This window comes from Anopheles bellator, chromosome 2, assembly GCF_943735745.2.
Source record: "Anopheles bellator chromosome 2, idAnoBellAS_SP24_06.2, whole genome shotgun sequence".
NCBI classification, from domain to species: domain Eukaryota; kingdom Metazoa; phylum Arthropoda; class Insecta; order Diptera; family Culicidae; genus Anopheles; species Anopheles bellator.
This window is the reverse complement of record NC_071286.1, coordinates 83,282,812-83,352,996: the sequence shown is the minus strand read 5'-3', so window position 1 is coordinate 83,352,996 and position 70,185 is coordinate 83,282,812. Positions and strand designations below refer to the sequence as shown.

Sequence of the window (70,185 nt, the reverse complement as noted above, 5' to 3'; positions counted from 1 at the left end):
TCCTGCTCGGCCGGTAGTTCCTTCAGCTGGCGCTTCTTCAGCCGCTCGATGTGCTTCTGCTCGCGTATCCGCTGTACGTCCCACTTCTTGCGGCGCCGTTCGTCGATCTCCAGCTTTGTGTGGCGCTTTAGGTACGCTTCGTCGGTGATGTTTTCCCTCGACCGGATCTCCTCGGCGAGCGGCACATCGTCCGAGCTCGGACTCCCTGCAACGGACGATTCGCTTTGCTCGATTACACTCCACGACGGTATCTCAAGCTCGGCAGCCCCGTTCGACAGGAGCCGCTCGAGCTCGCTGGCGATCGCATCGTCCTTCCAGTTACAGCTGATATACTGCTTCCGGGTGACCATGTAACCTGCCGCATTCGTACCGATCCCCGATTTTCCACATCGTGATCCCTGCTGCTTCACCAAACTGCCATCTGATGAGTTCCCACCGGAAGAGCCACAGTGCGGGTTGTAGTGAATGCTGTTAGAGTTACTGTGATTACTGTTGTTATTGCTGCTAGTGGCGTTCGGTTCGTTGCTTTCTTCTTTCGGTTGCTCATGGCCCGTCAAACGCTCCGATTCCGTCGTTGTCGTCGTTGGGTTTTGATCCCCTGCCATCATCGTTACCAGGCGTATCGAGTTTTTGTTATCAGCCGGTGGCCCTTCCTCCACTTTGGCCGAACTTTCCACCAGCGGTTCGTCCTGCTCAATGTCGCTGCTATCCCGTGCGTTTCTTTCGACTTCGTGATCGTACCCTCCCAAGAGTTGTGGCTCATCGGTGCACTCCATCTTTATCATCGGAATGAAGACCGATTCGGCCGATTCTTCGCCACCTGGCAAACACACTTCGTTCGACAGATCGTCACTTGTGTACTGCATCGGACTGTCGCCATCGTTCGATGCGTAGCATCCTTGGTCGACCACCGGAACCAGGGCATCCCCTTCGGTCAGTGACTCCGGGTCCTCGTCGTCACGCTCCTCACCGAAACTCGACGGGGGCGAAGCCGATTCATCGTCGTCCGATTTGGAGTAGTTAAGAAAGATTTCTCCATCGACCTCGTTATTTTCGGCCTTAATCTCGACGTCCGCGTAGTATGCGGCCATCGATGGTTCACCGTCAGCCATCGAGGGGGACAATACCTCGACCGGTTCCTCCTTGATAAGCGACACCGTGCTGCTGACCTCCGAGTTGCGGAGCGGCGAAGACGAATGCGCGGGCTGCAGAGCGGTATCCAGCACGGTGGACGAAACGGATGACGAGGAGGGTGGCGACTGGGACGAGCCAGCGGTCGACGAGTTCTTCAGGACTACCGCCTTCAACCGACCGTTCTCCATCTGGCTGCGAATCGTAAGCGGGGATACCGTTCCTTCCGCTTTCGGTGGTTTTGGTGACTTTAGTGGCTGTGCTTGATGTTGTTGCGGTGGCTGATGTTGTTGCTGTTGATGTTGCTGCTGTTGTTGCTGCTGCTGGTGCTGCTGAAGCTGTTGTTGCAGCTCGTGTGGTACCGGTTGCCCCAGTTGCTGCAGCTGCAACAGAGCCATTGTAAGGCGCTTGTTGGCCTGCTCCAGTTGATGGCGCAACAGTTCGTTCTCGTCCTTCAGCTTGATGATCACCTTGTCTTTGGTTAGAATCTGATCGCCCTGTTCCTGGATGAGGTCCAAGTGGAGCAGCAGGATCGACTGCATCTGCTTCACCTCGTTGAGCGCACTCAACGACGCATCGCCCGAAAAGTCGTCCCCATCGGATGGATCCTCCTCCGGATCTTCGTCATCCGGCATGTCGTCGTCATCCTCATCTTCATCCATATCCTGATCTTCTTCGTCTTCTTCCTGCCCCTCGTCGTCGTCGTCATCAATCGGTGGCAGTTCCGGCAGGGCGTCCTCATCGAGCATCAGCGGCGGTGATCCGCCGGTGGTTGTTGACGACGCGCACGACGCCGGCTCGATCACAGTGGCCGTTGGCATCGTAACACCGGACGAAGCGAAGACGGTGGTCGTTGTCGCAGTCATCGGTGATGTCACTGTTACGGCCACGGTGGCGGTGGCGGAACTGCAGTAAACGTGGTTCATACTGTCCATACTGCGTAGCACCCTGCTGTGCCACCACTCTGGTTGCCGCAAACACCCGTCCACCACACGGAAACACATAAACGCTCAGCGCACGCAACAAACACGCCACAAACAATATAAACACAGCGCCGCACACAACATACAGCGGCGTCCACTGCCAAACAACGGGCGCCGTCTGCCGCGAATTCTAACAAACCGCTCGGCCGGACGAAGCAGGAACCGGAAGCGCAATCGACGAACGGATGCTATTGTTTACGCACAACGACACAAAATAATGCCGAACGATGCGACACTCGCGCGCAAGCCGCGCTCAAACAAGCCGAAACCTTTTTCCAGCCAAAAGCCGAAAAACAACGCAGTAAAAATCCGTTGACGTTGCCGAACTGTCAGTGAGTGACAGCGCAGCACGGATCAACTGTGGTACCGGCACACAGGGTGACAATTTTTAAGTGTTTTCTTCGGGCTATTTTGTGCCATGATTTTACGGGCGCTCGCTTAGTTTGATAACGGCAAACCTTTTAGTTTATTCGGATAAAAACCTACATTCGGGCTTTCATAACATTCGCATTTTGCAATGCACGATTTATGGAAGAAATAAGTTTTATGTTCATTCATGCGGTCCACATTTGATTTGTTTTAACATCCCACTTTGCATAGGAAACAAAACTAAAAGCCAGCAGTGGGATGTACGTTACAAATTTACTAATTTATTTTAAAATACCCAACAGATTAGCTAACTAAATCATCACAGCTGTACGAAAATAGGATCCATTGGTTAGTTTGACTATGTGTACTGTTTGTGTGGCTGATATCACGGCAGAACCGGCAGAGGCCGTTTTACAGCATCCATCGGTAAAATCTTTTGCATTTGGTGATTGAGGACAAATTCGACAATTATCACTACCTAACCTAATTAACACGTAATGTGCGTTTCGATTAACGGATGATGTTGAAATCGTTTGTTCACTGCCATTGTGCCCCCAAAGTGTCGCATTTTTTTTGGGAATTTTCGTTTTCGATACAGGACGAACGGAAACTGAGGGCACGGTAACATTTCAAGATAAAATTAAAACAAAATAGATATAAATAAAACGGTATGGATACAGTAGGACGGTGTTATGTACATGGGACTAAAATATCAACATCGTTCCCAACGGCAGGGCACACGGACGAGATAACTTTAAATATCGAGCATATGAAGCCACCGTGCCAGGACCACAGGAAGCAAATATCTGAGGGAAAAATAAGGTAAAAAGTGTTATAAATTTATCAATCATTGCAGGAAACACATTCATTAACTACATACCAAATCACTCCTATCCGTATCGTGTCACCGGCCCCACTTCCAGCCGCACTTCCTTCCTCAATGAAGCTGTTGATTAGTGGCGTGCCACCATCCGCGTTATCCTGTGCCAACAGCGGAATCGGATTCGATAGCTCACTGGTGGCCCACAGGTACAGATCGAGCGTTCGCTCCGTACAGTCGGCGATAAACCTCACAAAAGGCCGAATGTCCCCCTCGTTGGCCAGCTGCAGATAGTCGTAGTACTTGTGCCGATGCTGCTTTTGGATGATCACCGGTGGGTAACCGGCCCGCATGAGCAACGTGTTCATCAGTAGCCGTGACGTCCGGCCGTTTCCATCGCTGAAAGGGTGAATGTGCACCAGTTTGTAGTGTGCCATTGCCGCGTACTTGACCGGATGCATCAGAAAAACCTGCTCCGAGTTGAGCCAGTTCTCGAAGCGGCCCATCAGGATCGCTAAATCGCCCGGTCCGGGTGGGATGTGCCCCCCAACGTAAACCTGCGTGCGCCGGAACTCACCACCTTCGATCGGATCGACGTGCCCGAGCACGCGTCGATGTATTTCGAGAATATCCTTGAGCGTAATGTAATCGTTTTTGTTGACCAACGTTGCGTTGATATATTTGAGGGCCGCATCCAACCCGAGGATTTCATTGTGCTCATCGATGCTCTTGCCATCGACTGCCATGCGCGTTTCGAGGATCGACCGGGTTTGCGCCAAACTCATCGTGTTGCCCTCGATCCCGACCGAGTGGTAGATGTGCTGAATGTACGCTTCCTTTTCCGCCCGCTTCAGAGCCATGTTGGAGGCGTGCACCGCGCTTAGGGCGTCCCGTTTCCGGTCCAACGCTTCGAATCGTTTCGCGTCTATCTGTTCGACAATTTGCGCCGTACGCTGCCGATTTGCAAGCGCATCCGAGTAGTACGGGTTGACGGTGAGGGCTTGTGTGTAGTACTGATCTGCTGACACGACGTCCTGCTGATTGTGCTCCAAAAACTCGCCATATTTAGTCAGGATTTCCGGATGTTTTGGCGAAAGAGCCAGCGCATGTTGAAATAGGCGGAGCGCCTTATCGTCCTTTCCAAGAAGCTTCATTTCAAGGGCCATTTTTAGCGAGCTCAGTGCTTCCGCCTCATTCGTCACACTATCCTGCGTTTCTGCTTGATGTGTTTCCCCGCCCGCTGGCAACTTCCGTGCCGGAAGGTATGGTTCCATGACACGGGATTCATCCGCTAACCGGAGCATCGAACCGTCCGGAAGATGACGTGGGTTCGGTGCGAACAATGCTCGGCCACTGCTCTCCCCTTCCAGCGTGCGTCGCTGAGAGTCAGCACCGGATTGGTGCGGCGAGGGGACAAAGTTCAGCATCGCGAAGGCCAGCAACGAGAAAAGTGCCCCGCTGGCGAACACGGTCAGTATGTGACACTTTGTTTGCCGACCGTACCACTGTTGCTGACGACGACCCGTTGCATCGCTTTCGGACACTTTTCTTCGTCGCGATCTCCCGGAATGATCCGACGAAGTGGAACTTTGTCTTCGCCTACGTTCACCGAGTTTCGCGGAGCCATTGGCGCCATATACGCAGCACATCTCGAGGCGCTTCCTTTCAATGTCGAATGTCATGGCGAAGCACCTGGTGCATGTTACAGTGGCCACACACTCGATTTGCTTAAGACTTTCCCACACTGTGGTTATCGGACGGAACGACGTGGTTATCGGTAGTAAAAGATGGTTCTTTTTTGTTTAAAGTTTCTCGCGCAATTCGCCAGCTGATTAAACGCTCTGCATATTGACGTGGTTGTGTTGTGATCGAAGTGACAGCTGGCCAGTGAAAAGAATGAAATCATCTCTGATGGGAACGCTACAACAGTCGCGTGGATGACGTGACCAATTGTGTTTTCTTTATTTTATTATTTTAGTTCCGAGATTTTACATGATTTCATCTGATATTTATCGCAGGCAATGCATCAAATGGGCCGGCATGTTTTCCTAGCAATGCTCTAAACCGTATAGTTGCCCAAAGGCTTGCACAACTGGCTGATTCTTTGTCTATCTATACTGAAATGAAAGTATTCGCACTCTTCGAAAAAACGACAGAGTTTGATTGAAACAATTTCCTTAACTGGCCCGGGAGATGTTTAGATTTGTTTTCTCGCAATTTGAGTTCGTTCCTCGGTCGTTTGAAACTGCCCACCGCCACCTGTACAGAAAGTTCTCGATCCGGGTTTTCGTTGCAAGTCAAGCCCCTCGCAGCGAACTGTCAGTGGCGTGACAGCAGAACGATCAGCGGGCGGTTGTGGTGGTTAGAAAGGAAAACTCCAACATCGCAGTCGCGCTGCGGGATACAAACACCAGATTCCCGTCGAGACGGAGCTGCGTCGCTGCTGCTCATTGTGTTTCTTTCGTTCCCGACCCAAAATTTCTCATACGCCACACACAACGCTGCGTCAACATCGTCATTTTCCCAGCGGGCCTCGAGCGGCCCGAAACGCACCGAAATTCCCCTGTTTTCGCACTCATCGCAGCGAGTTCTCGCAAGAAGTTCGCTCCAACGTAAGTGGTTCGCCATCAGTGGGGTAACTCTACACAACAGCCAGCCAGTGGTGCTTATCGTGAGTGAGAGTGCGCTTTTCGATTCATCTTACCGTCTTTATATTTGTAACGGCTTTGTTTCGACGACGACCTTTCCCGTGACAGTACAACCGCTTCCGTGTGCCTGCGAAAAGGACATCGAACGGGCGAGCGAGCGAACGAATTCCGTTCGGAGGTTGATTCTTACCATTCTTCACGCTACGCTGCTGCTTTCCTTGCTTTTTGCCAAGCCTGCCCATCGATGCTGCCGTCGACCAGCGAGTTGGCCGCGAGCTATGCCGAGGGCAATCACAGCAACCCGTGACGATCTCGACGGTGGTGTCCCGCGAGAAGAAATGGCCCGACGTGAAGTGCGTGAATCGGTCGCAGGTTTCGCTACTGGCGATTGCTGTTGCCTGAGCAACGACCGCCACTGGTAGTGGGTAGGTTGTGAAGTGTTTGCTGGCCATTCGGTCAACCCGCTGCTCTCGGTTCCGTCACCGCGAGAAGCAACGCGAAAATATAGCCCACCGTTCTAGGCAAATAAGAATTCAATCATAAAGCAACCTTCCGCGCGGGGATGTGAAAACAGTGTTTCTGTACAAAGTGACCGTCAGCGGTGTGCGATTTTTCTGTGAGCAAGGTCTAACCCCCTTTCAGTCCGCCTAGTGCATCCGTCTGCGCCCGTGTTTGTGCGTTTGTGTGTGTCGGCTGTGTATGTTGTGCGTGCGGTCAAGTGTACCAATTTGGTCGGTGCATTTCAGTGCGAGCAACAAGCGGCGGCGCGATTGTGTAATGTAAAATCAAACGCGGTGCCTTGAAGCGCGCGCGCGCGATGTTGTGGCCGAGGTTTGGTGCTCCACGAACCAACGACGACGACGGCGGGTGGATCATCGACACCAATCAGCCAGCATCGTGGGCTCTCTTCGGCTGCAAGTACCCCGTAGCGGCCAGCGAGCGAAGCAATCATCCTTTGCATCGAAGCAAAAAGGTAACCGAAGTCATAGGGATACACAGCAGTAGTTACGGTAGGCCGTGCCTCGGCCTTCGGTCACCGCCTGAAACATCCTTCACTAAGCCGCCCGCCTTGAAAGGGGGCCGAACAACTTAAAAGCGAAAGGTGTTGAGCGTGTAACGGGAGCGCAACGGCAACGAAAGGCTCCTCCGATTGCACAGGGAAACATGAAAATCTCACTCGTCCACCCGACCAGTCGCCTCGCGTGACTGTGGCCCCCTCCGTGTGCGCAAGCGGCTCGTTTTTCGCAAAAACAATTGAGGCATCGTTTTGCACCACCAGTAGCCCCCAGATGGGGTGGATGGCCGCTTGGGAACCGCGGGGTAAGAGTCTCTCGGCGGTCCGACAGTGAAAGCAGGGCTTACTGCGCACGCAACGTGTTTCTTTGGTGAAACTTCTTGAACTTGCTGAACTTTCTTAAGTATGCACTGATGAAACATTCATAAAGTGGTTAAAGAGTGAGATTCTTCCGCCAAGAATCTGTCCACTCGGGGATTCCCTATTTGAGGCAAATCCGGTAAGGATACACAATTTTTCATCGCCTACCGCAGTAGGCTTCCCGCTGAGCACCATTGATTTTCATTCTCGTTTATCAACCGAAGCGGGACTGTGCAGCGTAGTTACCTGTGAGTGATCACACCATCACGCAGCGTGACGCCTGGTGATTTACCTTCTTCCGGCTGCAACGACGACAGGTGGGCGCCGTGCACCGGGAACTGCATTCGCTACAATCACCCGGCCACTGAAGTACCGGGCTTGACCGGTTCGGTCGGAAAAGGATATTAGTTTAAAGCTTCATGATGCACTGGAAATGCACATTTGTTGCCCGTCAAGCAAAGCGCTCCACAAAAACCATCGGATGGGGAAACGTCGAGAAAAAGCGAGAATGGTGTCCAATCCATCGTTCATCCGTAGGGCCTGCAAAATAGCGTTTGTTGAAATTTACGAGAACTCGTGGCAGAAAGAGACAAAAGATATAATGAGAGATAGAGAGAGAAAACCTGCGAGTGTGCGTGCGAGAGAACATCGAACAACGAGAGCAATGAAAATAAACGGATGACGTCTCGGGCAGCGCCGTCGCGAAATGCAACAGACCGACCTCGACAGACACGGCACTGGCCAGAGGCGAGGAGCACTTGTTTACGTAACACAGCGAGTGGTTTTGGGCGGTTTTAGGTGTATTTTTTATGTTGCGGCGGGGAAAATTTGGAAACGGTTTTTGCCTTTCGTTCCCCTTGGAACATTCCGTCACCGGGGAGGCCCCAAAAACTGGACCACTTTGGCTTCAGTGTATGATAGCATGTCGGTCCGATTTCCATCGCGATCGCGAAGCACGTCATGGACCACCGGGGAACCGAACGTAGGACATTCACCGGTCCCGGTTGATGACTGATTTCGATTGTGAGCGCACCGAAAGGAAACCACCAAATTGCTGGTAACCTTTGTTCTCGGATGATCTATTTAAATTTGTCTTCGTTTCGGCCATTCTTTCCAGAGTTTGACGCACAAATTGCTAAAACAATTGTTGAAACGTTCACGCGCTGACATCAATGGAAGGTGGCCAACATTAGACAATACGGAAAGAAATGGAAACCATTTCGAGCGGCACTTTCATCGCAAGGGAGCAGTTCTAAAACATGCGGAACGCAATCCGTTTCCCAAACGCCTAGTGCCGGTTGTCCGCTTCCGTTGCGCTGTCAAAAAGGCCGCGGAGCCACGCACGCAGAGCGGAATCGCATTTAACATCAATCACAACCACGGGCGTTCGCATATTCCTTCGAGTGTGGAGTGGCTTCCCCCTGTTTTTAAAATATTCCATCCATTTTCCCACCGAGCCCGGCTCGATTACGTATAAATAGGAAATTGCATTTTCCGTCGCCACCCGTGAAGGGTGGTTCCCGTGAAATGCCATTCGATTGGATAAGGTTTTTTCGGGAGCACACTGCACTATTTGGGGCTGCTTCGTCGAACCATATTTTCGAGCCGCGGTAGCTTTTGGATTCGTTTGCGTTTGCGTTTATCAACCGCGTCTAGTCATTGACCCGACGTCCCGTCACCATTTTCCTCGACCGAACGCACGGTGCAGGGCGCGGAAAAACCACTTTCTTTCTCGCCCATTCCCCGCCCGATGTTGGTCTGTTGGTCTGCATTCCAAAGTGCATCGTCTGGCTGCAGCGGGACCGGGTGGCTCCGTTACGGTTCTCCCATTCAGGTTTTCTACGGGTTTCCAAACAGCTTCGCTGTACTTTTAACTTCCCCGACGCCCTCCCGACCGTTATCACGATGGTGGACTCTTCACGGCCACGGCAGTCAGCGACGCAACGGCCATCATTTGCCACCCGGTGCGGGATGGTGGCGCTTTGGGACGGCGTGAGAAATCGATCCGTTTCGTCGTAAGGCCGCCTACCGCCCCAGTTGTCGGGCGCAGTTTGTTCACCCGAATGTCTCGTGTTGCCAACCACCACCGGGGACCGGTCGTCGTCGAACACAAGTTCAAATGGAAAATCGGGACGGTGTACAGTGTATTAAGTTGCAGTCAACGTCTTGGTAGCTGCAAATCTGGAGTGTTTCATTAAAACGAAAAAAACGGCAAACAGTTGCTGCTTTCTTCTGTGACGGAATGGCGTGGCTGGGCGAGTGTTCTGGCATTCCTGTGGAACACTTTTCAAATAATGGTGTCTGTTGCCGCGGACGAAACGGAGGGACGATTCGATGAGTTTATCGTCCGTCTTTGGGCGCCGGCTTACGTTTCGAGGCCACCACTTCGCAACCGTCTTCTGTGCTAAGCATGAAAAATGGCATCGAATTACTTGCAATCAACAGGAGACACTCGCTTGCCCCTCGTCGCCGTGGCCGGTTGTTGCAGGTGCACCGAGGACCGGGGACCTCTGCATGTGCGTCTGTCGCCCTTATCGCTTTCTGCTAGGGGTGCTACTGAATGAAACGGTACAACAAGATAGGAAACAGGAGAAGCCACTCTTTCCGTCCAAGTGGAGCAAAATTCCACATGTTAGCATAAAAAAAGCCCCACTCAAGATGCTAGTTCCAGATGGCTTCCAGGGCTTACAGGTTTTGCCTATCCGCTTCTCTCAAGGCTAGTCTTCGGCGGTTGCCGGCTGCCCGTTCTGCCTTACGCTTGTCTCGAAAAGACCGGTTTTGTCGTTTCGGTTGTATTTTCAACGCCAACCGTCGGTCCCGGTACCGCAACCGGCAGAGCCCGGTGGGACACGTCGATTCTCATCGTCCGAAGACCACACGTACCGCGGTGTTCGCGGCAGCATCCCATCCGGTCCCCGGTGATGCAATGCATGGAAACGGCGAAAAGAAGCCGCCCATGCGAAAGAAACCCAAATTTCTGTGTGACACAGTGGCAGATATTGAAGTCTTCTCCCCACTCTGTTTGGTAGAGTGTCCGATTCTGTCGTTCATTTTGCTGTCGTTTCAGGCGGAGTTGATTGCTTTTTTGCAACCGTTTAGCGTCCGGAAAAGTGGGTTCCTCCAACGTTCGGAGAATATTGAATTTGTGTGGCCTCCGAGCGAAGAAAGAAGCGCAACTCTTCTCTGCCTAGGCATGGTTTTCGCACGGAGCAGTACTTGGAAGGTTTTCTCATTAGGAGATGGTATTTTTTTTGTTCGCCTCTGAAGACAATATTCTCCGCGACGGAAGTGTGTCGCGACATGGCCAAATATTGACACGAACTTCGGGGAGTCGCCCTTCCACCGACACCGGGCAGATCTTTCATCTTTGAAACTTTTCCGCGAGTCGATTCGGGGGAAGTACGTTTTCCGGTTGAACCCTTTTATCGGACTCTAAAATTGAATTTTCTTTCGTTCGGACAGTTTCAGCGGGTTTAAAAAGAGGAGCCACTTGAGTGAGCTTTGCGCCCCATCAACGTTTTCTTAACGAACTGCCGAACTTTAAAATGGATGAGGAATGATGCATTTATCAGATTCCAATGGCACATAAAATGGAGTAATCGCGCCCGCTATGTTCGCTAATGATCATCAGCGTGCGTCCGATCGTTATTAGCCGTTACGCATAATGCGACACGGTACACCGGAAGGGTACCGAATATGTCGAAACTCGGCGGGGCGAAAATCGGTTCCGACGCGGTTGTGTGCGCGCGAAGAAAGTGAAACTTAACAAACGCAATACTCAGGCCGAACGAAGAAAACCTTCCCGTGGGGAGGAGAATACGTAAGATTATCTGGGCGCCGACGCCATTCCGGCCCCTTGAGGGGGAGCATAAAGCGTTTTCCAATTTGGCCGCAATTAGCTGCTCTGGATTGTGTCTTTCTTCTGCTTCGGACGCGATGGGAAGTCTGTTTATTTTTTTGTGCCCGCTCACTCGCTCGCTGTGGCATGTAACGTGTCCGTAACTTACCCTTGGTGAGGCCACTTATCTTAGGTGTTTGTTCTCAAAGCTTCCAAAGGCAGGGGCTTCAAGACGGTGCGTGAACGAGATTTTAAGTGTAACGACAGTTTGAAAAGTCCGAAAGCTGCCGTTTTGCAATTTATTTTGCGTCATTCGGCCATTTATTATTTTTTCAAATTAAATTCTATGACAAACGTTGTTCCCTATCCTTTTACTTAGGGGCATTTAGCCGGCGAACCTGAGGCGAACCAGGAGAACGGACGCCATTCTAGTGCTAAGTCGCGAACAACATTGACACAAGTGGCGCAAGCATCCCGCTCTCCTCGTCCTGAAAGCTAATAACCATTACCATACAGTAATGTGTCTCTGTTTTGGCCCCAAAAGTAAATGTCTCATTTGTGGACCATTTTACCGACAGATTCTCCGTTTTTTTTTGCCGTGTTCAGTTACTGCTGCTGCTGGCGGCTGTTTTTCCTCGGCGGTTCATTTCCATTTTTTCGAATCCCCATTAATTGTGACCACTCCCGGGCAGTCTCCCGGAGGCTGCTTATGATGCGCCCGTTAAATGGCTCCATTCGACGATCAGTCGGATCGTCGGATAGTCGGATATCATAAATCGGTCAATAACGGCCGCACGCTGGGCCGCGCAATAGGGCACGCGTTAGAGAGTGAAGTAAAAATCGAAACACCCAGAAAGAAAACCGGTAATTGGCCGATGTTTCGCCTATTGTCCTCCCTTGTTCTTGACCCCATTGTTGGGGCAGTTTTTGGGGACAAGTGTCGCTTCAGCGAATTCGAAGCCCGGACCGAAGAGCCGAAGATACTCTTATTTTTGCCGTTACTGTCCCTAATGGGAGTTTATGCTGATGACTGTTTACGTGGAACACACGTGGTGCCGAAACTTACGAGGGTCCATAAATCCTAGCGCGGCGTCTCGGGAATTGTTGGGAATTTAACGGGGTTTTTATGATGTTACGTCGTATGTTTCTAATTTTATTAACCGGAGCCAATCCGTATCGGAGCGAGTTTCAAATACCGCACGCTTTATTCTACCTATACCAAAATCAACCTGTCCTGTGTGTAACGCCGTGGCCCTCGACGTCGTTATGCTCCTAACGAACGTTACATAAACGGGCCGCGCATTCGAGTTCTCTTCAAAGAGAAGCACTCCAACAACAGCGGCCACAAAATTTGTCTCACTCCGTAATGACGATGTGGCAACAGAATGTCTTTGGTGGATTTTTACTGAATGCTGCCGGATTATGCGGTTCATTGAAGCGCCACCGCCGCCGCCGGTTATGATGGCCGTGGGCCATCGTCGTCCCGCTCCATTACGCCGGCGAGCCGTGCGGCTCCGATGCAGTTTCGGGCGCGCGATTTTGTGCATTAAATTGTGGCTGCCTTCTCGTGGTTTCTGCAAACGGGTCACGGGTTTTGTGTCACGCTTCACGTTAACGCTGTTCATGCGGCCCGGCGCGGCACTTGGCTTGCCGGCTTCGGGGTGCAGATAATTTATTAATGGGTTGTTAAAGTGTTAGTAGAAATAGCCCCCTGCAACGCGGAGAATGCTCAGCATTATGATGATGCTGCTGCTGCTGCTGGTGATGATGATGCAACACAATTGAGCATTTTGAAAGCCCCACGTGAAACGATAACATGTGCTCGAAGGAGTTGTTCCTCTCAAAAGGCCCCATCCAAAGTATGCTGCAATGTTTCCGGGACAGAACGGCAAGCAAAAGCACCCACATTCGGGCACACTTTGCGCATTCACCGGCGACATGTTAAGCTTTTGATGCTGCTGTTAGAGAAGTGCTTTTACTTGCGCCATACTTTGTTATCTACTTCCGTGTGCTTATGAGAGAAGGAAGAGTTTTCCACACGATGAACAGGATTCGGGAAGCGTTGGGCTTCCTTCGGGAGCACAATTTGCACATCATGACGCACGGCGAAAAACATTATGTGCCGAGCGTAAAGGAATTCGCTTTAAAGTTTTACTGAGACCATTGCCGTACCGGTGATTCATCATTCTTATGGTGTTTTAAATATCTTCCGCTCCCCCCATCGAAAGCTCGTTTAGCGTGGAAGTCGGCCCTGCGAGTCCCGCAGGCAAATCGTTAGGCAAACGAAGTTCTCTTCCGTTTATTTTTTAGGATGGTAGAAAAACAACAACGGGCGAACGTGATTCTCACTCTGGCAGATTCTTGATGTTAACCTAACGGAAACCAGCCAAATTGGCATGGAATCCCAGCAGAAACCCACATCGGCCCACAGGTGCAGCAGCATCGCCTGGTTATCGATCTGTAAAGCCCCGATTTCGGATCATCGCCGTGACCTACATAACCCGCTGCCGACGTATCTGTTGTTGTTGTGGTTTGGCCCAACTCTGGCCCATCGTGAAGTTGTGCAGAGGAGGAGAATTTCATTAAAAGCACATTAGATACGAACTCCGGTGGGTCGACCTACCGATGGAACAACGAACGTATTGTAAGGTTAAACTTTCCTCGTGGGACCAGCCCATCTCCAGCCCGCAAGTTCAGGCGCACGTTTCAGGGTCACGCTTCGCCACGGGAGTGCAGAAGTCGGTCAGGTGATAGATCTCGGATTTCGGACCTCGAGGGGGGGCACGGAACGAAAAAGGGAACCCAGTGCGGCCCTAACGATGGCAGCGAGTGTTGTGTTGGGTAAATGTTTACAATTTACTTTAATGCACCTTTTATGATCTGCTGCTGCTCCCCGGCACGGATGATGGTGGTGGGCCGCTTCCTACTCGCGATGGGCGGATCGAGATCGGTGGCCTGGCAACCTACCAGAAGCCGAAAGCTGCTGGGGCTTTGTTTGCTTACCCAGGCGGTGATGAAACAGGCGCGGGAAACTAATTTGTTCGTTGCCCTAGGAGTCGACGGAATTTCCAAATTTACCCATCCCCGGGTTTCCTCCGGGTTTTTGTCGGTTCAAGGTTGTGACGTTGTCTGCCACGGGAGCATTTTCAATACAACTTTTTGGAGCACTTTTACAAATTGTACATTTGAAATATTAACGACTGGTCTTCGGAAGCTACAGCCTATTGTTTTGATTAAAGTAGAGCATCAGAACGGAGAAGTCTGGAAACATTGTCAAATAAGCTTTGAGCAGAAATATCTAATATTTGCTTATTGTATTTATTTGAAATTTCATCTATTTTGGCACGGTGACCGGCATCGGGGCAGTCTACCCCGATTTCCGAGCTGTTTCTGGCCACCCGATTGTAACAGGGTGGCATTAAATAAGTGGTGCGTAGCGCTCGAATTACTACTCCAGGGGACAATGAATTAACCTTGTTGCTTTTATTTCCACAAACCAACTATGGGCGAAACGAAATTGGCTGGGTAAATAATGCAACTATTGTTTTTATATGTGCATTAACAATCCCTTTCTCTCGTCAAACACTTGAACTAACTACAAAAGTTCAACTTGTAGATATACCGAGTCCAGGCGGGTTGCAATGTCGACCGTGAAACGTAGCAACCTTTGCTAACACAATGTTAATGCTCTGGTTGTCGTTGTACCATTATCTGAATTAAGTTCTCGAATATTTCAATCCTGAAAAGACCACTCTCTAGAATGACGTGGGTTAACTGAGAACGGTCCATCGTTACGAAAAAAGGAGCTGTTCGTGGGGCCAGCTCCATGTTGCTAGGGTTGAGGTTGGTAGTTATTAATTTAATTAAAACAGAATCCTTTCTGGTGGCTCTGCCAAACACCTCAACCTGCGTAGGTTTGATGAAGGGCTCTTCGGCAGCGTTACCGTTTTTTATATTTATTTTCTTTTCCAACTATGGCAACTCGGTGGCCGGCAGTCGCCAACTCAAACGCGTGGTAGTTGTGAAATTAATTTCTCCAAGCGGGGCGACGCTCTTCGGTGGCACTCGCTGTGGCCTAGTTTGATGTGGAAAAAATCTCCATATGCTCCGTCTGGAGACCGAGCCCGAGAAAGCTCGGTTCCATCGCTTCCGCCAAACACCACAAAAAGTTGCTGACATTAAAACACTGCCAAGCGACACGGAAGAAGAAGCGGATTATGATGTTCGTGTCCCGAATGACGTTCAAACATGCGAACACCGCCGATAAAGTGCCGGAAAGCTAAAAACGGATTAGAAGCCGCACGTTTTGGTCACCCGGCTGGGTGGGAGACTTTCCGACGCGGGATTTTCCTCTCAAGGCGTTGTCTGGATAGTCGGGAGTCGCCCGACTGCTTCCTTGCGTGGGACACTCTAATCCTTGTCAGGCCCCGACATTGACGTACAGCCGACAGCGCCCACCCGTCGTGGGACGGGCTGTCATGTGGGGGCGCTCCCTGTAACTGATCGGCGGCATGCTAAACACACGCGGGGATCCTAAGGTTGCGTAGGATTTGTTGCATCAAAAAGCGGCTGCCACCGAGTTGGCGGTTCATTCAGATTCAAGGTTGACTTTTGCAGGTCCTAAGCGAGAGAGAGAGAGCGAGTGAGAGGGGTGATGAGTTTCCCGACTCCGAGAAAGTCGACTCTCGTAAGGACCCGACTCCGACTTCTTCTCGCATTTGGACGTTGCATCAAGAGAGTCCTCCATCGAAAGCGTGGAGCCAGAGGGAGCTGGCTGGCGTCTGTCGTGACTGTGTTTGTCTTTTTTTAGTGTCCATTCCCGACAGGAAAGCGTTCGCCACATCGTCCCGGTAGTGCGCATGTGCCGACTCCCCAATTCCGTCCGTCCGCTGGTCGTATGTTTGATTGAGGAAAATATGCGCCACGGTCCACACGGTGGGAAGCAGCGACCCGAGGTAACCCACAGGCACAGGACTTTGTTCATTTTTATGTAACGTCTACACAAACGGGGAACGGTCGTCGGCTCGGCCCATTCAGTCGGTTCGCGATGGGCAGCCACGATGCACGGCGAGGCTGCTGGTTTTTGTCGCCGTCGCCGTCGCCAGGATCTCGGATCTCGGCGGACCCATTCTGGTGAAGACGGTTCTCGCGGTTCGCGGTGGTCGACCGACGAACGTGTGCGCGTGTGTGTGCAACGTGCCTTTCCTGCGTGTCACCTCCTGCCGGTCACAAGAAGTACGTACATTAGCCCTTCGAAGGCGGAAGTTGTTGGCCCTAGGCGCCCCCAGTCGGTCCGGAAACTGATAAGGAAGCGCTGGCCGCGTCGTACCGTGCGCCGCACAGGTTGGTGGTGCTGGTTACGTAAAAGAGCTGCGGAAGGAGTTCTCCTTCGACATGTGGCCGTCGTCGTGGCCATGTTTCCTTATTTTCCTCTGACGTCCGGCACGGGTGTGGTGTGCAAGGTGACGCAGCGTGTGGCCCTTTAGACCAAAAATCGGATTACCTGCTTCGAACGGAAGGCACGATTTTCAAATACATTTTCGCAGCACATCCCCAGACCGGTGGTGGTATCCAGGTCCAGGTGTTTCCGGTGGGCACTCGATGATGCGGAGGTTCACCTTTCGGTATGACGCACGCTTCTGACGATCGTAGCAGTCCGGTTTACCCAAACAGAGAGGGTCGTGGGTTGGAGTTTTAGCGTCACCAGTAGCTAACCCGCTCGGGGCGTTGAGTGGCCACCTGCTTGACGACGGACGCGACTGTTACGGTTCCGTCGCGTACGATGTTGTAAATATCAACTTTGCGCCGGAAAAGGGAAACGAGTTTTCGACACACGGGAGGGACCACATTTCCCGTTAGGACGGGAACTTTTTGACGGGCGAAGGTGTAGTTCTTCGAGCCGAGCTCCTGGCGGCAGGGTGTTAGTTTTGAAGCAAAGGACGATGGCCGTTGGGGTCGATTTGAGGAGGTAAATGTGTTGAGGTTGAGCTTGAAAATAATGTCGACCGAATGCCCAACAACAGTTTCGTTAACTACCGACCTGTGAACACTAGATCGCTGTTGGTGAGGCAGCGGTTCAAAGATGACTAGGATGTTGTATCTTAGGCAACCATCTCCCTTTCAACGACTGCTGGGCTCAAGTTAAATAGGAAGTGTAATTAAGGCTGCCGAACTTTTAGTAAGTTTGCTGGAAAAAAACGTGACCACGATCAGGCCTAATGCCATGTGTTCTAGTCCAACTTTCGCACGTATAACTCCGATTGATCCATCGATGTCCGTGGCCGCATTCGATCGGTGTTTTCACTTGACTAAGGGAAAGCTGGGTGTGGGTTAGATTTAAAAAGGCAAAGTATTCGGCACACCGATTGTCGTCTCATTAGAGACCACCGTATTGGTTCAAATTTAAAGCCCCAAAGAGAGGGCTGCGCGCGCGCGGAAAATAAATTGACCGAGGCCAGACCAATCTTCCCCCGGCCGACCGGGTTAGCATGTTGACCCAGAAAAACATGGCTACCACCACCACAGGCCAATGCTAATCGTTGATCTCCCAGTGGCAACAGCAACGCCACCGTGGTCCGCTATCAGCCCGAAACAATAACTTCATGATACGGAGAGCCTTCTTAATCTTGCTCGCCAGACTGCTGGGGATTTCTCCGCCCGTTCGCAGGTAGGCAAAGTTTTCCGTTAAAGTTGAAGCCGCCTGGCCGCAATTTGCGTGATGGGGCTCCGTGGATCGCCGGCCGACCGTTCTGCGACCGTTCGCTCCACGTACAGCGCACTTTCAACTGCACCGATTTGGCGGTGTGATGTTATTGTTCCACGAGCAACAACACCTTTGCGCGGCTTCGCTAACGGCGTGGCGCGAGAGCCGCCGTACGACGCAGATCGTAACCTAAAGCATATAATCGCCGGGAAAACTCGACCCGATTGTTTGCGTGCCCCAACCCCACCACCCGGTGCCACCCGTCATCCTGATGGCGTTCGATTGTAAATTGATCGCTGTTGCTCGGCCGGCTCGGTTGTTGGCGTTTGATGGAGTTGTCTGTCGGTCGGCTGCCAATCCGCGGTGGTCAGGTCCGCGCGCCAACAGGTGGTTCTCGATGATTAGTAATTATTAAATGAAAACTAGCACAACACCGCAGCTCGGCCACCAACCACCGGTTTCGAGCCTTCGGATGGAGAAAAAAAACACGCCCCCCAAAGAAGGGCCACGGCTGGGCGATCGAGTTTGGGTTCTGTTTCTTCAATCGAATTGGTAATCGGGACCCGTTGTTTGGCTCTAGGAATCGTTACGAAATACGTCGAGTGGAGCATTCGAAAGAAATTAATTTTTGCTGTTACGGTGTTCCGGTTCATCTTCGCTCCCCGGAACCGCCCGCCGTGTGTCTTATCGTTGATCCGATCTCTGAAACGCCGGTTCGAATGGCCATCCATTCGGGCTTCCCCTAATAACGGACTCTGTTTCCATACGGCACCCAGCGGGGTGGCGAGCTAACTGTACCGAGCTGGAATCGAAACATCATGATAAGCACCCAGCGGATGATCACCACCGCACAGCACCGTCGGGAGAAAAACATTCTCTCCGTATCGTTGGCTGCCTTTTTATCGTCCGTTTGGGCCACAGTCTCGTCCGGTAGCCCAAAAACAACCGGAGTGGCGTCGGGCCCGAGTGGGGCTTTCATGCCGCACCGGGAACAACCCTCCAGCGAGATGATGATTGATGAAGCGATAGAGCTGGAATCGGAATTCGAAGTACGTCGTGGTTCGATAGCCAACCGCCGGGCTAGGAAAGAGGGCTTCTGATTTTTTGGCGCTGGACACCACCAGCAAAGCCAAACCAACATCAAGAAGCCAAACAAATCGTGTCACTCGCCGCATAGATCGCACTGACCTTCGGGTCGCCACTTTTGGGGCCTCTTCTGCCGCTTTTATCTCGTTCCACCGCCGGATCCGGCGTAGTCCACGTGACGCGTCTGGTGGACGATTTTCGGGCACTTAATTGCGCGCCACCCGCACTCGCAATCGAAACAGGTTTTTTTCTGTTTGGGCTGATGATTATGTTTACCGTCGGCGTAACCACTGGGGGGCCATACCGTGGTGTGTCGGGAGCAGCGCGAATCTGGAGTTGGGCAAGGAATCGATTCACTGGCGTGTGTACACTCGATTTACGCTTGGGGTTTAAAGAGCTGAGGCGCAATCGCTAGCTTTTTGCGAAATCACCGCACCGAGAAGTGGTCAGTGGGCCAACGGTTGGTAGGCGGGAGCCATTCGTTTGGGTGGTAAATCAATTGGGAAGAACATCAGTTACGACCCGCTTGCCGGCACCAAGTGGCAGACGTTGAGGGCAGCCAGCGGACCGCCATTTCCATATTTGATACCAATTGATCTTCTCACCTTCGGGGGCGCCCGTAATGGGCGGCTGGCTGACTGGCTGCTCCGAGCATCGAAATCGAATGTGAATTTACGACCGACCGAGTGCAGGATGATTTTGCAATTGAAGTTGGCCACCCCGATGTAGGGGACCGGGCAGAGTGCGCCGTCGTAAAGAAATTGGCACATCGGGGGCACACAGCAGAGAAACGATAAAAATGCCACCGCCTGGCGCTCTGGGTGCTGCAATCTGTGGTTGAATGGCGTTAAATCTGATTAGCAAACTATTGATTTTTAGTAGCGTCATCAAAACGAGCATGACGGTGCCGGCGAGGGTCAAATGTGTAATCGAGAAGGGGCTCCCGGCAGTAACCGTTAATAATGCTCTTATTTAAGGACGAAATATTTCTGCGTCGAGCGGCTGCTGATTCTGCCGAGCTCGAAGAATCGATAGAAATATTATTCAGGAACTGATACGAATGACGAATTAGTTGTTTTAAGGCCCAGCACTGTGCGAACTAACCAATCTCGGTGAGCTTCAAGGCAAACGTTGTTGGTAAAATCTGTTCCAAAGTTGGTAATCTTTTGTCTTTGTGGCCTACCTTGAGTGTGATGGCAATGTTCATGGACTAAACCTATGACCTAGAAACGGACAAGAAAACGACAATTCAATTTATTTTATTCGATCCAGTGTTTTATCTATTAATTTAGTCCATTGTATTTTTAATATTGTAGTAGAAGAAACAGTAACAATCTTAGTACCTTACTGAAATAGGATGCAACACAGTTCTTGGTCCATATCAAAATTATATGCTCATACTGATTACCTAGTTGGCAAATCAGTACAAATTTTTCATTCACAGAAAGAGCTAAGAAAAAAAATCGTATAAATTCACCCAATATGATTCTGTCTTGAGTGGTCTTTAGGAAATCTTTGCTTTGACAGGCTACTGAAAAGGGAAGGATCGAGGATCGTAAAAGCACCATCCGAATTCCTTTTTCGGCGGATTACCACCGGCGCCGTAAGTTCTCAATCCTGTCAGCCCAATTTCATAACCCACCAACGCGGTCCCGCTTCCCATTCGATTCGATTTGCACGTGTCGCCGCAAAAGTTGTGCCGCACACGTGCGCTCGTGATTGGGTGTCGTTTCATTGACCGCCAAAAGCTCGTCCTTATCGCCCGCGGTGCCATACGTTTGTACTTACCGCTTACCGGGTACGCTCACGCTAAGTGCTTCAGTTTGGTTCGAGCCGGTTTTGGCCGGGCTCACGAAATTCGGTGCCTCTCCCCATCGTGCCGCCCTCTTCGTGACTCGCTGCGCGATGTGGACGTGACGCCTCGCTTGAACCTCGGTGGTGGCACCGGTACTTTGGAACTCGAACTCTTGCGGAAATACAATTCGTTTTCACACATGTCCGCACGCACGCACGCACGATCGTTCATTAGCGCGTTCAGTGGTTGTTGTTTCGAAATTGTTCTCGCGAGTTCCGCAATTTCAGTTTTTCGAGCTCTCGGGCCCCCAGTGTCGGGATCGAGCACATTTGTTATGTCTCGCTTAGCCGTTGGTTGGGGCACCCAGCCCGCCGAAAGTGGTAACTTGAGTCGATTTTCCACACACGGCGCCACGGCGCGAGTGTGGCAAGCTGAAGCTGAATACCGGGAAATAAACAAGAGCGCAGACAGGCAGGCGGTACGAGGATCGGTGCCGGGGGCGGAAGTAAAAGGGGCACAGCCGGTCATTCGGCACATTTCCACCGAGGAATGCGACCATGGCCGGTCATGTGGTGCTGCTGGTTCGCTGGCACAGGTTGGAAAAATCGATCACCATCCTGGCTCCCGTCCTTGAAGGTTGGTTTCGCCGTTTACGGCTAATGGCGTCTATTGGGTTGCTGGACATGGGTAAATAAACAGTGCGTGAGTGATCTGGAAACTGAATAGTTTTTGTGACGTAGGCAGCTGCCGTACTTCAAGGAAATGCTGTTGTATTCCTTGATGCCGATCCAAGAACCGGAAGATACAACTCAAACCCGTTCAAACCGAATCAAACCAGACTCTTTGGTGAAAGCAATCTAAACGGAGCCATAAAAGTGGTCACCATCCTCAGCTGAGTCGTTGTAACATTTTTCTGCTATCAAAAACTGCACTTAACACAATTGCGAGTTAATCCTAGCTCAAATAAGAACGTTCCCAGGGCCATTCCACGGGAGTAGGACTTCCTTCCTGATGGACTACTTCTGTCCAATCAGGCTGCGATAGCAGCTTCGTTATCGGAGGTGTGTTATCTGCTACTGCCCAACTCTTGCCGGGCGCGTAAATCCGTACTTCACCGCGTTTTGTGGATCACCTGCGCCACCAAACCTGACGCAGCAGCAACAGCCGGTGCAGTACCGATCGCCTTGCACCGAAGGGGGCCCAGTATAGTGACCGATTGTGGCGCACAGATAAAGCTGTCCTACGGTGGAATGTCACGGGCTCTGGGCGGGTCGGGTCGTGTCGTGACGCACGGATGCGCCGAGTGCCAGGCGACCGATAAGACCAACGGTGGACCTCACCCAAGACCGCCAAAGTTGCCCTTCTCGCCTTGAATTGCTATCTTCACGGCGGCCGCTGTCTGTGTGGACGATTGACGCCAAAAACTGATAAAAGCGCGTGCGCGTGTGTTTGTGACCTTATCACGCACGGTTGACGGTGCCCTGAATCTAGGTGTACCAAAAAAGCGAAAAAACTGGATGAGCCCACGGGGACACATTAGTCTAATTATTGCCCCCATATGGTAACGCTTCTCCCATAGGGGACGGTCCCAATTTACGGTGACGGCCATCGTGAGCTTTGCTGTTGTTAATGAGACTAGAACGACGGGGGCTTTACCGGAAGGAAAATCATCCTCTTCGAGTGCGTTCTACGACTATCAACAGAAAAAGACCAATTCAAGACGCATCAAATCCTTACCTGGCGAGCAAACGGTGACCACAGATAGCGCGCTCCTTTGGGATTCCCAGACGTCAGACGTGTAACGGTCACGGAGGTCCGTAGTAATTGTAATGCTTCGGCTTCCCACTGGTGGATTGCGTGTCTGGAGCCGGCTAACCCCCGGGAAGGCTACCCTGGGGCTGAAGTCAAGGTTCAAAACCTCGTAACCTGTGCAACGCTCGTTGGTCAGCACGCACGTCAACAACGTTGCTCCTCAGTGGCCGTGCTGTCGACATGTGGTGTTGGCTGAAATAAATTGATGTATAAACACTCGGTCCCACGTGCGTGTTGCTACTACTGTGGCCATAAAGCGCGGATCATTCGCGAACAGCGTAGCAACGCCTAAACCTTTGTTGTGGCCACAAGGGCCCGGTCAAGAAGCACATTACTCCCGGTTGGCGCATTACTCCCGTTTTATGTTGGCTCCACTGGCGGCGTCTGACGGTCCAGCGCTGACGTAATGTTCGAGGGGTTGGCCTTCATGCGCATCTGCTAACCCGATTTAGCCCTAGTTTCAGAAGTGGAAGCCGCCAACCAACCTGCACACGACGTTCGTCTTATGTCTGCACATTTGTAGCTCCCAAAGTGGTGCTTGCTGATTTGCGTATTGCGGTACCATTTTTTTTTTTCGGGGGTTTGGCGACTCTGCGTGCCTCTCCGAAAGCCGGCTGGCCATGAAAGCTAATCACTTCAGCAGCAACAAGTGCTCAAGGGCCTGAGCCGGTTCCGTTGTCGACGTTTCATGACGGTTGGCGGTGCGGTCTCCGCTGATGATTTATTTCGCTGCGCATGTTACACAACCATGGCAAAGTCGGTTTTCCGGAGTGGCAAATGATTTTGCATCACGCCACAAGCCACAACACAGCAAAGTAGTGCCCCGATTCTCGCCGACACTCGTGTTTTCTTTCTCTTCCAATTGGCACTGTGGCATTCCGCGGATCGGATCACTTTCCCGCTGGTGCCGTTGTTTCGGCCGGTTGGAGCGCTCATCATAATGCTTCTCGTGAATATATTTTTGAGTCATTTTTCAATTTATCGCCATGCCGCGAATGCCGCTGCCGAGAGTCGTGAGCCCTGATGATGGGCGGCCAGCATCGAAACAATTCTCACAGCGCAAGCAGATGTGCTAAATGAGTGCGAAAGATTGGATGTCGGTCGGTTGACGTGGCAGATCGTTTTTTTCCGGAACATTCTGGAAGCTACTGGCTCTTTCTTCGCGTCCGACGATAAGCAGCCATAATGTTTGTATCACACATCTATTTTTACTCTTTAATTAGTGAACAGCTATGTTATTTACAGTGCACCGAGTGAGTTGTTTCAATATGGGTCTGCTATGCCACCTTCGATTGCACTGAAAAAAATCATTTGGTTGCAACAAACACCACCACTCTGATTGGCTCCGTTTGACAGTTCAATGGAGTGTCAATCAGAAGTACATCGCAGAATCCTTCCAATAAAACAGCAAAACGGTCATTTATTAAACCACCCGTTCCATTCGAAACCAAAGGTATTCCTTGAGGTTAAAATATGGTCGGGCGTGAGGAAACCGTTCCCCGACTATTAGTTTATCTAATCACATCGTCTGCAAAATCAGAAGGCAAAGCAAGCATTGCCAAATCCTGCGCGTGAGTCACCTCGCGATATGTTCGCTACCATCGCCACGACAAAGGCGACGTTTCCCGTCAAACAACTGGACCAAAACTGGCGAAGATTTTATCGTATCGGTGGCGTACGTTTCAGGTACGTACGGAGCGCATTTTGCGCTCCCACCAGGCATCGGAATGGCGTGGGTAATTTACGACAGGCCGATAACAACGTTGATAAACACGATGCTAGACGCGCCAATTGTTGAACGGCCGCTGTTAACGATGGCCTCCGATGAATCAGAAGCACTCCGGCTTTCTGTGTGCAATGTTTGTCTATAATCAGCCCCCGGTCGTGTCTGCCATGTTGCGCTAAATATTTATATTGTTTTGCGACACTTTCCATATCCCTATCAACAACATTCTAGTGTCCCGACGACGGATCCCATGTGACCGCGGGCGCCGCTGTTTGTTTGTTTTTCGTTTGTTGCGATTATTGCCGATGCAATCAATTGCTGCATGTTGATAGACGCCCGGTGGTTGATGTACACGGTAGCTGGCTTGTTCGGCTTGCTCGGCGAGAAATGTTTGAAAAACACAAATGTCAATGCACAACAGCAACACGATCGTGGTCGGTGCAATCTACGCCGTTGATGGGTTGCGGAAGCCCGTATGGCAACATCCCTAAACAAACACAGGCGGTATTAGTGCGACCAATTAATCTTTCTTATCATTTTCACCGGGCCGCAGGTATTGGTTACCTTTCGGTAGTGGGGTTTTGCGGATTCCGAGAAAAAAAACGCATGAACCGAAAATGAAGGATGAGCTCGCTGGATTCTTATCGCGAGCCCCTAATCAGTTGGAATAGATTTCCAGGTTCAGGTGGAATTGGCCCTGTGGCCGTGTCCGACCACGACCGCGAAAGAAGTCGGTGTTATCGGAAGCGGAAACCCCGCTTTTTGATGATATTTTTCCCCCCTTTTCGCAAGAATTTTTTGTGGCTCAGTTGGGAAGTACATCCACTACTCGGTTCAGGGTTCAGTTTGGTGCCGTCCGTCAGACAGCGAGGGATTCCGGTACGTAACGGGTTTGCTAACGCTTTCGTCACTTCGCACGATAAGATTGCTGCTCCGATTTGGGGGATTGCATCTGCTTGGTTCCACTTCTGCGTTGCTTAACCGGGTGTGGGTCTAGTTTATCGAACGGAATGGACGGACATAGATAGGCGTATCCACTTTGACCACTCAATTCTAATGGCTCTCTGCGTTCTGTTGTTTTATCATTGCAGGTTTAAGCTTAATCCGATGAGCCGGGTGCTGTGCTGTGAGCTGAGATAGACCCTGTGCCTAACACACGCCGACGGTAGACGACCATCCGAACACGCCAAACCAACAGCCCAGAGTTTAGCCAGCATCATCGAGTGAATATCGGAGTCTGTTTGGTGGATATGATAAGATTCAGTCTGCGCAAGTGAGTGAAACACCGTAGTGGTGGGTCCTAGTGGGAACAAAAAAGTGCCCCAAACCCGGTGAGGTTCCGCGAAATCATCGGCGTGAAGTGATCGGCGTTCTGGTGCTAGATACAGCCTGTCTAAGTGGAATCGTGGTGACGGCTGTGCGGCAGTCTGTTGACCGCGCACCCCCTGGTGAATGACACTGATCGGGCCCGGCGCCCCAGGAATGGCATTTATGATGAAGAAGAAAAAGTACAAGTTCTCGGTGGAGCTCCACCTGGAGGAGCTGGTCGAGGTTCCGTTCCTGAATGCGGTGCTGTTTGCAAAGATTCGCCTGCTGGACGGTGGTTCCTTTCAGGAGCACAGCAGTAGGTAAGTTCTCGAGACACTCAACACACACCCCAAACTATATGGCCTCTACGGTCTCCGTTGGAACATTTTATGTTTCTCAACATACTTAATGTGTTTCCGGCCTCTGTGTCGCAATCAACAAGTCGGAACTTCCGTAAAAATGTAGGTCGCCCAATTCGGCGAACCTTCCGGGGAAGCAACACGACACGGAATCACGACAGGAAAGGTCAATACGAGCTACCCAAATTCGCGTGCCGCCGTTCTGTGGTCGTTATGTAAATGTATTCAAAAATCTGCCTCCACAAAAAAATGTTGTCCAGGGGCTTCCAAGGTTTCGCATTTCTGGTTCCCCCTACATGTCGTGAACCGCGTGTCGAAAGTGTGTCGAAAGCCTACGATTAATTTACACCCTTTTGGTTGACATTGAAGCATGGCTGGGGATTAACAATCAGCACAGTTTTGTGTTAGTTTGTTGTCCTTTTGCCAACCACGCAACAACCCTTTTCATAAATCTTTCCACCATCGGGCACGAAGGAATCATATCAAATCCCTTATGCTCTGCAGATTGCTGACTGCACCAAAAGGTAGCACACATTGTGCTTTACGTGCCAATATTGTGGCATCAATGTTTATGGTCATTCCAAACAACATTGGGGCCCGCCACCCGAACGTTTGATTTTAGCGCCAACATAACACAAGATAGTTACAGTGCCGATATTTGGGACCCTTGGGACGAAACGAGGAGTGTTCCCCTGTGTTCCGAGCCCGAATCCGTGCCAGAAAATTCCCTAAACAAACCGCCAAAGGACAGCACGTTCCACGCGGACGTGGAATATTCGATGCTCTACAACACTTCAAAAGCGACCACCGCACGGTAGTGGTCCTTCGACCGACGACCTTCTCTCTCTTTCACCTTCTACCACGGGCGCCTCCATCCGGTCCCCGAAAGGTCACCACTTGGGACCGGACATGCCCCACTCGGTGGCTCCGCAAGAAAGCTTCGGTTTGGACCGGTTCATCGATCACAGAGTAGCAACGGTTGCGGTTCCTGCTGGGTCGAAGCAATCACGGCGGAACAGCACACGTTCCGTGTTGCACGTCACGACACCACCACAAACCGCAGGCAGACACCGAAAAATGGATTCCAAAAAACAGCGGCGCCCATTACTACTGGACTGCCTGCTGCAACTTGGTCGGGACAACCTTGAAACGGTCAACCTTGCGTCATGTAAAAACTTAAACCCGTTTGTGGACAGTGTCCCGGCGGCTGGTGAGGCTTTACTACTACTTTCCAACACGTGACCACCACCAGAGTCTGACGTGCGTGTTTCTCAGTATTGGTTACGGTACCATTTGCCAATATCTGTTTTTTTTTGGGCACTGTTGGAGTTTCATACCAACAAAACAAGAAGCAGCATCATCACGTCGTTGTTGTGCTCTCGCCCTCTCTCTCTCTTTCACTCGCTGTTGTTTCACTTCACCGATCGGACATTATTGTGGCGATGCCCCATTCTGGTGCGGCTCCTCTAGCGATCAGTTGTAGGAGTTCATCAGACCATAGGGGGCTGATGAAGCTGTACGAACTCTTGGTCCGGAATGTTTAGCAGAAAGTGTGACCTCCTAGAAGTCACGTGACACCGGGCTACTTACTACTACACAGCATAATGGCGGTCATCGACACGTCGTCGTCGACCCTCGTTAGGTGCGGGGTACATTCATCGACATCAACCTCACCCAAAGGTAATTATAGGAACCAGAAAGACCGACCACTGGGCGGTGGCGTGTTGACGCTCAAGCGGATTGCCGGTGATTAGAGCCGTGATCGGTTGGCCAGGACACTGCAGAGCAGCAACAGTCTCCGTGTATGTGTAATCACAGCGTGAACTGGTGGGAGAGGTTGTGTGCGGGTCGCGGACTCTGGAATGACAGCGGCCAAGAAGGCGGCCTTATGGTGCTCGGCACGAGAACTAGCAATTTGGGTCACGTCACAACGGAAGCGAGTGGTTAGCCGCGTGGAAACGTTCCAATGCACGGCGTGGTCCTTGACTGACTCGGTGTTGGGGGTCAGCTCGCGGGGCACTTTTCTTTGTTCGGGTGGTCAAAATTGAGGCCCGTTAGGGTCAGTACTCGTAGTTTTCGTGGAAAAGCCCATAATGGATGGAAGGACTGTCGAATGGATCCAAAACCCGCTTCGAGTGGCCAGAAAGAGCGGGGTGATGTTCGGTTTGGTGAGAAATCATTACACGCCCACCGTTCGCCGCCCCCAATGTTGCGGCCAACACGGAACATGTTATGACAGTAATCGGTAGCGGGCGGCCGACTCTCTATGCTGATTGCAGCTGAATGAAATATTCAAGCCCTGCGATGTGGTGTGGTGTCCAGCGCTCTGAGGGTGTTCTAAGCAGGGCTTTCCTACTTGGTGTCGGCTTCTCTGGTGCGTGATTAAGGCGTTGCGCGATCCGTTCGGAGTGATCGTTAGCGTTGCGTTCGCCTTCGTGCCGTGTATCCTTATAATTACCCCGTGTGTCCCACGTGGAGCGAGCGAAGGGGGAGCGAACGCACGTGTCAATGAACCACGACGTGCCTCGTCGTCCTCCTCCCGGCCGGTCGACCGACCCTCATTTGCATAAATGCATTTCCGACCCGGGGCCGACCGTGGCGTTGTGAATGGCACGATACGTTCCTTTATTTTTATTGCTTTTCAGTGGATTACCCCCGGCGGGGCATATGTGGCCGACGCTCTGAATTAAGCCCCACCGGAAGTTCTATCATCAGACATCGTTTGCCGCACTCCTCCCGAGCCCCGAGAGACCTTCAAATTCGGGCGGCCCCGGAGGAGGAGACGAACCCTTCTCTGGCGGAGGGGCAGTAGAATGGTGGTGATACGCGTGGCGAAGAATTCAGGAATTGTGTCAACGGACGAAAAAGGGAAGAACATATCACATTCTAGGCGGCTGTTTTACTGCTGACCCCCCCCGACGTGGGTTGCATATGGGAACGGACGGTCCCGTCGCCCCATGAATTGACCAAATGACCTACTTTGGGGCGGCGGCGCGTACGGCAGCAGGCGAGCCGGCGAGTTCGTGCGGACGACCGTGACCAAGACGTCGGGATTGAATGAATTCATTTCTCTCTGTGAGCGTCGGATGCTAATGGGAAATTGCAAGTTGCAATTTGGCCAAAGTTTTACTGTAAAGCATTGGAAGACAATACTTCATTAAATACTTTACTGGAACTTTCAACTGGGGTGGCCTGTCCGTAGATCATCCGTCTGCGTAGTTGTGCCCGTCCTAATAGAGAATGGAACAAATAATTGTATATATTGTTTACTTCTATTTATACAAATCAACCAATAGTTCAATGTTTCTTTTTGATTTTCGGGTTAATTTTGGAATCTTTTGCGTTTTTGGCTTGCTTCAGATTTAGTTCTTGGTCCTTGCAGGGAATTTTCTACATCCAAGAACACTAGATCGATACACTGTTCGTAACTTGGCAACCGCAGAGTTACGAACCGTCAGTGCCTTGAAACTAGGATTACGGACGGATCAAATGGCCATTTGTTTGTTGTGTTCGGTCGGCCTCGGCTAATGCGCTCGTTATTTAAAGTCGACAAATGTGATCGATTATTAATTTAATGCTCGTTGAATATTTCATACCTTCGATCGCGCAGTCCTTGAACTATTTTTACCGACGTACGAGTCGGCGGTCCCCACAGCAACAACATGGCCCGCTGTTGTGGGCCGGCGACGATGGAGACCGACAAAACGGATTACAACATTTGCGACATGCTCTCTCTCTCTGTCTCTACGCAAGCTTCCGCCATTCACTACGCGGCTGCGGTCGAAATTCCAAACTGACACGCGCGTGTGTGTCCGTCCTGTTGGCCAAACTATGACGCCTTTTATCCCGAATTGGGGTCCGCGTCTAATGGGTGACCTCATAAAATTGGATTCGAGAATTCGAGCGTAGAGAACGTCGTTAGCACTGGGCCATCGCACATTCGACTTCTGTGCTGATCGGTCGGGGAATGATGGCGTGTTTGACAGTTCCGTGGAAACCTGCCGGGCCCGGGTTGGTTTGAAAACTTGGAGGGCACCGACTTCGAAACACACATGCTTCGCACCGGGGGCGACCCGGTACAGGAAAGACCGAAATCAATCCGCTTGATTTCCGCGGCACGCCACTAATTTGACACTGAAAATTCTGTAGTCTAAAACAACAACAACAACGATGGCGGGTAGCGGCGTGGAAAACACACGTTATTTTCGGGACCCGCCGGAACTCCCGCCGGAGGAAAAGCAGCACCACGACGCCAATGCCTCCCGTCGTCGCCATGGTCTATTTTTAATGACATTCCTATGCGTTCTTCTTTCTGCCGCGGCCAGCCTGACGGTGGCCGAGCACCGACCTGGACGCCGACAAGTGCCAGACTATTCCTGGCCTTCCGTCGTGCGTGCGTGCGCTAGTTCTCTGAGTTCTTCGGAAAGTTGGTCTTGGACTGTTTGGAAAATTTGTTTTGCTCCCCTCCGTCGGCAGGATTCGAGCGAACGAACTCGAGCGGACAAAACATGACCGTTGACAGGGCTGTGACAGGGCGATGGTCGAATAGTTGGGCGCGCTTCGGAAACGTTGTTTCAGGCGTTGTTGGTTCTGGATAGTTCAAACTCCGAACCACACCCGCAAAAGCTGTGACAGGACCGAGTCATCACATTCACGATCGGTCATTCACCATCCACCCGTCGGTGCCGGGACGAATCTTAATTAGCGGATTTCTCGCTAATGGCGCTCGCCTGCTGTGGTTGGGTCTGGTGCTCTCAACACAAGATACCTCCGCTCCGTTCCACGCCATGATGCTTGGTGGTGGCCTTCACCACACGACGTTGTCGATCGGTTTCCACATTCGACAGGTTGGCAACCGTGAAAGGGTAATCCGATACTGCCACCGGGGCGCAGGATGTGTAGTATGCTGCCTTTGCAACATAATGTTTTGCGAATTTCACACTGCGGATGATCACTCGCTCTCTCTCTTGAACGTGATTTAGCTTTGCACCAGATGTTGCGGTTTAAGGTGCTGATCGGCTTCGTTTTATGTTTGTTTTTGGCCATCAGCCGCTTCAAAGTGTTGTTTAAATTCACTGCTGCCCAAGGTTTTAAAGTATGGTTTTAGGTTTAGGCTTTAAAGTTTGTTGTATCAAAATTGGCTAAAAAGTCTCCTTAAAGACGTCATTATGGATGTTGCATTGAAATAGAGGTTCTCTCAACGCCTCCTTCGATTATACTGCCAGATCCTTGTGCTCTGGTTTGACACTAAAATATACAATCCAAGTAAACAATGTGTGCGTTCAGAGTTGTAAACGAAACCAATCGATCGGCACCATTAAAACAATGTTCGAAATAATCAAGCATCAACAGTAACATATTGAAATAATCGACGAAAATGTGTATAAATTATCGCAAAAGTGACTTTGAAAAAAAGTGGTTCGAGAATCCTGCGACTTTTTACGTAAGAAATTCGCCGTTCGTGCCATTCTGGAAGGCGGCAGGCACAGCAGCATGTCCAGTGCTGCGGCCGCGCAACGAACGTGAAAAGGTACACTTTCCCGTTAATTTAGAAGTTGCAAAGAAGCGACTCACAACAAAAACGGCTTCACCAGCAGCGCCGCGCGCACATGTCGCGTGTTGTCGCGGAAAAAGATGACGTTTTGTTTGTTTTCGCTCACGTCCGTTAACAGCAGCCCTACCGCTTGTGTCCTGGCCCACGGCAAACACCTTGGACACGGCAACAAGATAAAACCCCCATTCGGTTGACTGGCGAAACAATTACGCGACGATAAATGTGCATTTGTCGCCATTAGTCCCGCGAGCCCACAGCCAGAGGGCGGTCCCTATCTATAGCCTTACGCCTTCTTATTAAAATGGTTGGTGCTTGGTGGCCTGAGCGGGCTTTTGCTATCCGTTCCGACATATTTTTCCGACCCTCCCCCTAACCACCAATCCGGGCCATGTGGGCCTAGAACACGCTCCTCCGCCGATCGAAATGGCGAAATAATGAAGATGGCGACACGTGACATTTTACAGCCCGATGTCGCCCGATGCGCCCACCGACACCCTCGTGTTCTCGTGTTTGCCCATGTTTTCCATTTGTTGTCGGCCTTGCTTTACCGTTTGAGACCGTTGGGGCCCGTTTTTCTTTTTGCGAGATCGATTCGACAAGCAATAGGGAATCGCCGGTGATTCCCGGAAGCACCCTAGGAGGCCCCGTGTTGTTTGCTTTTTTTTGGACAGCAAACGAAAATCCGTTTCAAGGTGAATCGGTAGTAGATTGCAGTTGTTGCTAAACTCCGAAACAGACCCGGACCAGCAAAAAAGGCCAAATGCAGCCCGCCGGCAAATATGCAGCAGGCACACATTTGGAGAGCGCGAAACGCAAATGTCACTCGAAAACCTCCACCATCAGTTTGTCAATTTTGTTTGCGCGTTCGATTTTTGGATATTTTTGGCTCACGGCGCTCGGTGTGGGGTGGGAAGTCTTTTTAAAACGGTGATCTAGTTTCTTCTTTGTACTGGCCAACATAAGCCGCCGCCGAACCGAGAGCCTCTGTTTGTTGCCGCCCGTGTGCCGCTTTGGGTTGGATTTTTGGCCGATTTTCGGAACATCAGCGGAGACCCATTAAGAAGGAGGCCCCATCGCTTCGAAATCGCTTAAAATGGTGCAGCAGAGCAAATGTTTGCGTGTGTCGCTGTGGGCATCCCATTTACAACGGGGCCGAAGGACGAACGTGGACTGCTGCCGCCGGTGGTGGTCCCCAAAATACGTCATTGTTTTGCGTTTGCTGACGTAACTTTGCAACGGGGCGCACTCCAGGCCAACCTTGGTCGCGTCGCTCCGAGCACACGTAGTTGACACCAGACCCCGTTGCTGGGGGACCGTAGAGAAAAAAAGGGTCCCAGGGTCCTGGGTTTAAACGAAAAGCGCTTTTTCGATTTCGTTTATGCGACGTCCCGATGGCGTAACTGAGGCACATTATGTAACACTGAATTTAATCGACTATTCTTGGTTGTCCTTTCTCGTTGCATACTTTTTAAGGATTATTTAATCTTAATACCGTTTAATATCAGAAACATTGTAAGCTGTGTTGTGAAAGTTTCAATTTGATTTTGTAAAACTATGTTCGTTTTTAAACAATTTACCCCAAGCAATTAAAAACAAACTGTCTCAAATCAATCCTGTGAAAAGGGATAGTGAAAAAGTGGTTGCCTTTAACAGTTCACTCTTTTCGACAGCAGCCCTAGTGGCCTAGTCACGTTCATTCCATTAAACAACCCACTCAACAACTCGTCTCGCTTGTCTACTTACGGAACTCGGAACAATCCATGGCTGCCGTCAGAAGAATCAATGCGCCTTGCTTTCCAGTTTTACTCACGCATCTCCAGTGCTATGCGGCATCGATCGACGGCACCCGGTTGCGTGCTGGCGTGCAATCGTAAGAAAGCTAATTAATGTGTGAACAGCCCCGTCTCAGTACTTCCATTTCCAGAAAGCACAACCCCATTGACTTCACGCTTTTTTTTTGTGCGCTCCAATCGAACCGTGTCCGGTTCGAGCTCTAGGTTTCGGGACACGGCAGAAAATCATGCACGTTTTTCCCGACCATTGAGCGCATTGATTCAAAACTATCTGTTACCGTTATTTGAGTTTATTTGGGCCATTCTAGGACTTTAATTCTACTATTGATAGAAGAAGCCTGAACTGGTTTCCATCAAGTAAACTAATCAAGCTCCCCCTCAAGTTTCCTGGTAGGGTCACCAGAAGTGGCCCCGGTGAGATGATGACGCAATTACCGAGATGAGCACACTGCACCCCCCGTGCCACCGCTAGACGAGCCACGTGCCCGGGCGAACAAACACACCACTCGTGTGTTCCGAGTGTGGTGAGCTCGGAGAATTCAGAATATAGATTCGATACGAGGTTTCGCCCGGAACACCCGGATCTCCACGGTCCGGTCCCGGATGTGGCGGATTTGCTACGGCCCATGCTAGCTGCTTTCTCACGGCGATGGAACCAGTACCTGCGCTGTTGACAGCGCAGTGTCCGCGGGGATGATTTGTGGCTCTGAAACAGTAAGTCGTCGTACCGCGAGGGGGGGGGTTTCAAAATGTGATAAATAAATGGGGGTATCAGCGGCGGCGCCATCGGGCGAAAGCGTTGGTCCACTTCCTAGCACGGCAAACCTTTGATGGAACCGGGTTTTCTCGGGGATCCCCGTTTGAGGACATTTTCTCCGGTGAGTGTAGACGGACGTGCTATCGCGCTCCAACCGCCCCATAAAAGTGCGCGGCCAAGACAACTGATCAAACAACAAAAATGCCAGCGAATGACGTGGTGGTTTCCGCGGTGCAACCTGCATGTGCGCGTTTGATGGTGATGGTGAGCTGATAAGTAGAATTGCGAGCACGTTTCGCTCGGCACCGCTGCTGCAGCCACACGGATTGCTAATTGTAGCGTGCCGTGGCGTGCGCCGGGGTTTTAGACGCACCGAGACGCGGGAGAAATCAAGAGTTGCATCGATCTCCCGGGGTGGTGGGTGCAACGATGCACTTTTATGGAGCACGTGGTGGAGACGTTGGTGGAGAGCGGCCCCTATTACGCTGATGATGATGATGATGGTACGGATGGTGTCTATTAAAGTGGAAAAATGTTTGGGGTGCTGGTAGCGGTTGCGGTAGCTCCGGGTGCTGGTAGCGGTTGAAAAGGAAAACTCTGCCGAGTGGCTCAAAAGTGGATCAAACCCGGGGAGAACCCGCACTTCACCGGCGAAAGTCGTCAGGATGAGTTTGCCGTCTGAAAGGGGTTTTGCCGGGGTTCTCATTACTTTCCTATGAAGGATGCGAGAAAGGCACCAAGAAAAGTGGTTACAAAATAAAGATGAGATCGTGTTTCCTACCGGTGGTCCCTTTTTTAATGAGCCCCCTCGATCGATTCGGGCAAAGTATGCGCATTTCCAATTACGAACGGTGTACGGTGCCGTACTCTTTTTCGATCCATTTCCGCAATTATGTAAATTTTGTGCCACAAAATGATGATGGTTTATTTGGTTATAAACCGCCCCCCTTACTGACTTCTAGAGCAGCATCTTCAGAGCTCGTACGTCACTTCCCGATGGGGACGCAGTAGAAGATACTAAGTTCCCTTGCCTAGCCCTCGTCTGCTGCTCGGCTCCGGTCAGTGTGTTGTTGTTCTTCCACACCGGACGAATGTGGGTCAACAGTAAAACCTATTTTCCGGCTTTAAAGTGAGGGAAGGGTTTTTACAGGGCCGTACGGACACAATCTGGTCCGGCGCCGGGAATGTCTTCCGAAGCGCACCCGTCGATGTTTTATGACGTCCACACCGAAATGGGTTATTTAAATATTTATCCTTCACGTTTCGGAGCGCCCGAGTCGAGTCGTCCAGAGGGGGGCACTCAGGCATTCCTGCGTCGAAAGTGAAACCACGTGTTGTTGCCGGGAACCACGCCTCGCCGCGCACGAAGTGCTAAACAAAGCGTCATAATGGATGTTTGAAGAATGGTCAGAGAAAGAAGAGTGGTCGTTTCTGGGAACAGGCATCCTCTGCAACCGCTGTAGGAGCTGGCTGGGAAGAAGCCACCAGGTCGAGGAAGAAAACAATGGAGCGGGCGCGTAGACACATTCCCCGAGGAAAACATTAGTCTATTGCACGACCGGTGAGCGGGACAGCCCAGCATCAGCGCGGTACAACATTACGGTCTCTAATGTATTATTGACCATCGACAACGATGATGACCGACCGACCTGGGTGCACGCGCAAGATCACGTCAATTACGCGCCTTTCATAGAGCAGCCGCAGTTGGTGCGCGTTGCTAGGTTACATTCTCCGTAATGAAGTTACATCACCGCCGCTTGCTAAGTGTGATTTAACGTCACCACCGTCCGTCCAGCGCTCCGTGTAAGACGTTTTTCCGCATCGTCGATCCCGCCTCCTGCGCGATCTACTAAATCAATGCTGGTCGATTGTTGCGGCGAGAATGAGGTGCGGCCGGCCCAATCCTTTGCATCCATCGGTGGCGGATTGAAATGTCTTCCTGGATGTGTTTTGAGTTGAAGAAAAAAGTATGCCGCCGCGGCGATTGCATCATACTAGAAAGAGCGAGAAAGAGTGACATAATGAGAGCCAGAGCGAAGATTTGAACTAATATGAAGAGGACCAACTAAGCCACCAGAACAAATGTGTGCCGCCGATGGAGCCGCGGACTGGCGATGATGGAGCAACACCACCAGCCCCAGATGCTGATGACGGTGGTCCCAAATGCGTGGCGTTCACACGCGCAGCGCAGGAGGACCACTTTATGGACGCCGCGTTGCGGATCTTCGTTCGTATTTTTGCCTTTTTGGTATAACGCTTCAAGCTCGGTCTCGGACGGGGTGTCGAATCGCGGAAAGAAAACGAGAACGAAGAATGGTGGCCGTTACCATAAATCATCCGCATGTTATTGCGCCGTGGCCAGAATGCTCCCTCGCTGGCCGTTATTGGACCGTTGGACTCGAATTTCAATTTCTTCTGAATGTTTATAAAATTTAATGGTTATACACTTTTAACAGGGATGGACGTTTCGTAACTTTATTTTTCGTGTGACGTTGTTACGGCACTCACGATCACTTCACGCTTTCACGATCTGTCATGGCGAACGCTGGCGAAAAATTTGCTCAAATGTTTGGTCCTGTTTTGAACAGTTTTTAAAGTTATTGCAAAACCGATAAGAAGGAGTTCTTACTGTCAACGCTCTAAAAAGGATTTTTCTTGCCCAAATGGTTGCCCAAAATCTGTGAAATCGAAACCGTAAAACAGTCACAGGAATCAATGGCTAGAAGTTAGTATCGCTCGTTGACTCGCTTCAAACCGGAACAGGCCAATCGTTCTCGCTGTGTTCCAACTCCAGTAAAAGTGACACCATCATTGTGAAACACGGCCCAGATCGGATCGGGTTATGGGTTATGAAAATGATGACCATTTTCGAGTTTCGCGTTTTAAGTGTCACACATAAACTTCCCCAGCCCGCCCAACAACCTCTCTTTGGTGGCCGCCACCCCGGGGGCCGCCAAAACCATTTACCGCCTATAATATTCCGATTTTTTCACTTTGCTCACTCACGAAACGCTTTCTGCACACATACGGCCAGCCGGGCGTATGTGTGTGGCGCTCGAAACGCCTGTCATCATCATCATCATCATTGACAGCAGCAGCTTTCGAGGCGACGTGATCGTCGTCGTGATAAAACGAAAGCTATCGGCGGCGGCGGTGGCGGTGTCCGACGGTAGTAAAACCCGACCCGATTGGGCCACCGGCAGCAATTCGCTTCTTCCGGAGAATCAATTTCATCACCGTTTGCACGTGCGCCCGCACACCCCATAAAGGCCAGGCGATCCGAGCCCCCATGATAAATCGGCGATCGGTAGTGTGAAACTGCATTGTGCAGGTGTCAAGGAATCGACCGTGATTAACAACGCACCCGACCCTTGAACGTCTTGACTTCTCTAACCTTCTTCGTGCGTTCGCTAATTGAAATAACCCCCCCTACTGGCTATTGGAGCCGTGAGACGGATCTCAAGACCGTGCGGAATGAACGCTCTAAATCGAGGCGTATTTGGCGATTTGCATCTTTCGGGGACGATTCACTTAAACGTTTCTGCCGTTTCGCACCGGCCATATTTACTCGGTTTTTCTATCAACAAATTCCTCTTGGAGTCGAGTTCGTGGGTCACGCACATGATACTCCAGAGGCCGGAGCGAAGCATAACGGCTTAGAGCGCGACCGAGGCTCTCGCAGTTCGCTGCCTCCCAAATCCGCTTCGCCAAGGCCGTCAGTTCCGGCCCAGCTGCCAGTGCGCGACCGCGTCCAACCTTCACCGTTTTGCATCACTAACGAGCCGTTGTAGCATGGCGATGGTCTGTGCCATGTGATCGGGTCGGATCGGGCACCTTTCCACTCACCCAGTGCTTCGGATGCCGTAAATGCACCTATGGCCTCTACGGCTATATGACCTCCACTGGGTGCTCCTCTCGTGTGTGCATGCAGATTGCCGGTGTCCAGCAAAAACCCGGTGCCAACCCACGCCAAGTTCAATGTTGTCCGGCCAAGAACGCGCCGACCGCCGTGTCGACTGCACCCTCTTTTGGTGTGGGTCGCTCGAAAAGCGTTAAACAAATATGCAAATATGCAGTGCGCAGCCGACGCGGGAGACCACCTCCGGGTGACGTTCCGGATGATGCTGATGATGGTATCACTGGGAGGATTGATGGGTCCGTTGGCGATGGCGGCCCCCAGATTCGACTTGTAAAGTTAGAGGTCAAACTGTGCGATTGCCGTTTGCGAAGAAGTTGGCCGATGGAGGTTGCGGTGTCCTTCACCCTCCAACAGCTGATTCCAACCGCCGGGGCGGCAGTGATGCGGTTGTAGCTGGGGTTGCCCCGTACATTGCCCCTATCGCTAGGTGGACGAGGAAGTCACGTTGTGTGCTGATTAGTCGGCGTCTCACGATCGACTTAGTCGGGGACTAGCAGCGGGTACAGCGCTCCGGCGTAGCCATTGCGTAGGTTCTCGTGGCCATTATTCATTGTTCACTATTTTTATATCATTCCGCGGCCGAGGAGGAATTTGTAGGAAACCCGTGTCTGATGCGACCGTGGCAAAGAGCTGTGGCAGAGAGTGTAGGATGTAATCGAATCTGGCTGTTGTTGCAGTAGCACCACCGATGACATGACCCAGCCTCGGTGCCTCGTTGAGTCACGGGACGGGCGGGTTTGTTGGTCCTGTTGCGTTCTTCGATCGGAACTCGTTTGCCCTGGTGGTGGCGTAAGACTCTTTTCTTAACTCGATGAGACAACGTTCATGCACACACGGAATGCGGCACGTTCGATGCTTCGATGCCATTTTTTCGTTTGTTCAAAGTTTTAGGGATGTTGCTAAGATTGTTTACATCATTTCTTTGGCAACTTCTTACCAAAGAATACTTGATCGATACGGTTAAAGGTTGACAGTTGAACCGTCCGGAGCTGTCACCGAACTGTTTGTTTATTTTGTTTCATGCTAAAATTCTTCCCGCTTTTGAGTAAAGGTTTGACAACATTTTTACGATCCAAAGCAAAGCCTTGGGCGATGATGGAATGGGTTTTTTTCCATTTCATATTAACAGCAATTGATCGGTGGTGGCTAACTTCGATTTTTACGCTGAGCTCATTAGTGTGGTGCGGCCCCCCTTTTGGGATGATGAATGATACCGGAAAACTGCGCGACACTAAGCGTGTGAACTGCGCGGGCAATGGCTCCTAACTTTGCCCATTAATTAGGGCCGCCCAGCAGCAGCAGCGGCAGCAGAAAACCTTCAATAAGCAACGACAAACGATAGGCTTAGAACGTGGCTTCCTACTCTGGGCGTACTCAAATTGAGTCATGCTTCGCCCCACTGATAAGGTTCCTCGGTTCATGGATGGCAGAGGAGTGGTCTAGAAGTTGGTAGAAGTTTCTCGATTATGACCTCTTTCTTGTTGACATTCTTTAGCAATTAATTAAAGCAAGTTTTATCCTGTGCGCCCTTTTTGCTCTAGTTTCGCAATTTAATTTCGCCTTAATTTTGTGACATTTTAAATAAAACACTTTCTATGTTGCCCCTTTTAATCGCTCTTATTTTGATTCATCATTCACCAGTAAAGGGTGCCGATGTTTATTGATCACTGCCATTGCCATTGATAAATAATTTAAGGCACGATTTCCACCATCTTTATGTCTGTCGCTACGACGTCACGCACGCATTCAGCGTTCGATCGTCCTTTTCGGAGAAGCGTTGCGTGTTCTCCACCAACTGTGTGTCCCCTTGGTCCTGCGACCCTGCCGCAGCATGATTGATGACCGGTTTGGGGGCGGTTGGCCGTCGGGCTCGGGCACTCTTCGGTTTTGATCGAATTAGGGTGGTGCCACCATCGGAAACCGATTTGGTGTCGAACAAATGTCAAACACCTCTCCTGGAAATGTCAATCCGAAATGATTCAGCCAGTCCTACTGGCATAGGTCCGGCTTTTTTTTTACGAATTATGCTATGGTACGGTGCGGGAAAGTCGATGACCGCGGATCGACGATGTAAGCGCTGTTCAGGGGGCTGCTGGTGGCCGCTGTCCTCGTTGTCGTCGTCGTTACTGCTCTCTTGCCGCGGTGCGCGTCGGTGACTGTAATTTATTCGATTTTCATATCACTTCTTGCGGCCAATTATGTTGTTTGGCTGGCATTTTCTTCGTGCGCTGGTCGGACGGTCGAACGGTCGGTGTCGTGGTGATTTATGGGTTTTCCCGTCCGCGGCTCCCGTTCCGTGTCGCCCAGAGACTGTTTACGCATGCAGCCGGAGGAACGAATATTAGATTTGCTCCTGACGCCCGCCCGTGGACTGTGGGGGAAAAACAAATCATATCTGGTACGGCCGGTGCTGGCACGACGCAAAAACAAAACAAATAGAGTCCGTTCCACAAATCGGTGGCGCAAAACAAATTGGATGGTGGCCTCATTTTCATTGGATTGGAAGTGTACCCCCTTTCGACGGTTTATATTAAAATCGCTAACGGGCGCCTTCGGGGGCCGTATTAATAAATGCCACCTTGAAATCGTATTACGATAAGGCGCTTAAAGCTAAAATGTTCGAGGACGATGAGTGCGGAGTGAAACGGGCGCGCAGATCGCTGCGCATTCATGAGTCGCTAAACTGGGGCCCAAACAACGCCCCCACGGCCACGTGCGAGGCGATGCGTGTAATTCGATCTCCCCACCGTCCAGGCGCCTGCGTATGTTGCGCATGACGCGCATGCCGATGTTTCGCTCGCTTCCCGTTATGAGTACAGTTTTTCCGGTACAACAAATTCGATGGACTGACCATCCATCGGACACCCGAGAGGATGAGTCGGTGTGCAAATTTCACTTTCAGACAACCACCACGCCCGTGGGGGAAATTGTTTATTTCCGGCTTCCGACATTCCGGCTTCGGGGATTGGTGGAAAAAAAACGGAATCGAAAAATTAATCTCATTTCCTTCGCCACCAGGCGAAGCAGTAATGCAGGCTACAACGTTGCACTAAACATCGACTTCAATCATGTTCCCGGCTCCGGAACAATCGGAAGCGGCCGGATCGAATGATTCTCTACAATCAGACACACTTCTACGGATGCCCCCGTCGGGCTTGTGGCCCGCAACGTGATGTTGAGCGATGCAAACTAATTGCATTTTGTCGACTCGGCGACGACGGCATGAGTCTCTGTCCCCCGACGTCGCCTCCCGACTGGGTTTGGGTTGGGTCGAGTTTAATCCATTTCCGCCGGCGACATTCGACAGTCGGTGGCAGCGGAGTATTATTGTCCGTTGGATGGAAATTGAATTCAGACTATCGGGAGGGCCCACGATTGACCGCGGTGGTGGCCTATCAGTGCCCGGAATCGCGTATGTGCATATTGCTTTCAGTAATTCCTTAATGCACCGCTCAGCCGCCATTGTTGGGTTGTAAATCACGGGAGGCCATAGGGAAATGCAGATCCCATCTGGTTCGACCTTCGGCCCACCCGGGTCCGTCAGAATAAAGGGCGGTAAGAAAATGGCATTCACTGACCGTGAACTAGAAACACTGTGCCTGCCTGTACACGACGGAGTGGGTCGGATGGGTTATCAGTCAATTTTGTCAGCCACCGTTTTTTCTTTGTCATTGCTGACGGCGACTCTACCATTTCTACGGCGGGTCTCAGGGAAGTCACGAAAGGTCACCCTTTTTCCGGGGGAGGTGCACTGCACGAAAGCCGCCTTTATCACGACGGAACGTGCACGAAGGACATTTTACTCCCCGGGCGGTGCATGCAAAACATACAATACAATGTTACTTTTTTATGGTCACACATTCCATCGGGTGGCCGAAGGCAGAACAAAGTGTCAAATCGGTCGCTGCTAGGTCCGTTTTTTCCACTTGCAGCTGCGTTTCAATTGTTTTAATGACTTTTTAACGTTCTTGTGCGCTTACTTTACAGAGAGGAAGTAAAAAACCATACCGTCAAGTGGGGCCAGAAGTTCGAGTTTCCCTGCAAGATGACCTCGAACGCGTCGACCGGCGTGCTGGACCCGTGCACCGTGCGGATATCGGTGCGCAAGGAGATCAAGGGTGGCAGGAGTTACCAGGTGAGCAGTGCGTGCGCCTGGTGTGTCCTCGGACGTGGACCGATGGCACGAATGTTAACGGCAATGTTTGTTCTCCCATTTTTTTCTTTTCGGTAACTTCGACGGGCTCGGACTGAGTAGAAACTAGGATTCACAGATCTTAACCTGGCCGAGTTTGCCGGTTCGGGTCTAACGTCTAGGAAGTGCTTGCTCGAGGGCTACGATACCCGGCACCGGCAAGACAACTCGATGCTGAACGTGTCGCTGCGTATGCACATGATCCAGGGTGATATTTTGTTCAAAGTGTAAGTAACTGGCCTCCGTCGGCGTTCAGGGTGAACCAACAAGCTAACCATGCCGTTTTCCATCGCATTTCCACAGTCCTTCTCCAAGTCCAAAGTCGAAGACGGCCCTTCCACAGGACAATCTAACGCTCGGGCTGCAACCGGCCGACCCGACGATGCCCGGCGGCCCGGCTGGCGCTGGCCCCGTCGTTACGCCCGTCGTAACGCGCGTTTCCACCAAAGATGAGGCAACCGTGGTGGTGTCCGCGGTGTCCACGTTCGACTCGTTGCCGAAGAAAAAACCTGCGCAAATTCTACCGACGACGATAGGTGCGCGTTCACTGCCCAGCCGATGGCAGCTTCTTCTGGAAGGATGCGTACAAACGTTAGTAACCGGGCTTCTGTCGTTCCAGAACACCAAATTTCGACGGAGATGGACCCACTGTCGTTCATTATTACCGATTCCGGTATCTCTGAATCTTCCGAACCGCCATCGTCGCTGCTGGACTACCAGTCGAACCTGCCCATCGTGGCCACGCTTCCCGCGGCGTCCAGTGTACCGCCGCAAGTGGGGATCGGTGGCGCTCCAGGGTGTGCAGGGCAGCAGGTGGTGGTGGGCTCCGGAACGGCTGCGGTCGCCAGTAGCGGTGGAGCAATCGAAATGGGTCATTCCCGTAACTCGAGCAATACTAGTCAAGTACGTGGACTGCCCCTGGTTTCCCTGTGGTGCGCTTTTCACCCAACGCTTTTCATCCTCTTCTCACCCACAAACAGATGTCCAAAGGTTCCGGTTACAGCAGTTTCTCCCACAGTCAGCACTCGCGGCAAAGCTCCGAGGGAGACTCGGGTCATCAGAGGTAAGTAGTGCAGTTCAGAACTGTCCCCGCCCGTTTTGTTGATGGCCTTCCCCACCGTGTGTAGTATCGGGTTTTCGTTGCTCGGCGTATGACAAACCATCGTTAGATTCGTTCTCGGTAGCACTTCGTTCACTGTTTCCATAGGCGAACTTCTTCTCTCTCAACTTGTCTGGTTCTCTTCTGCATCTTTAGTTTCTCTACACTCGATTTTCCCTCCTCTTTCTATATGTGTGTTCAAAATTCGTTTCTGCTCTGCAACATTGAAGGACTCCCGTTGCTGTCCGTCCCTCCCTTGTTACTGTTATTATCAGTGAGGTTTGCTAGCGGGGCGTATGACATTTTGATTTTCTCACGTTGAGAGTATACTTTAACAGTGCATTAGTTTATCCTTTCTTTCCTTTTATTCACTTTCAACATCGTTTTTCTGACGAGCTAGCAAAAGCTCAGTCACTTGTATTTCGTGTCACATCTTCTAGTTGTGCTTTAAGTCGAACTTCTCAGAATGTGGATATTGTGTGTTTTCTATTTTAACTTTCGATGTTTTCCCTCCCGGTTTAACTGTTAGCTGTACTTCCTTGTGTTGCCTTAGAATGTATCTGAAGGCAGTTCCGGAGAATGGATAACATCCATCGATTGAGTCTCTCAGATAATATACTCTATCTTGTCCTACGTTCCAAGCCAGAGCCGCTAGCAAAATGCACTACTAATGTTCAATCGGTCTCTTAAACGTGTTCTAACCTTCTGGGTGCATTTATTAACATCATCATGTAGATTCAGCTAACCAATAATCTATCTAACCGCACGCGCTGGTACAGGTTTCTGGGGCGTGTTCTCTGTGTAACTAACTTCTTTATTTTCCTAACACTTGCTACTATAATAATATGCCTTCCGAGTTCATCTGTTCAGACATGCAAATATAAGCAATACATTGTTGAACTCAATTTCGCGATTCAATGGTCTTGCCTGACCGCTTATGGTTGATCGGGCACAAAATACTACCTTGTACAAAAAGTTCCCGGAATTCATTTATAAAATTGTTTATGGTTAAAAATCTATATTATCTCTTTCATAGTAATCCCCATGGACTGCTACGCACTTATTCCATCGCTTGATCCAGTCCTCAAAACGTTTTCAATCTCAATCTTCCTCAGTGGAGATATTAGTGCCATTTTCGATTTTTCCATTATCTGCTCTCGTCTGCTGAAACGTTTTTGCTCTTAGCAGAAGTCACAGGGGATCAAACAAGGTTCAGTGGTTTTTGGGTGGTATTCGTGATGAAACGACGTCAAATTTTGATGGAAATGCGAGTGACAGTTGACAGCTGAATACTAGGAGCGCCACACGGCGGTCATTCCGGGAACTGCTTTATACAAGATATGCTAGCTTATCACGACTTGGTCCCTATTTTGTTGGTCGATCAATTCGTGTAAATCGATGTCACCCGAAATCTTTTGCCTATTGGCCATAAATATTGAGTCACACGAAACATTGGACTATTTAAATGGAACCGATTGATGGTGGTTTACAACCACAAAACACTACCTTGAGTTGGTAGTTTCAAGAGCCATGAAATCAGCGCAGTCCTCCAACGTGCTGCCCATACGATCAGCCCAAATCTCGCTGCTCCATCTCGCTCTTTTTCTCTTTCGCTCCCGCTTACTAAACAGCCCGTACGATCGCTTTCTTCGCCCACCAGTAGTAACAGATTACGACCCCGACACCGGCTGCCGATCGGTCTTGGCCCATCTCTAGAGTAGTTGCTATCATTAGTGCCCGTTTTAGTTCCCCTCGGGAAGCCCCCATGTCGTGTGGTCGTATCACCTTTCACCGCGTGATCGCCGCTTTTCCGACCGATATTTTCTTTTTTCCCACAAACCAAACCAAAACTATCGCCGTTTTGAGAAATATGTTTTTTGATTTCGCCTTTTTCGTTTTTTCTCTCTCTTTTTTCTTTTTTTCTTCCTTTCCCCATTAATTCCCTAACGCATTGTTTTGTTGGTTACCTATGGTTTTGTTTTTGGTTTGGTACTCATTCTGACCCATCAATGCGATGATACGGAATCCAACACCACCCACATACACACACATACACACCAACAATGTGTGTTGCGTCCCAAAACCCCCTTTGTCCGCTGTGTGTCCGCGGTTGCCTTTGGATTCGATACGATCCGACTCGATGCGATCGGATCGTGACACAAACATGTGATGCGCGGATGCGAATCCCAAATCGCACTCCCGGCGACCTGTGCGACGCCACGACGGATACAAAAGGTTCCGCCTGGGGTCCGCGGTGAAGAGCAAACCGATCGTTTCGGTGTCCTCATCGGCGTCGTCACCGTCACCGTCGCAGTCCCTAGTGAACGGTAGCGGCAGTCGTGGCTACGTGAACGCTAATAAGAAACTTTTTGCCAGTGGCGGCAGCAGCGGTGGCGTCGGCGCTCTGCGGATGACCCCCACGCGGACGGTGACCGCCAACAAGCTGCTGATGAAGCTGCGCCTCCCGCAAACGCCCACCTCGGACTCGGACGGCGAGCTGTACTCGACGCCGGACATGACGGTGCTGTCGGACGGGGGCAGCGAGGATCGGACCGAGTCCGGCCTCGAGGAGTTTGGCACGCCGACGGCGGAGATACCGCTCGCGAAGCTGGTCAAAATCAAGAGCATGAACAATCTGGCCATCCCGAAGGGTAGAATGTATCCGGACGACGATGATGGCGACGACGTCCAACGGGATGCCGCTGGGTACGGGGCCACGGATGACCTGAGCGTGCTGTCCGGTGGCAGTCCGGCGCTCGCACTGAACCTGAGCCGCATGAAATCGCTCGGCAATCTGTCGGCGTACGAGCGCGACTTCGGCGACACGCCGGTCGACCTGCTGAAGCTGAAGAAGGACTTCGAGACGCGACGGTTCAGCTTCGCGAAGATGAAGTCGCTGACCGACCTGACGATCGATGACGAATCGGACGATGTGCTGGTGCGCCGGCGGCGGCAGGTCGAGGTGGAGGACGAAAGGAACGCCGCTTCGAGTGGCACTGGTGTGCCCCGGTCCCCGACGGCCTCACTCGGTGGTGGAGTATCGATCGTGGGCCCGGCGGCCGAACTTCCCTGTCGCTTCCTGCCGTTCCAGATGCGCAACTCGTTCCACAGCGGCGTCTACCGGAAGCGGTCCGGAATCGGTTACACGCGCTACATCGGTATCGATGACGATTCGTCCAGCTCGGCGGTGACGGCCGGCCCCCTGCAGGGTAGCAATCTGACGAAGATAAACTCGCTCGGCACCATCCCGACCGTGGGGCTGGAACCAGTCGATCACGTGCCCTTCCTGACGCCCAACATTGGCCGGAAACGGTTCGCTTCCAACTCGACCACCACGAGCGTCACCAGCAGTCCGGATGAGAATGAGCAACCACTGGTGACGGTGCAAGCCAGCAGCAGCAAGGTGGTGGTGCGTGGCTCGGGTCGCGGCACACCGTTCGAGCGTAACTTCCGGAAGAGTGCCCCGATCGGTGGCGACGTCCCCGGTGGGAGTCTCTCGTTGGCCAACGCCAGCTGCTCGTCGGCCTCGGTCCAGCAGCTCCCGATCGGCAGCTACTTCCGGCAGTCGGACAGCAACTTCTACAACATCACCCGCAACTATCCGATCGGGAAGTCGTCCTCCGCCAACCTGGAATCGCTCAAACACCGCTCGTCGTACAACAGTTTTCCCCTGAGCCTGGTGAAACAGGCCAACGGTTCGGCCGGTGCCGGCCCCGAACCCAAGAACGTGCCTAGCGGGGGCAGCGGGGGCCCCAAGAAGCCCGCCCCGACGAAGGGAGGTGTCGTGGCCGGCTCGTCCTCGGTGGTTGCTGTGAACCCGGCGGCGGTTCCGGGAAACCGTGTCTATCATAGGTAATGACGATTTTCTACCGCCCCACGCCCGCGAAAAGGCGTGTCCGTCACCATCCGCCCGGAAGCGGCGTTGTGGCGGGTACTGTGTGGCGTTCGTCTGTTTGTGTTTGTGGCGTCCGAAGTAATCGTTGTACAGAAAAACGGTCAAGGGGACACGGTACGGCCGCTGGTTGAGCCTCTTAACAACGGTGTAACGTAACACACCGGCTCCGTTTTGTTTGGTTTGTAAAATACTACTTGCATACAGTAGACGAGACCGAGTAGAGCATCTTCATTTGTTCGTTAGCCATCGAAATACGCGCCATGGAGACGCCCAGTGCCTTGTGGGTCACCATGCGTCTCCATCGACTCCATGGCGAGTGTTAGCTGTGTGTAGTGATAGTTCTACACATACTTCATCCTCACCGAGACACTTGTACCGAGGCCCCAGAAAGGGGGTTTTCATGTAACATGTCTCTTCAGATCACTCAGGAACACGGGCTAGGGACCAACTTGTGAAAAGTGTTGTACAGAAAGCCAATGGCTAACAAAGCATAACAAATGAACGACGTATGTGTGCATTGGTGTCTATAACTGTCATAACCTTTCCCGTCCATCGCATTCCATAACATTTATTTTAAACACTTTCTAACGGTTAGCTTGTGTGTCCCTTTAACGGTGTTTGTCCCCTGTTTTTTTTTTTTGGTTACCTTAATTTAACTGTTGTGTTTAACGTGTGAAGGGTTTGGTCGAGGGCGCGCTCTGTGTTGCTGTTTGCTGTGTGCCTACCTTCCTTTAAGATTGATCAGCTCACGGACGATCGAACGGTGTGATCGGAGCCGGTGTGAAGCAGCAGCCAGCCAGCCAGCCAGCCTGCCCAACTGTGGGGCCCGTGTTTTGGTTTCATCTTCATCTTCTAATTTCCATCATTTGCTCTCTATTGTTTTTCGTTCTTTTTTTCTCTCTATCTCTTTCTTCTCCCTCTCGATTCGACGTTTAGATTCCGCTCGGTAGTGCGGGTGGTGCTTAAGTTGATCATTAAACGGCAATCGAACCACCAAACGGCACACGATTGTCCGAAGTCTGTGTCGACCGCCACCACCGGCACTGCTTGCCATTCTACCTCCAAATCTTCCAATTCTTCTACCAATACCACTACCACCACTACTACTACCACTACTACTACTACTACTAGCAGTGCGACGGTGCCAAAGTAAGGACCCCAGTAATCGGCTAGCACTCACAGAACACACTGCAAAGCTCCTGCATTGTACACGAGTTGGGTTTCTGTTGTTTCGGTTCGTTCGTTGTTCGTTTGAAAGTTGCGCCGAAAAAGGGAAACCGTTTTAACACACCACCCCGTTTGGACCCCGTTCGCTTGTGTTGTCGTAAGCCGTGTTGTGTTGCACCACTTTCGTGCCAGAGAGTCAGCAACTGTCCCCCGATTTTTCCCAAGCCCCTTTCCATTTGTTTTCACCATTCCCTCCGCGCGTTGTGTAGTGTCCAGTAGAAGAACTAAACTGTGATCATGCACCGCGGAGCCACCAGATTGTACATTACCGATGAATGGCGTGTGTTTCAGATTGTCCTGTTGGGGGGTCGGCTTTTTTTTTTGGGAAGCATAAGGGCACCAAAAGTTTGTAAATTTTCGCACAAACAAACACACTAGAGAAGTAGTGGACACAATGTAATTCGCAGTTCGCACTAGTATGGGCCAGTGAGTTTTAGTATTTCATCTTTCGAGTCTTTCGACACCCTTTCTTTTTGACAATCACAAAATTTGGTTTTGATTGGTTTATATCTTTTTACACTCCTTCGCGATCCTTTTTTCCCTCCCATTCCCGTTTACCCCGATGAAGGATTCGATTTTTCACAGACCCCCGTTCCTGTTGGTTCCCGTGTTTTTGTGTTCGCCAATCCGCGGTACTCTCGCGGTTGTCCAGTGTGTCTACCAACTAACTCTTCCGACCACCCCACCCCAAATACAGGAACATTTGCGGCCTCCACCGGCGCTTGCTGGACGGTAGCACCCGCCAACTAACCTCACTAACGCTAGCTACACCACCTACATCCGGCGCCGGCGCCGGCGGAACGACGTCGTCGTCCGGCTCGAGTGCGATCAGTCCATCGTCGACGGGTACGTCGGTCGGCGCGGTGGCCGGTGGCAGCCTCGCCGGTAGCACCGGCGTCGGTAGCGCTCCGCCAGGAGGAGGAACAACGATCGGTCCCGGCCCGCCAAGCGACCACGTGGACGATGGGGCCGCCTGCCAAGGGCCGGGGACCGGCGGTCTTCCTGGCGGTGGTGGTGGCCCGCCCGGAGGAGGTGCTATCGGGAGCGCCATCGGTACGCCATCGTCCGTCCCTTCGCCATCGTCCTCTGGCGGCTGCAGCGAGTCGATGCTCAACAACGGCACCACCACCACCACCACCATCATCACCACCGCGGTCACCGCCGCCACTAACGCCTCATCATCTCTCAATCTGCCATCTTCGCTTGCGCTCCGACGTCCCAGTGCTAACATGTTTGTGTTTTACTACTTCCTTTTTGCCATCGCTCTGCTTGTGCCCCTCCCTTCGTGTACATTACTCCTTGCAACCCTGGCTTTGGTTATGTTTGCTGTGGCCGTGTTTAGCATGCCCGTTGCTGCCTGTTGACCAAACTGTGACCCATCGAAACACCCGGATTGGAGCGCTATTCTTGCATGCATTCTCACATCGTTTGCACATATTTTGCGTAATTTTGTACAGTTTTTGTTGTCTGAATGTTTGTTGCTTGCATTATTTAGGGTGCTCTCTTTAGTTCGAGTTCTTGTTACCCTCTGATTGGTGCGTGGTTTCATTTAGTTTTCCTTTTTCTGTGTTTGGTATTACGGTCCACAGTGGAGTGTGTCTGTTTACTGTAAAAAAAGAACGAGTGCGCCCAAAAGGAACTCTGCGACGCCCCTCGCTAGGAGTTCGCTAGGATCAGAACCGCGTCAATGGCTCGCGATTGCATCCGCAGGATCGCGCACCGCGCATTTTGCTACCGTTTTGGCTTGCCTCAGTACCGTTGATGTTTGTGTTTTATCTCTTTCTCTCTCCAAACAAATGACTAGCTCCTTACGATTCCCATCACACACTAATAAGAACGTTTCGCTTCTGTTTTTTTTCTTTCCTTTCTCTGTTTCCTGTTTTATGTTACGATGTGTTTTTTTTCTGTCACTGTTCCACTACCCTTCGTTCCGAAACGCGCCTCCGCGGCCACCGTTTGCCTGGCGAACGTGTTCCACGACCATCGCTGGGGCGCCACATGTTAAGAAACCCCAGTTCTAGTTCAATCCCCATGAGTGAAACCGGTTCACTGGACCGCATGAAGTCGGCGGCGGAACGCAGGAAAAAGGGCCCCGGACTGGACGGGGACGGCGGTGCGGCACCGACGCTCTCGGGCCGGGTCGAGGGCACCCGCGTCAACACCGGGTTGATCATCGACGAGCTGCTGAAAAACACCAAACTGGACCATCTAGAAGATGCCGAAAGTAAGCTGTGTCTGGTGAGCCTTTGCCGGAGCTTCCTAATACCACGACCTGTTCGCTTCCGTTTTAGATCCCACCGGACTGGCGCTGTACATCAGTAGCGACGGTACGACGATGGTTGGCAGCCACGAGGTGCGCTCGCGAATGCCGGCCGGAGCGTTCAAGCAGGTGGTCATGGAAAACCCGAGATAGTAGCAACAGAGTAGCAACCAGCGACAGTTCCAATCGCTCGATCCATCCATCTGACCGCACCCGGTAATGCCGCCGCCGTCGGCCGCCGGCATCGCTCGTTAGCCGTCGACTAGTGGGGCGGTGGAGCCTCTCCTGCCGTCATTATTATCATCCAATTTGGCCATACCGTTCGAGATAGGGCTGTCGGTGCAGCACCGACGTAATGTGTGATTATCGGTTCATTATTTTTATTCGTTAAGAAATCAATTTCCTACTCGCGTTCGCTGTGGTGTAGTGCGGTTGCAAGGCTTCCCTGCTTCCCATTATTATGATTGGTCTGTACCGGTGCGCGTGTGCGGTTATGGGAGTGCGAAAGACATCCGTTGTATGGGCAGAGGCCGCCCAGGCCACAAAAAAACCAAGCGCAACTGCGAAAGTTCTGAAAGATCAAATCTTTGCACCGGAGCGTATTACGCAGTTTCGGTTCATTTCTTTCGCACCAGGATGGGGGGATTAGGGCACCAGCAAGATAGAGAGCATACCATACGCCATTATGTTGTGATAAACTTTAACGGGTTACAGTGTTTTATTTCTTCTCTCCCATTTGCATCGCCCCCCGCCCCGGGCAGAGCTGACTAGATGATGGCGGTATTTTTACGGATTTATAGTTAGGGTTTTTGGTAGACATCACTTCTGGTGCCGTGGCAGCGCAGCGGCAGCCTGTGCGACCAGAGAAGGCTGTGGCAGTAGCAGCCTCGATTTTGAAAGCAATGGCGTGATGGCGATCAATCGTTTGAGGTCGGGACGAAGAAACGAGCCTTCGATAGACTCACAACTGCACAACTAACTCCTGATCCTGACTGACCGTGCAACGTTACAGACCAAACCAGTAGAACAGTAGAACACGAGTGCCCAGCAAGTGCAAGAGCAACATGGCACAGAATTGTGTAAAAAAGGGTCGAGGGCGCGGATTCTCCAACGAAAGTGATAGCAGTCCGCAAGCGGCACGGCACGATCGGGCACGCGTAGAACGTGGTTTGTGTACAGCTTCGACAGAAATTAAATTGTACATGCGTGTGTGTTAGTAGTTGAGGTATTATTATGATTATGCTTATTAATATTACGATCACCATTCTGTTTTATTTCGTTCCAGTTAACGTAAAAGTGAGAGAGAGAAAGCAAATGAAATTTGTTTATTTTTGGTACTGTTCTCTGTGTCCGTTCATGCTATATTATTACCTATCCTAGACCTATCCAACCGATGATAGTATCGCTATCCGTTCTGCTGTCGAGGGAGATTTGTTGCCCCAAAACGGAATGATTAATGAGTCTCTTTCTGGTACACGATTGTTTCGTTAATGTGTTGATCAACGAGCAGCAACAAATACCGCATTTGTTCATAACAAAGGCGTGTAAACTGCCATTTGTATTGCAGCGAAGCGTGGTGCGAATTGGTGGAACGATTAACATAGTTTCTTCCTTTCTACTGTTTTCCTAGATTGTGCTCTTTGTCCAAAAGTGATTGAAGTATTGTTTAGTAATTTTCTGTGTATATACGTATTGGCAGGTTTAAACTCTATTACGTGAGGTGACCGTATAAGAATACAGAATGCAACACAAACTGCTCTGCAGCACAGGAGGTGGAAGAAAAAATCACGGGGCAATGTAAAATTGTAAAGTCGCACCACCATTAAGAAGGTAATGTAATGAATGAAAACAAGATGGTAAACCTACTGAACGATAAGTGAATTACGATTTATAAAAAAACGCAGGCATGCACGGGGCATACAACGCGGTAGGCCGTGAGAGTTAAATGATTGTGGTCGGGCGTCCCAGCTAGCCAATAACTAATTTGTTTGTGATTTAGAGTGATGAGGATTGCCGAATCAGAAGCAAACATTTTACTAGAACCGACAGCGACCAGTAGAGCGCCGTTCAGTAACAGTTTTCAATAGCAACCAATCACAACCGTTCTCTAAACAAAGGAAGTATCATATTTTTTAGCGTTTTTTTAAATGATATCCGACTCGAGAGACTTGTGGAGCTCTAGCTAGCTTTGAGAAGGTCGCGGAAAAAGTTATAGTAATTCAGTGTAGCAGCGTCACTAGTGAAGGAAAGTATTGTAGGGTTTTTTTGTCTCGTTGTCCATAAAGGACGCCACTCGTTTTCGTACGAAGTTTCGATAGATACCAAAACTAAAAGCGCAAAACCATTCTCATCGCCGTTCGCATCACTCTACAGCAAGGGTGCGCAGTTTTCTGGATCGCCGATCGATCGTGACCGAAGCAAAGGAAGGAAGGAAAACCATAACAAACATCCGCGCAAGTATTTGTATGTTTTTACGAACAACAACCGTTCGCGGCGGTGGCTCTGTTCGGCTCGTGGAACATGATGCATAAAGTATGATAAATCAAAACACACAAAAGAACGCGAAAGGGTGCCCGATGGATTCAGCTCGAAATCCGTGTGGTCGATCTTGAACGGAGTGTGAGGTGAAACAAAATATACAACAAACAACAAAACATGAACTCTGAGGCTCAATGATAGAAATCAAACCATAACAATATTCAAACACAACAATCGCACGGTAGTAATGTGTCTTTTTTGCAGGCTGAATTTGTCGAAACATCCGAAACCGGCTCCGGCGAAATATTTCAGTGGCTTTGGTGTGAAACATTTCGATCATCTCCTCAGACAAAATACAGTGAGTTGCGTTAGAGTACAACAATAGACCCTGTTTTGTTTTGTTGATTTCAATTTTATTCTCAACAAACGATCTTTGACAATGTACAGGTCACTTCTTCCGGTCGATCTTTCCTTTGAACACGTTTCGAATGGTGCATTCGTTGTGTCTTGCCACTTCCTCGACTTGTATCAACCGCCATCCTTATTCCACATGAGCGAGAGGATTTTCGTTCTCCCCCCTTCTGGGTGTTTGTCGATTTCTTGCGGCAGTCAAAGGGAAGTGGTCAAAGTAAAAAGTCAAAATTTTGTGAGTAATTCGTTGTAATTTGGCTAATTGGTTTAGATTTATTAAACGCTCAATATCGTATTTTGCTTTCATGGTTTTCTATTCACCTAATTTGCGTCCGCTTTGTTTTTATGCTAAATTATTGGATTAAGGGACCTAGTCGTACTGGTAATCGCGACCCAATGTTTTCTCCTAAAATGTTCACTATCTAATGAGTAGATTTTTGTTGAAAAATGAGCTGTACTAAACTGCTGAGATGTTGCTGTAAATTACTCAAAAATTTGTGCGATAATTATATAGCGCTGGGTATTTAATTTTATAAAATGTCACAGGAATTTCCAAAAAAGTTAGTGACTCAGTTGACACAGCATGGCAGCGCCTCGCATAACCCAGTGCTCCGGCTTAGCGTTAGGGGCACAGTCCAGCAGCAGGGCAATCACGAAGTTAGTGCTATGCCCCGTCGTCGAGAGCGTTCCCCGGCGTTCGGCCGTTTTGTACACGGGGCAGGTATACGTATGTCTCGGCACGAAATCTTCCTTCTTTATCGGTTTCAGTAGAATCTAGAAGTGCGAGGTAACGCTTTGCATCATCACCTTCCCGATCGATCTGACGCAACTTACATGGGGCATGGTGTCGAACAGGACGCGAGGTATCGATTCCGCCAGATAACCATTTTCCGTGTCCCACCGAGTGCCTTCTAAAAACAGCCCGTACACGTAAACGCCATCCTCCGGTGGTTCGTTAAATTCCGTCGCCCGCTGTACCTTATTGTCGAACACCAGCAGATCGATCGGGATCACGTACTTGCGGGCGTAGTTCTGCTGGGCTCCGGTCAGAAAGGCTTGGGTGAAGAAGAACCCGGAAACCCAGAACGTGGCCGGCGGTCCTTCGTCGTACCATTTCTGAAGGAACTCTAGCCTCGCAATAAAGTCCGTGATGTACGATCCGAGCGGCTTCAAGCTCGGGTAGGATCGTTTTGCCCAAACTGAAGGTATTTTTCCGATCAAAATGGCCCCGACCACCTCCTCCACCGTCGGTGACATGGCCACCAATCCTTGCATTGCTTTTCGAGCCGTATCAAGGCTGCTCCGTATGCAGTTTAGCAACGCGTTGAATCGTACCATTTCCTGGACCAGCACCGTGTTCATGCTCTGATAGAATGTATACGATATGTGATGCTTTACTTGGAGACCCTTTGATCAGTCCATGCATTACCTGATGATAATCGGTGGGATACTTCTCCAAGGCCGCATCACGATCGAATTCCGGTGGCAAACGCTTCAAAATATCGCTCGATACACGAATGACCAACTCTGCTGGAGATTCCTTAAACACACCTGTTGAAGTGTTCTACAACGGAGCGGAAGCATGCATACGAACATAAATTAATCGTTATAATCGTTTCGAAATAATGTTAAATCTCAAAAGAAGATAATTCAGTTAATTTAATTGATATCAAGAGGAAGTCTTAAATTTTATCCTTTACGACAACCAGATCTTGAAAAGCCAGCGCTAGCCAGCGGGATTGCTACATTATCACGAAAAAGGGCAGTTCGACTGCTACAATCATTTTACGAAGCATAATTTTGAATTTTGTACGAACCTTCTGATCCTCTAGAATCTGCCAATGCCAATTTGAGATTGTTTGCCAATAGGAAATAATATTTCGTATCAGAATTCTAATAAAGATTTTACTACTATAAAGCCCTGAAATCTTTCCCTTATGATTTAATACTTTACCTTCATGTAGAGCAAATCCTGCGACGCGCATGAATGAAAAAATTTGAAATTTTTATATTAGTTTTCTCATCATACTCCCAAGCATGAAGTATGCTTCTCTCAACTACTTAGCTGAACAATGCCATCATGAGCTTGATTAAAAAGATACCGAAATAATCCTGAAGAAAGTCAATAGCCCCTCCGCTACTTACCGTACGATCCTGGGTATCGCATAAAACCAACGAATGGGTCATTTACACGTTACACTCACCGTGACATTGGAAGCCTTTTACATACCTTCGTCTTTAGCGTGCTGGCCAACAACGAGTCCGTCTCCTTCTGGTCCTTTGTGATATCGGCATTCTCGTGTAAACCAAACACTCCCGGCCTCGCAATCATCGGTAGATCCTTAAGGAACGCCACAAACTCTTCGTGTTCTTTCAGGTCCGGCACCGGGTATTGTGCGGCATCATCGAAGTAGAATCCACTGCTGTCTAGCACGGCCGGTTGGTAGAACTTTGCCAGGATCGTGTTCAGACAGCGGCGATCCCAGTCATCGGTTACACGACCTCCGTAGTTGCACTCGCCCGTAAGATAGCGCAGCGCCACGTACTGAACCTCTTCGTACTCGTCCATAAATATGCGCAACTGTGTCATGCTGATGCTCAGGTCGGTTTCGTTAAACTCGTACGGGATGTTCCAACCGATCGGGCCGAACTGACGCCTCTCCTGAACGATGCCGTGGAAGAAGCACAAACTGTACAGAAGCTTCTTGAAGCTGACCGGTTGCTTGCAGGCTTCGAACCATTCGACGTTCGAGATCGGATCGCTCGTGAAGGAGCGGGTCACGTTCATGCGCAAACCCTTCGGCGGCTCGTTGGTGATCTTGATGCCGTTCTGTAGCACCACCACCGGGAAGTGCTCCGTCGGGTAGGAGGTTAACCAGAGCCGGAAGTCCGGATGGGTCGTATCGGGCTGGAAGCTTTCGCAGATTTTCTCCAACGTCGGCATCCAGCTTTGCGCAAGGTGACAGTTTTGCAACAGGACCCAGTTACCGAATTTGGTGCCCTCGTCGATCATCTTCGCTGCGATCGGACCCTGACCCTGGCCCAGCGAAAGCGAGAACAGCCGGCTAGCACCGAGCCCTTGGGTGTCGGCGAACTTTAGCAATGTGGCCGTCGGATCGGTACCGGGTGTTAGGACGAAGATCAACGGTACGCAGCAGTTCGACTCATCGTACGACGCGTTCAGATTGAACGGAGGAGGTTCGACGTACTTTGGTTCCATCGTTTCTACGAAAAAAAACGTGAAGCACACTCAGATATTAGTTAACCCACCCCATTCTCCCCATAATACCCTTCTGTACCACCAGTTGATCAGTTAATTTAGTTGACTTACGTGCCACATATAGCTCGATTGCAGGAACCAGTTTATCCGGGCGGAAACAGCGCAGTAGCAGCAGCTTCTGGAATGCCGTCAAGCGCCCACTCCACGGATCGGGCACCGTCGCTGCGTGTGGCGTTTCATCGTCGAAAAACTGCTTCCATGTATCCCTGTTGGCGGTGACGTGCTGCTGCAGCCCCTCGAACACCTCTCCGAACGCACCCGTCAGCCGACAGATTTCATCCCAATTCTTCGCCGGTAACCAATCGCTGGCGGGATTCGGATCCGGGTTATCCAATCCAACGCCACCGGTCAGCAGAAACATCAGCTCGGCCGTTTCCAGCTGGGCGGCGTCGAGCTGCAGGTTGGTGGCCAACAGCAGCGAGAACAGTATCTTGTCCTTCTCGAACAGACTGCGGCAGATGTTCTCGTACAGGCTGTACGTGAAGTAGGTCCTAAGGTCCTCCAAGCGGGCCGGCACCTCGTCCACCTTCTCGGTATTGTCGATAGCCGCGGTAAAGAGATTGACGAACCAACTCAGGCTGTACTGATACATCGGATCGATGCTCGCCAGGTCGGCAATCGTAAAGAACAGCACGGTGGAGTGCGCCGCGATTGGGGTGTACTGCAAACGGGCGGCATCGATCTGACGCTCAGTTACCTCGGCAATGATTTGCTTTTCGTTGATTTCGTTGGCCAGCGTTTTCGACGAGCTTAGGACCGACACGGCCGTCTCGTCCTCGAGGATGTTACCCTCGGACGACAGCACCTGCAGGATCTTGTCCTCGATCTCTTGCAGTTGCCGCTTGTTCTCGGCCCCCTGCACGATCAGCGAGTTTTTCTCCGTCTCCAAATCGGGACGCTCGCGCGCCACCGTTATCGACAGCAGCTGATCCTGGAGCCCCGTCTGGGTGATCATAAAATTGAGCAGCGTCACCTTAACGGCGATCTCGGGCAAATAGTGTGGGCTGCGCAGTTTCGTCGTAATGTAGAACCTTTGGAGCGACGGTAGTGAAAATCACCGGCGAATTAACGGAAGACAAATAGCGACAACTATCGGGGTCCTTACTTGAACGAATCGTTATACTCGATCACCGAGTCACCGAGCTTGATGCACATCGTTCCGCCCTGGCGAAAGATTTGCTTCAGCAGGATCGGTTCCAGCAGGGGTTCGATTTCTTCGCCGACATTCTCCAGCAGCACCGGTAGCCCGAACTGGATAGCGTTCTCCAGGACACGCGTGTAGTCCGGCTGGGTCAGTCGGATGATGCAAATCCGGTTTGCCCTCTCCATATTGCGAACCCACTTGTTCGCCTGCCCCTGCGGATCAATCATCAGTGGCCAGCGTCGGGCGTTGCTGCAACGAAACAATTATTTCTTATTTTCTCTCGAAGAATCGATCCAGTCCAGTGGCGTACGGTACTCCTTCTCGAGTACACAAAAAGCAAAAACCAAACGAGAGTTCCCCCCCCTCTCTCGCTCTCTCGCTCTCCCTTACTGGATGATGATTGCACTCTCGATCGAAAAGGCATCGCTGGGCAAGCCGAAGATGTTCCACGCCCGTATGTCGACCGGGTTGCCCAGCACGTTGACCAGCTGGAAGTCGCGCGAGCAGATGATACCACGATCGGCGCAACGCTCCTTCCACTGGGTGATCTGCTGCGCCCGGAACTGCATCGTGAACGGGCCGAGGTACGCTACGATCCCCGAAGCTATCAGCACATCCCCGGTAAGCGTGTCGTAGACCTGGGCCAGCGTGTCGGCCGCCGTCTGCCAGCGGTCCTTCTCACCGCCCAGCCCCGTGATGATTTCGGTGGCTCGTTCCAGCTTCTTCATGCACAGCTCGACGTTGGCCTGCAGTTTGGCGTGTTGCGCTATCTGCTCGTCCAGCTTGCGCTGCAGATCGGCTAGGTTCTCCTCCACTATACGCAGCTGCTCCAACTTGGCATTCAGCACCGTCATTGCGGACTGCCAAAAAGGGCGGATAGTTAGATACAAAGGAACAGTGCGGTCAGTTTGTCACGTTTAACCTACATTGTAGCTCTCCTGAGCCTCCGCTAGGGCCGCCTTTTTCGGGGCAATCTCTTTCGCCACCTTGTCATACTTCACGATCGCGATGACCCATTTGCACAGCCCTTCGGCGGCCGTCGAGGCCGCCTTTACCTTCTCCGGGTCAAAGTTCTCGTTCGTCAGCACGCGCTCCTCCAGCTTCTGGATGACCTTCGGTTGGATATCGTCCTTCTCGAAGTTCAGCAGCCCCTCCATGAACTTCATGTCGCCCAGCAGCCGCTTCGATGGCCCCCAGTAGTCCTCGATCATGCCCATGCCGGACGGATTCTGTACCCGGTCCGGTTTCAGGTCCTTCAGGATGCAGACGGCCTCCATCACCACCTTCACTCCGACCGGGGGGCTTTTCATCGTTTTCACGATCGTGATGTCGGCCGGCGTCAGCGTGTTGAGCGCTTCCATGGCCGCCTCCAGAATGGGCATCGCGTCGGCGAGCTTCGCGTCACACACCTCCTTGATGGCGTTCGCGGCGGCCGCCTGCTCCTGGGCGGCCGCCTCGTCCTTCTCCACCAGCTGCTTCTGTTCGGCGGCCACCTCACTGTCCGCCTGCACCTTGGCCATCTGCTGGGCCACCGTTTCAGCGGCAATCTTCATCTGCGGCTGCACCGCTTCCAGCTGCTCCTGCATCACGCCAATCTGCTGGGCCGCAATTTCCAACTGCTTCAACCCGGTCAGGTAGCGATTTTTCCCCGTGAGCACCTCTCTGCAAGTGAGAAAGGAAGGGCGTTTAACGAAGGTAAGTCATCTGATGTCGCGCTACGAGTGGGGAATAGCCCATCGGATCGGCCCGCGTACGTCCGTTTGCGGTCGAGCAGCGTCTTGAAGGTGTGGATCATCTCAAGGTAGGACGTCGGCGTGACGTAGTTGTATCGGTTGAGTCGGATCAGAAACTCGTCCGACAGCTGCTGGGTGGTGGTGTGGAACTCCATGCACATATCGATGCAACACTGCCGCTCCATGTCGACCATTTCAACCGTCGACAGAAACTTAGTGGCCACCGCCGTCAGAGCATCCTTCGGCCACGGCTGGAACCAATCGATCGTGCAGCAGTTCACGATCGATGGGAACTTACGGACACGGTTACGAAAAGCGCTGCCAATCGGCGACATGGACAACACGATGTGAAGTTGATCGCGGATGATCTGCAAGTGATTGGGTAAGCAGAAGATTAGCTTCGTCCACCACTGGCCAGAGGCCACACCTTACCGTGACGAACAGATTGAAGAGCGCCACGATGCTGCCGTCGGTTTGCTGACTTTTCTCCTTCTGCCGGTCCATCTGGCGCATTCGTTCGATGATCTCACTCTTCTCCTCGTTGGTGAAGAGGTTGGGAATTTCACCCGAGTTGAGCAGATTGTTTATGTCCTCCAGGAAGCCCTCCTCCTTGACCTGCGTGTCGGTGAACAGGAAGCAAATGTGCTGATCGGCACCGCAAACTTTTTTCAGCAAATTCTTCATATCATCGCGCCACTCCGTCATGCCGTATTGACGGGAGATTTCCACCTGCGGAAAAGCACCCAGAGCCCAGATCGGTGGGTTAATGAGGTACGTCGCAAGCAACCCACACCCCTTCCGCACCGACCTGGTATAATTCGTACGAGCAAATGTGCGAGGCGATACGGGCGAGTGACTGCCGGCCGGAACCACCGACTCCCACCAGCAGGGCGTGGCTGCGGGGTTGCTTGATGATGCGGCAGATACGGGACAGGTGCTCGATCGCGAACCGGAACAGCACCAGCGACATCGGCTTCTTGGACATGTTGTTGAACTCCACCAGGTACGACTCGACGACGAAGCTGAGCTCCTCGATGTCCATCACCTCGAGGTAGAGCTTCGTGTCCGCCTTCGGGTTGGTGAAGTCGCAGAACATGAGCGCCCGGAGCGACGTCTCGGTCAGCTCGTTGCCTTCGACGAACCGCTCGAACAGGACCTTCGGATCCTCCCTCATGTACTCGCGGATCACGGTGCACAGCTCCTGGAACAGCCACTCCCGGTCGGCGTCGTCCACCAGCCGGTCGCCGTAGACGCGCAGGATCTCGTGGCCCCAGAGGCGCCGCATGGAGTTGAGCGTTTCGGTGCCCTCCGGCACGGACAGCAGCACACCCTGGATGACGCGCGAGAAGTCGCGCAAGTTGAACAGATAGTGACACTTGGCCGGCGTCGGCAGCAGGATGGCCCGCGCCTGGCGGTACAGCTGCAGCGTCGACAGCACGATCTCGTCGATGCACGGATCGAACTCCTTGGAGAAACCGCGCGTATCCAGGTGCCACAGCACGATCTTGCTGAAGATCTGCTGAAGCGTCTGGTCGTCGAACTCGTCCATCGCGACGGCGTTGAAGTGCTGGGAGAAGCGGGCCGACACGGTGTTGCCGGTGCTCGGCGGCCCCATCGCGCACATCAGCTGCAGGTCGACCAGCTTCATCGCGGTCACGTCCTTCCGGTCGTACCAGAGGCGGTGGTCGAGCCACATGCGCACGATCTCGATCGGGGGCTGGGCGCCGTACGTTTCGCGGATCGGCATCGACACGTCGTCGATGAACACGACACACCTCTTACCGAGCGGCGGCCCGTACACGCCCTTGCGCCGCTTGTCCAGCTTCGACATGATGATGTCCTGCACCTGGTTGGCGGTCGTTTGCGCCGAGAACGCGATCAGCAGCGGCTTGAAGACGTTGGTGTCGTTGCGCTTGAGCAGGAAGTCGATCGTGTAGACGCTCTTGCCGGTGCCCGTGGGCCCGACGAGCAGCAGACACTTGCCGTGCTGCACCAGCAGCTCCAGGAGCGCCCCGATGCGTATCGTTTCGACCGTCGGCACGATCACCTGATTCACCGGCACGTCCCGCTGGATGCTGGTGCTCTGGCCAATCTCCTCGGCCCACGGGCGCCACTTCCCCTTGCCCTCCTTCGTGAAGCGGTAGTCGAAGACGGTGCCACCCCTCGGGATCTGGAAGATGAATGGCTTCGGCAGTGGCGGCACCTGCAGATGCTCCGGTATGCGGAACTTCTCGTTCAGCTCCGGCGGAAACACTTTCTCGGTCAGTGCGCGGAAGAGTTCGCTGAAGCGGCACCGACTGTCGGTCTCGAGCGGGCCGCCAATAGCCCAAATGCAGGAAAAGAAGAACACCCCCTCGAGCTGCGCCCGCACGTCCACCTCCGAGACCGCCTTCATGTACGCCTCGTTCCGGTAGTCGTCCATGAAGCAGTCGAACAAGTGCATCACCGACAGGACGAGGTTCGAGTCGCTCGTCGGCAGCATCTCGCGCAGCCCGCCGCCCCTGCGCACGAACCACAGCAGCAGCGGGCAGAAGCGGTGAAACATCTGCGTGATCACCTGCTTGTTCAGCGAGTGCAGGGCCGGGGGCAGCGTGGTCTTCCACGACTCCAGCAGCGGCTCCCAGCCCAGCGCCAGCGGTTCCATGAAGATCATACCGCACCGGGACACGGTGGCGGGCGAAGCCGCGTCCAGGTCCATCACCTCGAAGAGGAGGTTCGTGGTCGGGGCGAGCTGAATGATCTCGCCCGACATCAGGCACAGCTTCTTGTTATCGTCCAGCACCGTGTTCATGTTCTCGATCCAGATCGCATCGACCGGACCGTCGAAAATCAGCCACTTCCGGTCGGGGCTCGTGCTTTGGGCGTACTGGCGGTAGCTGACCGCCAGGATCCCGTCACTCCACTCCTGCGACACCGGGTCCGACTGCCCGTACAGCTGCCCGATCGTGATGGCCTTCGGGTTGATCACGGTGTACTGGACCCGGTGCTCGCCCATCTCGCTCGCTGACTCCTCGATGCTAGCCAACGCTTCAGCCAGCACACGGTACGCTGTCGTTTTGCCCCCCAGCGGCGGGCCCACGAGCATCAGCCCGTGTCGCACTACGATCATCTCGTACAGCTGCTGCACCTTCTCGAGGAAGAACGGGGTGCACTGCTTGTTGTGCTTCGTGCAGGCCCCCCGCACGGCCTCGTCGAACACTGCGTAGTCCGGTGCCGGGAGCGCCACGCCCGGGAACAGGTCCGAGATGATGCCCTGGAACAGGGCCACATCTTGGGTGAGGAATTTCGCTAAATTTACGTCCTTGATCGACCGCAGCACCAATATGTCTTCCGATTCGCCCGGGTAGCGCAGTTTCAGTGCACCGGCCGCCTTCAGTACCGACTTGACCGCGCGCATCCCGTAGTCGTAGTGAGGCTGCGAGCTGAGCTGCTCCGAGCATAGGCGATACGTGGCCACGATCTTCACCGCCAGCGGTTTGGCGTTAAGGAAGCCGAAAGCGTACAGCTCGATCTCCGAGATCAGCACGTAGTCCGGCACCATCATGGCGACGGAGCGGAACAGGGCCTTCAAGTTGTCCGGCAGCTCCGACCGGCCGGCGTAGCCCGGGTTCATCGTGATGAACACGGCGCAGGTCGGATCGAGCGTCAGCGTGGTGCCCTCGAACACCATCGTGGACGCACCGGCATTGATGCCCCGCTGGATGGTCAGAATTTGCTGTGCCACCACCGACAGCACCTCCAAGTCGATGCGGTTGAACTCATCGAAGCACGACCAGGCACCGCACGAGGCGAGCCCCTTGAAAAACTTGCCCAACGCGATGTAGTCCAGCCCGTCGGAACAGTTGAACACGACGCACTGCTTGGCGACCGCTTTCGCCAGGTCTTTGGTGGTCTCCGTCTTACCCGTCCCGGCCGGTCCCTCCGGTGCTCCCCCGAGGTGCAGGTGGAGTGCCCCGAACAGCGTCCGAAAACAGCGATCCGTGAGCGGGGTGATCACCAGCCGGGAGGTGTTACCGAGGTACTCGTACCCGTACGGGAGCGTCGAGTTGATCATACGGGTGGCCAGGTTCTGCTCCTCGTAGTAGTAACGCAGCTGGGCCAACCAGTTGAAGTCGTCCACCTGCCCCGTTCGCTTCTCGATCAGTTCCAGCAGCACGTCGCGCGCATGAACATCCAGCACGACCAGTGCCCCGAGCGTGAGGCGATTCTGCATGGCCAGCTTCCCGCGGACCAGGTCCACGATGAACGATATCTGAACCTTGCACGTCTCCAGGTACTCTTCCAGCGCCGCGACCGGGTTTTCGCTGTCGAAACACAGCGTAGTCTCCAGCGTCCAAAAGGCGCAGGAGATGCACTGGATACACTGGCCCGGCCACATCAGCATCCACCGGTGGCGTTCGGTTTCCGTGTACGCCTCGTACGAGTTGGCCACCTTCAGGTGGATGCTCCTCTTCATCGAGCGCTCCAGATCGAGCAGCCACTTTTCCACCTGGCCCTTCGCCTTGCCCGTGGACACCTCCTCGACCAGCTCGACCTCCTCGCCCTCGCTCGAGCGCATCATCGTGATGTCGAGGGCTTCGGTGAAGTGCAGCGAGGCAATACCCTCGAAGCACTTCTTCAAGTGCGGCTGGACGCGCGTGGGATCCTTCGTTTCCGACAGGATCTCCAGCAGCTCGTCGTTCGAGAGGAAGAAGAACCGCGGGAAGTAAAGCCGTTTCTTTTCCAGGTACTCGTTCAAGCCCTTCTGGATGACCTCCAGCAGGCCGTAGGATTTCTTCAGTTTCTCCGACATTTTGTCTATTTCCAGCACAACCAGAACCTTCGTGTCGGCGTGAACCGACTTCATCAGATCCTTCCAGATCTTGTCGACCGCACTGAATCGGCGACCCTCTTCCGGCATCTGCGATTGAATGTCCGGGCTCGAAAAGATCGGCTCCAAATACATCCAGGTCGTCTGCACCTTCAGCCAATCATCGAGGATGTCCTGCAGAAGCATCAGCTTCTTCTCCCAGGCCCTTGTGGCACGCGCAGAGAATTAATTATTGTGGCCCCCATTTTTTTTTTGCCCAACCCAACTTACATGATATCCTTTTCGAACGGTTTGATGTACAGCGAGCTTTTCATCGTTTGCGTCTTGATGATGTGATCGTCCAGCAGCACCTGAATGTCGTCGATCGCCGACAGGATGTAGGTGCCGGTGTCGCGGTACGGCAGGACCACGAACGCCATATCGCTCCACTCGTTCACCATCTTGATCATCGCCTTCTCGAGGTTGTTCTCCTTCGTCGCACTCTCCGAAATCGTCTCGAAGCGCTGTATGTAATCGTCCAACCCGTAGTCGATCACCCGTTCGAGCGTCAGCTCGGCCGAGATGCGTATCGGGAACCCAATGATTTCCGACACCTGCTCCCAGTGGCGCTCCTTCATGCCGGGGTTGCCCAACGTTTGGACGATCGGCATGTGCGTCTTGAACTGATCGATGCGGTTCTTGATCTGAAACATACGAGCAGCACATTTTAGTCACGCGTTGACGCATCCGTTTCGTTGCTGCTCACATCGTGTGCCAGGCGTTGCGTTTGGTACGAATCGGAAAAATGCTTCTCCAGCTTGAACACGCTGCGGTACAGCGTTCCCACCGTGTCGTCGACCTGCTCCGGATCGTGCGAACCGACCTGCGAGTGCATCCACAGATCATGTTTGTCCATAAACTCCTGCCCGGCGTCGTACAGCTGCTTGTACGGCGCCAGCTTGTCGTGGCACTGCTTCCGAATGGGGTACTGCGACAGGTCCCAGCCGTACGCCGTCTCCTCCTCGTTGATATGGTCAATCTTTTCCATGGCGGCCACCAGCTTGTTGTCGAGGGCGGTGGCTTTCTTTTTGTACTTTTGCAGGTTCTTAATGTCACCCCACGAGTCGTACTCCTTGACCTGCTGCCAGAACAGCTCCAGGTCGCGCCGGAAACTTTCGATGCGCCGCTTCAGCGCGTCCTGATACTCGATCACCTTCTCCCCGACGATGTTCTTGTGGTCCTGAAAAATAGTCGCCATTTTCATGTACCACTGGAACGTGTTGTTGTTCTGCTTGATTTCCAGCGGCGTGTAGATCGTGTAGTCCGTCAGGTAGAGTAGGTGGTGCAGGTTTTTCTTCAACCGTTCCTCCATCTCCGGTATGGTCGTCTCCTCCATCTGGATAGCGTACGCCTTCAGTGACATCAGCTCGACCGTGTCCTTCGGGATGGTGGTGATTTTCATCGATATCGCCTCGTACTCAATTGCCAGCTGATGGGCCCCGCTCTGCTGGTCGGCCGTCATCTTCGCGATCAGCTCTTGCTGCATGAACTTGGCCAACCCCTCCAGCGTGTCGATCAGACCTTCGCGATGAAACTCGTAGAAACCCATCGACAACACACCGTAGATTTCGCGTGCCACATCGTTCTCCATCTTTTTGTACCGCTGAATGTAGGTGCAGTACTCCTCGAAGCTTGGCCGTTTCTCCATGAACCGCTCGATCTCGTCGATGTCCGAGCCGTTCATCAGGGTCATGTAGTTGTCGAAATCCTGCATCCGCAGCTCGGGCCCGATGCGTTGCTCCTCCAGTATCTCGTGAATTCTTTGCTTACACACGTTGATCACTTCGGGCGGAATTTCGGGCTGCAATTCCAGGGAAGGTTAAAACACGCGTTACGTCTGCTCAAACGCATCATTCACACACCCTCAAAACATCGTGTGGACAGGGAAAGTCGGGATAGATCTGTCGCTCGATTCGTGGAAAGCTTTTGACCGATTTCGCCACATTGTCGATGATCTTCAGTATCTCGATCTGGAACCGTGGAAAACTCGGAATGAACGACAGCGAGTCCTGGTTTTCCAATAGAATCGTCAACCGAAATCCTTGATTCGAGCGCTGGAAACAAGTGACGGAGATAAGATCATGCATCTGGCGGTAGAGAAACCGACCGCGACACCTACCCCAACGTCACAGATGTAGTGCGTGTAGGCCTCGATGCTGTTGATGCACAAGTTTTGCAGCTGCCGTGTCATGAGGGTTGCGAGCGAGTTGAAAAACTTTTTCAGCATCTTCGGTTTCGACTCATCCGGGATCAGCTTCTTCTTGGTGCCTTTGTGGAAGATGGTTTTGATCGCTCCATACCACTTATCAGACAGCGTCAACCGTGCTTCTTCTATCTGCTGATTGACTGTGGACTAAGAATTCAGAAATGGATACGTTAATCAGCTGACTACCAAACCATTTAGCATACAAACCGTAAACTCCGTCAAATCGTACGCTTCACCCTTCGCTTCCAGCTCCTTGACATCGACAAGCAACAGCTGTTTGAAGGTCGTATCCCACAGCTCCAGGATCTGCTCGGAGCACGCATTGATGGAGAACAGATTGCGACGGATCTTTGCCCGATTCTCATCGTACCGGTGCTTCCACTTGAGCCGCATCTCCTTTATCTCCGCCCGGCCCGGTGTTATTTCCTCCTTCCGGGCGTACTTGGTCATCGCGTCGCCCAGCACAAAGTCCACGACCGCTTTGCGCACCGCAAACGAGTAGTCCTCCTTGATTTCGCAAATTATGTCCCGCAACGCTTGCTTCCAGCGGCTCAGGTTTTTCGGTATAAGCCGCAGGATGCGATGCAGGACCCGCTTGTCCACCGGCGATACGTGCACCGTATCGATTCCGTGCCGTATGTAGTGATAGTAGCGGAGCAGCTCACGCTCCTCCACGTTCGGGAAGGTGTTTTCGGGATCGTCCTTTTCATGCTCCTTGCGCACGATCAGCCTTACCAGGCGGCGTCGAAAGTCTTCGCGATCCTTACGCAGGGCTGTGTACGAGCGAATTTCTGAGGGCAACGAAACAATGTTGTTGGTCTAATTTGCCCCTCCGAATTAGGAGTGTTCGCCTTCTTACTCTTTTTGTCCGCATTCCGGTCCGGTCGCGGGCGCGCCAGGGGGGACGGTCGCATCTTTGTGTTGTGTCTCAGGAGCTTCTCGGGCAAACTGAAGACGCTCGGTCCCAGGAAGTCACAATCGGTGGGCATGTTCAGCTCGCGCCAAATCTGTTTCGTATTGTGCTCCGGATGTGCCTTTCGGCTGATTTTGGACAGAAGTCCCGATGGGCCGCCCGACGGGCCGCCCGACGGGCCGGCCGATGGGACCTTAGTTACCAAGCGGTTGCCATCAATGGGTTTTCCACGTGTCGTGGCCGATGGCCTGTGGTCCATTGCGCGCTTCATTAGGATCAAATTTGGAGCGTGCACCTATCACCTATGCATTATCGATAAATAATCAGTCCAAAGTCTGGCACCTACATGTGGCCAACAGCAACAGGTTGCAAACTGCGCACGTCGAGAACCAGCTGACGATTGAGTGTGCAGGAATGCAACGTTGGCAACGGATAATCGAGTGCCATAAACAGGTTTCTATGACACTGGATAAAACAGTTTTATGTACTGGAGAAAATTTTTCCATCAACTCAAATTTTAAGTGGAATATAACTTTGTAAAAACGGTTGAATTCTTCAACCGAATAAAACCAACGAACTGGAAATAACTTCCATCAAATTAATGTAGCGAAGCGAATGGCTTCATCGGTACCAGAAGAGGTTTAATGAGCTTGAACTAATAAACAGAAGATATTTAATGGTACTAGAAGAGGTTTAATTTACTTACGCTATCAGCCCTTCCTGGCCAAGCTCAATTCTCTGATGCGAATCGTCTGAAGAATTCCGTTAAAACATCTAGAAAGAAAACCCCACTATACAAATGTCGCCTCTGCGACTGCAGACTTTGCCACTGAACTTCGCGGAGGCTCGAACACGAATGACTACTAGACGTCTGTCCGTCCGGAGGCTCCACGCTAATCGATCATGTGTTAATATTTGGTTACCACCGTTACCAGAACGCAGTTCTTGTTGCTAGGATCAAAATCAATTTTGAAGGAAGCCATTTTCCATGCACTTGTTGATCGTAAACACGTGCTTCACAACAAGTTGCTGCACATTTCAAGAATGAAAATCCACTACAGCTGCCCCAAATAGCCACAGGTAGTCCGTTAGAAACGACCTACAACTTGAGGAAATAAATATCTACAGGTGTGGCGTAATTTTCATCACGAATACACAGCCAGCGGAAACCTTTTAGCCTTGAACTTTGCAGGAATGAACACGCATTTGCTATGGCAACTGTGAAACGTGCGAATATGAGCATTAACGGCCAGTAATGACGCAACACCAGTGGGACCTCTAAGTTGTGTGCGAGCGCATAAACGCGGTCCCTAAATGATCTACATTTTTGGCCGGATATTCTTATTTAATGATCGCAGCAATTATTAATGGCAATTTAAGTCATTAGTTCCGGATGATGCCGGACACTGTTCGGATGTACAGAAATGGTTAAAACCATTGGGACGCTATCGTTGGGCGAATATTCGTTTTTCATTCGCCGCAAAGTGACCAGTGCGTTTTAAATTATTACATTTTCTTAGTCTTATAAAACCTTACCGGATCGAATAGAAACGGATCTAGAACATGTGTGAATATTTACCAGCGATTTGTGAAATGATTGCAGGGATGATATTTGGCAGTACGTCGTGTTGTTACTTGTTAATTTTACTCCGAAACGATTGGGGGAAAAGCTCTAATAGGACGTACCATTGCACTTTTTCAGACTTCAATTCGCCGGATGATGACTACAGTTATGACGATGCTGCTACTTCCACTACCGCTATATCGCCGAACAGTGTATGATAAGCACTTTGTATTTCCTGTCCAAAATAATCTAAAAGTAAAACCCAAATAAAGAAATGGACTGTACCATATGGATGCGCAATTGAAGACGACAAATAAATAACAAGTGCAATAGCAAAATTTTCTACTGTACACGCTTTTACTGGAGTTTTTATTGCGTCCACAAATCCCGACACCAACAGCTATTAGTATTCGCCATTGTTTGCTCTTCGCTAATCAACGTCATACCCGTACATTGGGCCTTCCATGTATGCTTTGTACATGTCCTTCGAGTTGCGCCGTATCCGCCTACCGATTGGCTCCAGGTCGTTGTAGCATTTAGGAAAGACCCGCTCCACCGCCGCAATAGCCTCTTCCGACGTTACCTTGCGCACCGCCAGTACCGAGTTCAGTGCTTTGGTTTTAACGCAGTCCTGCAAAAGACAATCGACCATTCATGATACACATCAGGCTTTAGAAGTTGGCGTGGGCGTATTCACACTTACCGCGTGGGCTTGCCTGATTTTGAACGGTGATGCGTCACCCTGTGTGCAGGCGCTCAAGAACGAACAGTGCGTCAGATTGGCAGCCCGGATTTCCGTGCACGCCAAATGGTCAATGTTTTTAAAATCTAGCTTATTGTTGCAGTAGTCGAACATATGAATCATTTCGTGCGTGAGCACGCCCTGCACGATGCCTTCGTTACGTGCAATGTTCTGGCAAACAACAACCTGATTTAGCACCGGATCGTATCCCCCGCT

General features: G+C 51.7%; 5 protein-coding genes across 5 annotated transcripts in view; 1 reads left to right on the top strand and 4 right to left on the bottom strand.

The window, feature by feature from the left end:
- The window catches only part of LOC131208210 (uncharacterized), a 2,976-nt gene extending 841 nt beyond the window's left edge, over positions 1 to 2,135 (bottom strand). Inside the window, exons 1-2 of the mRNA XM_058200861.1 lie at positions 1,433 to 2,135; positions 1 to 1,366 (exon numbers count right to left, since the gene is read on the bottom strand). The exon at positions 1 to 1,366 is cut by the window's left edge and continues 841 nt beyond it. Of these exons, the coding sequence (XP_058056844.1) occupies positions 1 to 1,366; positions 1,433 to 2,135 (2,069 nt within the window). The remainder of the gene's footprint in view (positions 1,367 to 1,432) is intronic.
- A 648-nt stretch (positions 2,136 to 2,783) lies between these two features.
- On the bottom strand, positions 2,784 to 4,985 carry LOC131210371 (protein adenylyltransferase Fic). The gene is made up of 2 exons (XM_058203607.1): positions 3,364 to 4,985; positions 2,784 to 3,289 (listed from the first exon to the last, which is right to left on the bottom strand). Coding segments are annotated over exons 1-2 (1,623 nt in total). The 3' UTR covers positions 2,784 to 3,288.
- A 20,753-nt stretch (positions 4,986 to 25,738) lies between these two features.
- On the top strand, positions 25,739 to 50,931 carry LOC131210061 (uncharacterized). Its single transcript, XM_058203254.1, is given in 10 exon segments — positions 25,739 to 25,914; positions 41,964 to 42,111; positions 42,232 to 42,395; positions 42,472 to 42,704; positions 42,788 to 43,071; positions 43,149 to 43,294; positions 45,530 to 47,119; positions 49,087 to 49,620; positions 50,396 to 50,613; positions 50,681 to 50,931. Coding segments are annotated over 10 exon segments (3,615 nt in total). The 3' UTR covers positions 50,803 to 50,931.
- A 3,168-nt stretch (positions 50,932 to 54,099) lies between these two features.
- LOC131208209 (dynein axonemal heavy chain 7) lies at positions 54,100 to 67,922 on the bottom strand. Its single transcript, XM_058200860.1, has 20 exons — positions 67,610 to 67,922; positions 66,958 to 67,541; positions 66,664 to 66,897; positions 66,407 to 66,598; positions 65,251 to 66,345; positions 64,776 to 65,188; positions 60,504 to 64,710; positions 60,128 to 60,424; positions 59,717 to 60,063; positions 58,889 to 59,624; positions 58,353 to 58,822; positions 57,924 to 58,211; positions 56,870 to 57,849; positions 55,769 to 56,763; positions 55,684 to 55,692; positions 55,493 to 55,510; positions 55,356 to 55,373; positions 54,968 to 55,102; positions 54,373 to 54,903; positions 54,100 to 54,312 (listed from the first exon to the last, which is right to left on the bottom strand). The coding sequence occupies exons 1-20, from the start codon at positions 67,920 to 67,922 to the stop codon at positions 54,100 to 54,102; spliced, it is 12,075 nt and encodes a 4,024-aa protein (XP_058056843.1).
- A 1,661-nt stretch (positions 67,923 to 69,583) lies between these two features.
- LOC131210560 (mitochondrial inner membrane protease ATP23 homolog) overlaps positions 69,584 to 70,185 on the bottom strand; it is a 1,079-nt gene continuing 477 nt past the window's right edge. Inside the window, exons 2-3 of the mRNA XM_058203824.1 lie at positions 69,931 to 70,185; positions 69,584 to 69,858 (exon numbers count right to left, since the gene is read on the bottom strand). The exon at positions 69,931 to 70,185 is cut by the window's right edge and continues 52 nt beyond it. Coding sequence (XP_058059807.1) covers positions 69,658 to 69,858; positions 69,931 to 70,185 — 456 coding nt within the window. The 3' untranslated portion in view covers positions 69,584 to 69,657. The remainder of the gene's footprint in view (positions 69,859 to 69,930) is intronic.

Coding starts and splice junctions, on each gene's coding strand:
- LOC131210371 (XM_058203607.1), bottom strand. CDS start 4,985: ATGACATTCGACATTGAAAGGAAGCGCCTCGAGATGTGCTGCGTATAT.
- LOC131208209 (XM_058200860.1), bottom strand. CDS start 67,922: ATGGACCACAGGCCATCGGCCACGACACGTGGAAAACCCATTGATGGC. Junction 67,542..67,609: donor CCGGAATGCGGACAAAAAGA/GTAAGAAGGCGA, acceptor CGTTGCCCTCAG/AAATTCGCTCGTACACAGCC. Junction 56,764..56,869: donor AATCGAGCTATATGTGGCAC/GTAAGTCAACTA, acceptor TTTTTTTCGTAG/AAACGATGGAACCAAAGTAC.